This window comes from Simochromis diagramma, unplaced genomic scaffold (genome assembly GCF_900408965.1).
Source record: "Simochromis diagramma unplaced genomic scaffold, fSimDia1.1 OVJJ01000617.1, whole genome shotgun sequence".
Lineage (NCBI taxonomy): Eukaryota > Metazoa > Chordata > Actinopteri > Cichliformes > Cichlidae > Simochromis > Simochromis diagramma.
The window spans coordinates 1,250,994-1,323,082 of NW_024386953.1; the positions used below are offsets into that span (position 1 = coordinate 1,250,994).

A 72,089-nucleotide genomic window follows, 5' to 3' on the forward strand; every position below is an offset into this window, starting at 1 on the left:
TGTTACAGCGCCCAGCACCACAGGAGTACAGTTCATACATTTATGTATAATTTTGTAATAAAAGGAATTTTGTCTGTTTCACCTGCGGTTCTTCTGTAATATTAACACTGTACAGTATTGTTTCATAGTCTCACACAAACATTTTAACAGGAAATATGGGCGCTACATTAGATCCACTGCCAATTTCAGTGCACAGACTAAAGTACTGCAAACTCTCAGAACTGAATAATAATGGACAGACCACAGGATCTGTTGGCCTGACTGCAGTCAGACAAACTTTCTTTTATTACACCTCCACACACCAGGTATCTTCCCCACAAATGTCACACAGCCACAGTGCTTTGTGTGGATACATAAAGCTTTGGTATCATTAGTCAGTTACAATCGTTACATGGACCCGCTGATGTGAATACGTTTGGCTTGTTGTTGCATCAAAGCAAATAAAAAAAGGCTGAAAATTCCTCTGCTTTAGGACGACCTGCTGAACCAGGAGCACGATGACACATCGACATCGTTTCTGCCAGAGAAACGCAGAAATCACAACGTCGCTCAACCAGCAGTGTGCGAGGAAACGAATGCTACGAGCAGCTGTTGATATCAGCATCCATCAGCCACCTCGTGCTCTGCATCCTCTCACAGCTAGTTACATTAAAATTGAGATGACAAGCAAGGACAGCATAAAGATAAAAGTATAAGAGGAGGTATATGTGCAAAACATGTGGTTGCATACAAAACACCTTTTGATCACCTCACAAAAAAAAAAAAAAAACACCATTCAGAAAGCAAAACTTGAGTAATAGCACAAAACACGACTTGAAATTTACAACCAGGGAGTGATCGGGACACAGTACAAAGTACACCAATAAAAAACAGAAAATAATCATCAAGAGTGGGAGCTGCAGGCCTGCACAAGTGCTGACACTCTCTCTTATTCACGTTGTTTCCCCCGACAGAAGAGTCTGAATATCAGCTCTGTCAGGCCTGCTCTCCTCAAATGTTCATGCTTTCACATTGGTCTCCACTGGTACTGTAAGTGGGTACCAATTAGGCCACAAGTCCAGACTCCAACAATAGTGGTACGAGCAGGTAAAACAGCTAAAAGGCAGCAAAAGCAGAACTAATGCCAAACTTTTCGAATAGAGTTTGAAGCTGAACTGCTAAATAAATCATAAAAACATATTTATATATAATAAAAACAACTTTGGTTATTCTAAATGCAAGTTCAACATTTTATATTCCACTACGAGAACAGTGATTTTTCACTCTGAGCTGAAAGTTGGAATGAAGTTCAATCCAAATCAGGATGATTTACTCCTGAATGCACTTAGTAACACAACTGTGTTGTTGTTGTGTAGCTGAATGTGCAGCTCGCTCATGTTTGCTAATAAGACAGACGTGTTATTAGACATTCGCCCTTCTTCTGCTGCTCTTACAACAACTGCCTGGATAAAGCTTTAATTAAGATTTTTAACAAGCTATTTTAAAAGCAATGTAAATGTCTATGTAGAGTATGAGTGTTAGCCATTAGTGTCACGTGACTCCAGCCAAGCACACAATAGTTGAAGGTTCACTCAAACTTTGAGATTTTGGTCTTTTGCACAAGAAAAATCATTGATGCAAAAAGTTGACAATAGTGGAGAACCAAAGATGAATCTAAGAAACCAAAGCTTGTGCCTATTGAGGGGTTACTGTTATGCTGTGATGCAACAGCATGAAAACTAGTGAAGCATGACTTTATGAACTCCTCACAGAGGACGCCTTAGGTGGCATGTGTTCTGTAAAATTACAAACAAATCAACAGCTCATCTAAAATCTAGACACACATAGAAACACGTCTACAATGCTAACGAAGAAAGAAACAAATCACACGTCCCACAACAAAGTCAGCCCGTGTTCGCTGAGAGTGAGCGCTCTTTGAGCCACTGCGTGTAATAAATATGTCAGCAGAAAGGTGATCGTCAAAGAGCTCAGCAGAGTGAAAAGTCAGAGCTAAAAACAAGCTGACAGTACCATCCACCAACCAGCAGCCTGCTCAGCTGTGTGTATGTATGTGACAGCAGTAATGTCTTCAGACTCCGTAGTTAACAGAGCTCAGCGCTGGTCTCTTCTTGCCTTTAATCTTCAGTGATCCGTAACGAGCCTGGTGACAACGTTTAAGAAAAACACTCATCAGTGTTCATGCAGTCCAGAGATTCAGCACTACTGACTGTGGCAGAAGGATGTATCGACACACTAATGTGCGTACTCAGTGGAACAGAACACTCACGTCTTTGCGAACTCTGGATCGAGACAGTTTGACACTCTGCGATCGCCTCAGTCCTTTCTGACTCACAGCCTCGTCTTCAGAGAAGGTTGGCTCGGCCTCTTCGTCCGTCCTTTCCTCCTGATCATAATAGTACTCTGGAGAATAGAAACACATACAGACGCGTCAGGAATCACCAAAACACACAATGTTTGCATCCATCTGTTCTCCTCCACTTAAGAGGTTCACCCTGCACAGACGCCCAGGGCTAACACACAGAGATTAAGACGCTCACATTCACAGCTATGACAGACTCAGAGGTACCAACCTCACTGCATGTTTGGGACTCTGGGCGGAGCTGGAGTGCCCGGATTTGAACCCAGGACCTTCCTGCTGTGAGGCGTCCGTGCTGACCAACACGTCTGAGTTTCAACAATGATCACCAAATTCAACGTAAGACTTTTTATACTGTTCTTAGTATTAAAAGGGCCCACAGTCAATAAGCACACTCAAACTGAAATATTCAGTACAGTAATATAAATAAACAGGAAACAGAAGCACAAATCAAATACACAACGATACTAAAACAACAACGAGGCACAAAACCATCACAAACTGGTGAGCTCCTGTGAGGACCAACAACAGGAAAACTGTTTGTAATACTGAAGAGTGTGAGCGATGACTGTGAGGCGCATGTGTCCCAGCAGAGGGCAGCACACACCAGAAGTGCCGCCTCTCTCTGGCTCCACTGTCATAAACATACAACAGCACAACCTCATTATTAATAACATCTGCAGCTCTTCACTGCACCGAGCTTATCATTACGAGCTCGTGGACATCATATCATGGACAGGACTGCCTCACACTATCGCACTCTTGTATCCAGGGATAAATATCGATACATTGGAATATTGCGATGTTTCGTGTTACGATACTGAATCGATATTCAAAAGCAGTGTTATCGATTTTTTTATTGAGAATTTACTTGCATTTACTGTGTATTTCTTTTATGTGTAGCAATTCAAACTCCGGCCGCTAGTTTTTACCGCTTTCACTATGATGGAAAAACAAGGTCTCGCAATAACACTGGACGTGCCGTAGAAGCGTCTATTTTACCAAACCTAAGAAGTGGACCAGCGGACGTGTGGCAAACTGTGCTAGCTCACTGATGACAGAAGAGGAGAGGACACAGCTGGCCTCAGCAGCTTTCAAAGCAGATGTGTGGACTTCTTTTGGATTTAGGACAAAACAAGGCAGTAAAGACTTTGACGAGAGCTACGAAGTCCGTAAAATCTGCACCGCCACAGTCAAATACTCAGGTAACACAAATTTACGAGTACCATAGCAACGTAGCATCAAATACTAACCTTAAAACTACCAGCAACTTTGACTCGTGCAACAAAACCAGCGCAGTCAGTACTTGTTTCTATTTGCGCTGTCTGAGTGCAGTAGAGAATAAAGGATTTGGTGATATGATTACAACGCTGGAGCCCCGTTACACCGTCTCTCCGGACAACATATCGCAGACATCGCTCTCCAAAGTTGTACCAAGAAGTCACAGCGACAGTCCTGGACTCTCAGCTCAGCAGAGACAGCTGCTTGGACTTCGAGATCACAGCTCATCACATACTGATCCGTGGAACCTTCAGTCACAGACGAACAAACTCCTTTTCAGGTTGCACAAAAAGTGTTCCACTGGTGGACATTGCAGGGCTTCTTTTATTAGCACTTTATATTGTTTACTTGGATGAATTCTTCAAGCAATTTCATTTTTCATGTATATTTGTTTATGTTAAGGTCACATAAAAGTGCTTCTTTTTGATGCTGCAGAGAGCAGTTTTTGGATTAGTATTTTAAAATCATAGTACTCACTAAGTAAGACCTCAGTGTTACATTGTTTACTTCTATCAGTAAAGTGGTTTTTGTTTGTTTATCTTCTGATAAGACATTTCTCCATTCATTTTGAACTTAGAGAGAGTGAAACGTATCCCTCTGTTTTAGTTAACATAGCTCATTTAACACTTTGGACTGTTTACTGTGAGTTTTCATACAATCAACACAAACACAAATATCGTCTGGCTTTTAGTATCGCAATATATTGTATCGTGACACATATTGTATCGCCAGATTCTCGCCAATACACACTCCTACTTGTATCAACTGTATGCACTATACTTGAATATTAGTATGACGACAAAGTTGATTTGGACTTGATGAATGAATCGTTACCAAACACACTCACAATCAGTAACTAGCAGAAAGAAGAAACCACATCATGTGTTGTGACAGAGAACGACACTCACGACTGTACAGCACGGCTCCGGCGCTCGCACAGAAACATCCTGCAGAGCCTTCAGTTTTCAGGAACCAGCTTCCAGTTTGGATTCAGGAGACAGACACCATCTCTACTTTTAAAGCTTCAAACTTCCCTTTTTGCTAAAGCATATAGTTAGGGCTGGACCAGGTGACCCTGAATCCTCCCTTAGTTATGCTGCAATAGACGTAGGCTGCTGGGGATTCCCATGATGCACTGGGTGTTTCTTCTTCTTTGGTCAGTGAACCGACCAAAGAAGAAGAAACACCCTAACCCTGTGGTCAGTACAGATCCAGAACAGTGCACCATGCCTCAGCAGTGCTCTGATCTGTAGACTGTCCAGTGGAATATGTTTCCTGCTCTTCAATTAACTGACAGCAATTTTCATAGCAATGATGTCATTCTCAATTCTTCTTGTCGACCTTGTTGTTATTTCTATATGTGTTTTTGTGGCAAAGAACCACAGACAGTATAAACCAAGGCTGTAACTTCTGGCTTGAAAAAACCTGCATTCTTCCATAAAGACGATGGTTACACAAAGACTTCCAGTCATGAAGATGTCAGTGAGAAAAACCTGGCTTCTTATGGTCTCAGTCACTATTTTAGGTCATACACAGTTATCTGTGAAAAAAAACCATGTACTGCTTAGCTGGTTGTCAGCCAGTGTACAGTTTCACAGTCACAAACCATCCTTCCCCATCCATATCTTTGCATCCTTCCAACAGTGGAAACCAGTGGGTGATGCCACAGAAGCTCCACCCATCTTTTATACTGTGTAGGCTCTTAACGCAGGACTGAAAGCTTTCAAAGTATGGACAGCTACATGTATTTTCCATCTGGATGGGTCAATGTGAAGAAGGTAAAAACAGGTTATTATTCATTGTTAAAGCAAAATTAAGTGTTACATAGCTGGTTTAAACAAACTACCACAAATCTTATGTTTTGTTGACTTGGACAGTGCAGGACCAGCTCTGGTAGTGTTCTCGTTTGTCACCCGATGTCGGGTAAACTGTTCCTATAGTTTACATGAGCCGCCACTGACAGCCGGGTCGCTGTGGAGAAGCAGGGATTGGTGCGAGCCTATAGTCCAGGGTTAGGGGAGGTGTGTTCACGTGCTGGTACCGTACTCGACGCTCTCGTGGCAGCTTTAAGTAAAGGCTGATTAGTACATCTCACACAGCAACTGTCTGGTATTTTGCTTAAGATAAACTCAAAGATATTCAAAGGATGGCTGGAAGGCAAAGGGCCGCAGTACCGCAGCTCTCGAATCACGTGAAAACTATGGCTCAAGGTATTCAAGCTCATTCACCTCTACATCCCCGACTCCGTGCGTCTCATCCACACGTGGTCGTAACAATACAAAGGTTCTATGCAGGATTTATTAAGCATCAGATCTGTTAATAGTAAAATGAATGTGCAGCTGCGCCCTTTGACCACAATCTCATATCCTGATATTAGACATTTATCGTCCCGACAACGATAGAAATCACAAAAACATTTTCAATTCTGTGAATCTCGGGCAGCTGAAGTATTTCCAGCTGGGCGTCGTGTACCTGGAGCTGAATGTTTTGACTGATGCATGAAACTATATATTTTTACACATAACTTATAACGGCCGTCATTTTCTTTGTGAGTATTTATTACACGGCGTGCTGCGGGGAAAGGCCTGCTCTAATGTTTAGTCTAAGGTTTATTTTGAGCACCTGACGGCTCTTTGTTGCTTCTCATCCGTAAACTCTCTCCACACTCTTTCACGTGATTCTTGCGTGGGTGGTTAAAGAGGTTTGTCGTGTTTGAGTCTGAGGTGGGGACCTCAGTACGCTTTTCTGGTCCGTGTCAGACTTTTCATAACCAAACCATGTCCATGCTACAGAGGTGGCCCCTCGTTTTGACTGGTCCTTCTGTTTGTCATCACTTCAGTTTATTTTGAAAAATCTCAACAGGATCTTCAGCTTTATTGTGAAAGGTTTATGTGGAAAATAAACAAGCGGAGCCAAATGCAGGGTTTACCATCGCTGTGGCTAACGACAACGCGTAAAAACAGTCGCTTATCTGTCCGTAGTGTGGTTATTTTAAATATAAGCGAAAGAGAGAACCTTAAGAAATTAATACAGTCACTATAGCGACCATCAAAACCATGAGTAAATAAACCATAAACAATTTATTTTGCGACACCACAAAACAAACGATAGCGTAATATTAAACGATAGACGTTTTCATATCGTCATCAGATATATACCGTTATATCGAACAGCCCTAATGTGCATCATCATCAGTCATTTGTAAGTCTGTTAAAAGGATGACAGACATAACATGAAGCCTCAGAGGCAGCGAGGAGCACACAAAAGAGAAGTTGTCAGGCATAAACGTCTCCGTCTTCATCTCTCTGTAGCTCCTCCTCTTCGTCTGAGCTGAATACATAATACAGTCTCTCTCTCAGTATCCTGATGCTGTGTAGCAGCCTTTCTCCCTTACATCCACCCATCCATCTCTACATCTCCATTCATCTTTGTCCTCTCCTCCTTCATCTCACCCCCGTTCTGTCTCTTTCCACACCTCACCTACTTGCTGTGTGTGTGTGTGTGTGTGTGTGTGTGTGTGTGTGTGTGTGTGTGTGTGAGAGAGAGCGAGCAGGAGAGAGTGTGTTTGACATTCCACTGGCATCCCACACAGCCTTATCTCATCCCCTGTGTCTGCTGGGAAGTCATCTCACACACTCAGTGTTTTCATTGAAATGCCAACCAGCCTACAGTTCTCATCACGCTGAGGACAAACACACACAGAGAAGTGCAAAGGTAACAATGTAGCTGTACAACAAAGTCCTGCTCATCTGTGCCTTATTGTTCTCTTCTGACCATCATCATCATTATTATTTATGATGTTTGTCATTATTCTTAATTATTATTAGTCAACATTGTAATAAAATAATGTTCTCTCATTCATCACCAGCGTCAGTCTTCATGAATTACTGCTTTGACGTTTTTTGCCAAACTCATAATAAAATAAAGACGTAATATCACTGGAAAGAGTTTCACTGATATCTGTACAGGAGTCATGTTTGGGATTCATCCCTTCATGGCATGTGTGAGGTTTGCATGTGCTTACATGACTGAGTGTTGAGCACATGTGCTCACTGCGCACATCGTTGCTCATACAACAGTCTAAACGCTGAGCTCAGGCTCTTCAGGGCTCTGGTTTGTTTTGAACTGTGTACAGCAGGGAGACACTTTTCAGGGGGAACATAACTAAAGGTCCAGTCACCGGCTCACTGCAAAGCTCCAAACCCCAGCAGGCTTCCTCAGATACGAGACGTTTTGTAGTTGTCATGGAGACGGTGGCGAGAACCAGTGACAAACAGAACGACGCCACCTTCATCCACCACGAAGGACTGACCTTTGACTGGAAATCTCATCTTAGCATTGTTTAGAAAAAGCTACCATATCAAACATGTTATCAATCAGCTGTCAGGGTTCTAGTCAAACCTCTAATCACAGATTTTATTCTTTTAGCTTTCTGTTTACGAACTGTTTTCTCTTTTTGTTTCCTTTTCCATGAATTGTTGTGATTGAAAAGTTGTGTTACGTTTATGAGAGAAGTGCACGAGTGTGTGTGTGTGTGTGTGCGTACCATCTCCATCCGGAGCGTCACTGCTGCGAGACCTCCTGACAGCAGGGTTGGAAGAATGGGAGCTGTACTGGTACAGCTGGTTTCCTCTGTCGTCCTGCTGGTCTATCTGTGTGAGGTCATGCATACTCAGGCTGCGCAGCTTCTCAGTAATGGCCCCTTGACCCTGCAGCACACACAACACTCAGCATTACACCACAAAAACATCTCAGAGATCAGCAGTGCTGATGTGTGTTACAATCACAGAAAGAGTCTGTAGTTTATCAATAATCTGAATCATGTGGTGATGCTTTTGTTTCCAGGTGTGGCTGTCATCTTTCACGTGAATGGCTACAGTCATACCGGTGTCCTGTTCCTGATCCCATCAGTTGTTATAACAGACACTGTAGACTTTAATTTGTTCAAATTAAAAGCAGACGTATTTGTGTGCTTGCAACTAGTGTCAGATATCTAAAGTTCATTACTCACCAGTCAAAATCCTCATAATAACTCTATTTTGTATAATTGGAAATATTTCTTTGCTTATCTGTACCTTAGACACACATCACATCTAAACAGCTACAATTCAAATTTGATGCATTATAATTCCACATATTTATGCATCATTGTATCCAGAATGTCATTGTGTAGCTGTGACTCTGATTAATATCAACACTGAGCTGTTCAGCTTTTACTAGTTCACTGGGAACACTATGATATATTAATACAGGACATATTATTGGAACGGCAGAAATCTGACAGTAAAAACAGACACCGTAAACTACAGCACTGTGAGCTGCTGTTGAGCAACCCTTCACTTCTGGAAATAGATCCAACAATTTACTGAAGTATGGACGTGGAGGAGATCGTTCATATGTTGGACTATCAGTATCTTACATGAAGAATAGAATATTTACATTAGAGAAAACTAAACTTCAGTCCGCGCTGCTGCGCTGTTACACAACTGTACAGGGCTTTATGCAGGTTTAAAGACCTGTGAGACAAACCGACGGTGGAGCATAGAAATACATACGTGTCGTTTAAATGACTTTGCTGTGACAACATTTTTACATTAAAAAGTTTAAGAAGCATTACATGTTTTTCCACAACAGTCATTTCTTGTTGTGCTGCTGATCTGTGTTTTTCCTTCATCATTGCTGTATTTTTAGAAACATGAAATACTGGGAGACATCATGAAAGGAACCTTCTGCATTAAAGGATTAGCTCACTTGTTTTTCAAGCCTCTGAGACAATCAGGAACAAATAAAGACTGAAACAGGCTTCGTTTGCCTTCGTGATGCCTCTCATCCACACTGGACTCTCAGAGAGGGTGCAGTGTCATTAACAAGGCCCAAAGCCACAGTCACAGCACCACAGCTTCAACAGCAACAGGCTTCAGCACTCTGAAGCTGCATTTCCACTGTAACTAGACCCACTAGTGTAAATGATACCTAATGGAATTGATTAAATGATACCGTCTGCTTCAGATCTGGGAATTAAAGCTTAAATCAATTAAACATATAACGACGAATAATTGATGATGACAAGAATACGCTAACTGTGAATAACGAGGTACAGAATACATTCAGATCAGGGATGTTACTGAATGATGATGAAGATGTTACCACGGAAACACTTCACAAAGAACATGAACAGCAGGGTGGGGGGTATTGTTGTAATGTACAGCAGTATATTTGGGCTATTACAGGTAAACGTTAATGCGAACAAAACCTGAAGATTCTCAAAATGATGAAGTCAGACATTCACAGGGACATTTTCACCCTGTAGCACCAATGTAAGCTCATTTATTATTATTCTTAGAGCTTTGTGATTTAGAAGGTTTTGATATATAATTCTTAATTTCTTTTTGTTTGTTGTTTGTAAACATAAAGCCCCGGTATGCTGCTGTAACAATGAAATTAATGTCAAACACATTAAGGGACATACAATGAAAAACAAACAGTGTCGTAAATAATGAGTGACATGTATTTGCAACACCACCAAGTCCATGTCAAAACCAAAACCAAAAAGAAGAATCAAATTAAAACTGATGTTCTCAAGCAGCAGGTCTGGACACAGACGATAATCAAAGGGTGGATGCTGAGCTGTACGAAACAGAACATTCTGTCCATGCTGCTTACACTGACTGGTTTTTACCTCCCAGAGCAGCCTGCTGAACCACCGAAACCCTGAAGACACAAGGATGTTAGTGCAGACAGAAAAGAAACAAACGTCAGAGGGAAGACAGGAGGCAAGTTGGTGCAGATGCAGAAAATATCATCTCAAAAGCAAACGTCCAGCTGAGATCTGCAGTGTTCCCCCAGGATCCAAAACATTCACAACCCTGCATGCTGATGGCCAACAAACACACAATACAGAACAATATCAACTCATATTTAGTCGAGTTTGTTACACTTGCAATCAGCAAATTCTTAAAAACACAACCACTGAGGAGGACCCTTTAATCTGGACAGTGGTTGGGTTTCTCTGGGGCACTCCGAGTTAACAATAATACAGTGAAGCAATTATTCTGCTTTCATTTCGGGTCAATGATGCTACATTTTCATACGACAGTGTTTTCAACTTAAATGCATGTTTACTGCGTGTCTGCACCATCCTGATAGCAGTGACAGGAACATCAAAATAGTCCCTGTTTATATTGTTTGCATCTGCTTAAAACTAGCAAATTGTTAACCAAGAGTTGCCTAGATGATGGTTAGAAAGTACTCGGATCTAATCTGCTGTGATGTGACCTTCATTACCTGTTCAAAGCTAAACTATGTTTATGTGATCTTATTAGCAATAAGTTCTTCAGTCCCGTAGTTACCAAGAGCAATGCAAATGTTTTATCAATTATCAGTGTGGATACAGACATATCTCACAAAAGGAGCACTGCGAGCTGTAATACTCATTTGGTAAACTGGTTGGTTACCAAACCAGCCAGGACTGCAAGCTTCCACATTACAACACATTTTAGATTTTACTTTGTTTGCTATGACTTCATTTATTGAATCTTAGTCCCATGCTGGGAGATGGACAAAAAAAGCAGCTTTGAACTGTAAACTGGACGGAGGAAAAGCTCTGAAATGTCTTTTCTTCTCAGTCTGTGACAGCAGGTACATGCAGGTACATGTGGTGTAGATGCCAGGTTTGCATGTCTAACCACAGCTCTAGGCTCAGCTAAAATATTTCAAACAGACTGATTTTATGTGCATTTCAGATGGTTTTACTGTAAAAGCCAAGGTCAATCAAATTCCTAGTAAGACGCAAGCCTATTTTAAAGAAATGAAAAACTGTTACTAACCCTGTGATGACAAAACATGCATGCGGAGAAAAGAAGAGAGACTGTAAAGACAAACGCGGGACACAAAGATGAAATATGTAAGGAAAGAAGATCTTCATGTCAAGGAAGAAACCATAAGAGACTCAAAGTGAGGCAGCGAGAGAGAAGTGAGATGCAGGGCAGTGACAGAGGCATCGCTTTGATTAACAGGATGTTTCAAGTAAGTGAGACAGGAGGCTGCACTGACACAGCAAGGACACAAAAACAACCAGACCTGTCGTTGATCCTGCTGAGTGCTGCTTCTTTGTGTTAGAATATGCACACCTGACCTCGTTCATTATGTGAAAAAGCAGGTGCTCTTTTTCTAAAACAGAACATAACACTGTTACTCAGCTGAAGTCAGCCACAAACTAATCCCACTGAAGAACTTCAGTTACGCTTAAATGAAGTATGGCCTGTTAAAAACTCCATTCAGAGTCGATGGATAGCACGGTCAGCAGAACCTTGTTCAATGCAGTCGTGGAAATACCACTCAAGAACTTAACTTCCTTCAGTTTGAACTCATTAACAACATTCAAGTAGTTTAGTTTGACACAGCCGATGGTGTCGTTGTGAAACCAACCGCTCCACAGGCTAAAGTGTTAGCAAGCACTGGATAAATGCTTAGGCTAAGGTAACATAGCTAATGTCATCTTATAGTAACACTAACAGAGACCATCCTAACATAATGTTAACATTTTCTGATACTTGAACATTGCACCTGCTAAATCCTGGCTGAGCGGTCCAATCAATTCAGATTAATTCTGCGTCTTTATTTATTTACACACACAAACACACAATAGAATTGTATTATAGTTCTATATTATAATAACTACATACTATTAATCATTAATAATGTACTAGTTTGGCATCATTTATAAATCATTATTCCTCCATTTCTAAACATGGGCTTAAATTGTTCAGTCTTGCTTAATAAAGCTGCTTTCAGCTGCTCCCATAAACAAATAAAATTACTTAATACCAGACTAATCCTTGATCATCATCATCATCATAATAATAATAATGTGAGCAGTTATTAATTTGTTACAGGGGTTCACTGTTTTGTAGTGTCTCACAGTTAAATACTGCTGTACTACTGTGGATCTAACCTGACACCATTCGCTTTTCCTTTGTAGTGCATCCCCACTGCTCAGGTGCTGTGAAGCGTGAGATCAACTGGGCGTATCTGAATCACTCAGGTATTCAAGAAATGCTGAAGAAACCAGTTCAAATGTAATTTATTTATACTGGCTCTGCAGGAAGACCATCTGAGGCACAGACATGCACAGAGGATGTGTGAGCATGTGCAAAGGCTATCAGACACATCGTCAAGTGAAGATCTCGTACAGGCTATCGATTCATCTCCTATGCACTCAGTCATGCACCAATACCACAGTGACTGTCTATATCGGGGTCAGCAACCTCAACACCCAAAGAGCCATTTGGAGCCGGTTTCCACGCAAAAGAAAACACCGAGCCGCAAATACTTGTTGACATCTAAAATGAAGATAACACTGTTATTGTTTTTTACCTTTATGCTTTGTGTGAACAACTAAGGTGTGTTGCTTCTGAAATCCATGAAGTGCTACAGAGAAAATTACATTTTATTCATGTAATTAACACATTTTGAACTCTTAAAGAAATATAAAAGGAAAGCTGAACTAAAATGATCCATGTAGCAAACACAAACTGTTGTGAGCCGCCCCCCTTATATCGCCTTTGGGCTTTTGGAGCCTTGACCTGACTTTTAAAAAATAACTGGGAAAAAAAGCACTATGCTGCTGAAAAATGAAAAATATATATTTGCAAAATTCAGCTTAAATATGTATTTTACCTGGTTAATGTGTGTGGCGGGGCGTGGTCTGCAGCGCCGCTGCAGGGGAGGCGGAAGCACCTGAGCAGCACCCACAATCACGCCTCGCCGCCTTAAAGTCTGTGCTTTCTGTGTTGTTGTGTTGGTGTGTGTCGGGCTGTGAGCTGCAAAGCTACAGCCGGCTGTGTGCGTACAGCAACCGTGTGTGAAAAGCGGTCAATAAAGACATGCTGAAAAGCGTGTTCATGCAAACATCGTCAGGTCTGCTGTGATATGTTTACAACGGGACTTCTGCTCCTGAACCTCTGCGCACAGCGTCTGCAACTCGGGGCTGTACGAAGTGACTTTCATCTTTACAGGACTGTAAGCTGTCCTCTGTGAGGCATGAGCGGTGTTTGTTTTAACATAGTTCATGGTGGAGCTGCTGACATAATGTGGACCCGAAGATCCATAATTGGCCTACCTGAGGTTGAAAGTCTCGATAAATGCACGCCGTTTCAGCTTCCACGAGTGTGACGCTTATTTTGAGCGATGAAAAAAATAATAAGATATAATTTTATTTTTATATTTCAATATCACAATAATCTTCCAATTTAGAACTACAAGTTTAAAAAAAAACTAATATAAATAAAATACACTTCAGCTAAACACTTCTAATTTATTTTCCCAAACCACGCGGAGCCGCAAAATAAAGACTAAAGAGCCGCAGGTTGCCGACCCCTGGTCTGTATGCTCTTACGTCTGATTTAGCAAGCTAAATAAGGACATTCAGTGCCCACAGGCGTTACTGTAGAACACAGACAAAGGAAGCTGTTGCAAGCAAAGAGAGCTGAAGCTGACAGACTGGTATTTTATTACTCTGTAGTAGGGCTGTTCGATATAACCATATATATCGGATGACGATATAAAAACGTCCATCGTTTCATTTTACGCTATCGTTTGTTTGGTGGTGTCGCAAAATAAAAGGTTTACGGCAATATTTGTTCATGGTTCTGATGGTCGCTGCAGTGGCTATATTCATTTCTTAAAGTTCTCTCTTTCTCTTATATTTAATAAAACCACACTACGGACGGACAAGCACCTGTTTTTATGCGTTGTCGTTAGCAACAACGACGGTAACAGCATCGCGTGTCCGCTTGTTTATGTTCCACATAAACCTTTCACAATAAAGCTCAAGATCCTGTTGAGTCCTTTCAAAATAAACTGAATCACGTGAAAGATTCAGATTATTTACGGATGAGAATTAAAAAAGAGAAGCCAGGTGCTAAAAAATAACCCTTAGACTCAAACGTTAGAACAGGCTTTTCCCCGCAGCACGCCGTGTAATAAATACTCACAAAGAAAACGGCGGCCGTTACAACTTATGTCTAAAGATGTATCGTTTCATGCATTGGTTAAAACACTCGACTCCAGCTACACGACGCCCAGCTGGAAACACTTCACGCAAGTCGAGCTGCCCGAGATTCACAGACTTTACAGAAAATGTTACATTTTTGTGATTTATATCGTTATCAGGACGATAGATGTCTTATATCAGGATATGAGATTCTGGTCATATCGCACAGCCCTACTCTGTAGCAAAGTAGTGAGAAAGAAGATGAAAACTGACTTAGCCGTGCTATCTAACATAAAACTGTAGTGCACTCACGTGAAAAATAAAAAAAAGAATAACTTGCCTTGACGGCTGCAGTGACCGCAGCGGTGGCTGCAATGCTCAGGCCCTGCTTGCCAAAGTTCACCATGGTCTCATAGCTTCTCTCTTTGGCCTGCACAATGTACTCATCTATTTCCTAAAGGAAGACAACAATTACATTTTAGAACACAGTTGAACTGGGCACAAAGCAGTGTGACCTGCATTACACGTGGATGTACGGATGAATGTACCCTTTCTCTGGAGGACAGCAAAGGATGCAGACACTTCCTGTAAATAAGACTTGCTCCTCTGGTGTAAGGGGACAGCAGCCAGACCACAAAAGCTATCTTTAGCTCGTAGTAGAGAGGAAACCTGGATATGGAGACACACACACGGTAAGTTTAACCCATGGTACATAATGATGCTTTCCACTGCAGACAAACAGGTTAAGAGATATGCACCCACTCCCACTCCTGTTGTCAAGTTTTTGTTGCACACAGCTCTGAAGGTTTATTATCGTTTTTTTGGACTGCACCGACATGTTCCAGCACTTTCTGTGACTGTCTGATAAAACATCAGCTGTAGGGCTGCAGGTATCGATTATTTTATTAATGGACTAATCCTCCTTGAATCGCTACCTTATCGTGGTGGAGGGGTTTGTGTGTCCCAGGGATCCCAGGGGCTATGTTGCCTGGGGGCTTTTGCCCCCTGGTAGGGTCTCCCATGGCAAACTGGCCCTGGGTGAGGGACCAGACAAAGAGCGATTCATAAGGACACCGAGGGAACAGTTTACCCTGCCCGGGATAGGGTTACCGGGGCCCCGCCCTGGAGCCAGGCCAGGGGAGGGTGCCCGAGGGCGAGCGTCTGGTGGCCGGGCCTTAGTCCATGGGGCCCGGCCGGGCACAGCCCGAAGAGGAGACATGGGCCCATCCTCCCGCAGGCCCACCACCCGCAGGAGGCGCCATAGGGGTCGGGTGCATTGTGTGCCGGCCGGCGGCCAGGAGCGGAGGCCCTGGCGGACTGACCCCCGGCTGCCAAGACTGGCAATAGGGACATGGAATGTCACCTCTCTGGTGGGGAAGGAGCCTGAGTTAGTGCGTGAGGTTGAGAGGTACCGGCTAGATATAGTCGGGCTCACCTCTACGCATGGCTTGGGCTCTGGAACCAGTCTCCTGGAGAGGGGCTGGACTCTGTCTCAGTCTGGAGTTGCCCCTGGTGAGAGGCGGCGGGCTGGGGTGGGTATTCTAATATCCCCTCGGCTTGCTGCCGGTACGTTGGGGTTTTTCCCGGTGGACGAGAGGGTTTGTTCCCTGCGCCTTAGGGTCGGGGAACAGGTCCTGACTGTCATCTGCGCTTATGCGCCGAGTGGCAGTTCAGAGTACCCAGCCTTCTTAGAGTCCCTGGGGGGGGGTGCTGGAGGGTGCTCCACCTGGAGACTCTGTTGTCCTGCTGGGAGACTTCAATGCTCACGTGGGTAACGACAGCGAGACCTGGAGGGGCGTGATTGGGAGGAACGGCCTCCCTGATCTGAACCCGAGCGGTGCTTTGTTATTGGACTTCTGTGCTAATCACAGTTTGGCCATAACAAACACCCTGTTCGAACATAAGAGTGTCCATAAGTGCACGTGGCACCAGGACGCTCTAGGCCGTAGGTCGATGATCGATTTTGTAATCGTATCAGCAGACCTGCGACCATATGTTCTGGACACTCGGGTAAAGAGAGGGGCTGAGCTGTCAACTGATCACCACCTGGTGGTGAGTTGGATCAGGTGGCGGGGGAGGACGCTGGACAGACCTGGTGCATCTAAACGCGTAGTGAGGGTGTGCTGGGAACGTCTAGCAGAGGCCCCAGTCTGCGAGATCTTCAACGCACACCTCCGGCAGAGCTTCAACAGCATTCCGAGGGAGACTGGGGACATTGAGTCCGAATGGACCATGTTCAGCGCCTCCATTGCCGAAGCTGCTGCATTGAGCTGCGGCCGCAAGGTGGTTGGTGCCTGCCGTGGTGGTAATCCCCGAACCAAATGGTGGACACCAGAGGTGAAGGGAGCCATCAGGCTGAAGAAGGAGTCCTATCGGGCTTGGTTAGCCTGTGGGACTCCGGAGGCAGCCGACAGGTATCGACAGGCCAAGCGGAATGCGGCTCGGGCAGTGGCTGAAGCAAAAACTCGGGTGTGGGAGGAGTTCGGAGAGGCCATGGAAAAAGACTTTCGGACTGCCTCGAAGAGATTCTGGCAAACCGTCAGACGTCTCAGGAGGGGAAAGCGGTGCTCTACCTGCACTGTGTATAGTGCTGGCGGAGTGCTGCTGACGTCGACTGAGAAAATTGTCAGGCGGTGGAAGGAATACTTCGAGGACCTCCTTAATCCCACTGACACGTCTTCCGAGGAGGAAGCAGAGTCTGGGGATGAGGGGAATGACCCGCCAATTTCCGGGGGCGAGGTCACTGAGGCAGTTAAACAACTCCTTGGTGGCAGAGCCCCTGGTGTTGATGAGGTCCGCCCCGAGTTCCTGAAGGCTCTGGACGTTGTAGGGCTGTCCTGGTTGACACGCCTCTGCAATGTTGCGTGGAGATCAGGGGCAGTACCTGTGGACTGGCAGACCGGGGTGGTGGTCCCCATCTTTGAGAAGGGGGACCGGAGGGTGTGTTCCAACTACAGGGGGATCACACTCCTCAGCCTCCCTGGGAAAGTCTATGCCAGGGTGCTGGAAAGGAGAGTTCGTCCGTTAGTCGAACCTCGGATACAGGAGGAACAATGCGGTTTTCGTCCTGGTCGCAGAACACTGGACCAGCTCTTTATCCTCTCCAGGATACTTGAGGGTGCATGGGAGTTTGCCCAACCAGTCTACATGTGTTTTGTGGACTTGGAGAAGGCATTCGACCGTGTCCCTCGGGGTGTCCTGTGGGAGGTGTTGCGGGAATATGGGGTGTCTGGCCCATTGCTACGGGCCATTCGATCCCTATACAACCGTTGCAAGAGCTTGGTTCGCATTGCCGGCAATAAGTCGGACTCGTTCCCGGTGGGTGATGGGCTCCGCCAGGGCTGCCCTTTGTCTCCGGTTCTGTTCATAATTTTTATGGACAGAATTTCTAGGCGCAGCCAAGAGGCGGAGGGCTTTCGCTTTGGTGGCCTCAGAATCTCATCTCTGATTTTTGCAGATGATGTGGTTCTGTTGGCTTCATCGGGTGAGGGCCTCCAGCTCGCACTGGAACGGTTCGCAGCCGAGTGTGAAGCAGCGGGAATGAGGATCAGCACCTCCAAATCTGAGGCCATGGTTCTCAGCCGGAAAAGGGTGGAGTGCCCACTCCGGGTCGGGGATGAGTTCCTGCCCCAAGTGGAGGAGTTCAAGTATCTCGGGGTCTTGTTCGCGAGTGATGGGAGAAGGGAGCCGGAGATCGACAGACGGATTGGGGCTGCAGCTGCAGTAATGCGGACGCTGCACCGGTCCGTCGTGGTGAAGAGGGAGCTGAGTGTAAAAGCGAAGCTCTCAATTTACCGGTCGATCTACGTCCCTACCCTCACCTATGGCCACGAGCTGTGGGTAGTGACCGAAAGAACGAGATCGCGGATACAAGCGGCAGAAATGAGCTTCCTCCGAAGGGTGGCTGGCCTCTCCCTTAGAGATAGGGTGAGAAGTTCGGCCATCCGGGAGGGGCTCAGAGTAGAGCAGCTGCTGCTCCACATCGAAAGGAGCCAGCTGAGGTGGTTCGGGCATCTGACAAGGATGCCCCCTGGGCGCCTCCTGGGTGAGGTGTTCCAGGCATGTCCCACCGGGAGGAGGCCCCGGGGCAGACCCAGGACACGCTGGAGAGATTATATCTCTCGGCTGGCCTGGGAACGCCTTGGTATTCCCCCGGATAAGCTGGAGGAGGTGGCTGGGGAGAGGGAGGTCTGGGCCTCTTTGCTTAGGCTGCTGCCCCCGCGACCCGGTCCCGGATAAAGCGGATGAAGATGGATGGATGGATGGAATGGACTAATCTATCGAATATTCTATCGATTAATCGAGTAGCCGGGTAAGAAATTATTTTCTCTTATTAATGAGTAATAATAAATATTCAAAAACTTCTCATTGGTTTTAGAAATGTCAGCGTTTTAAAGTTTAACTGCATATAACATCTGTCAAAAAAAAAAAACCCATCAAACTCCATCAATTCCTCAAAATCGTTACATTGTTCCTTCTAGCTAAATGTTGTCACATGAGAGATTCATAAAATCACTGAAACTTGACCTGAAGTTCCTGCAAATGTGACTCTGTTCCTACACAGTGCACATCCACATTACCACAAGTTTATTCTAATTACACTAGGAAAGAGTACATTTCTATCATTATTATTCAGGGTAGCGAGGAAAACTTCTTCTTCCACTCACACAGTCAGTGTAGATGTATCTGTACGACATGTGAGTTCACGAGGTTTACATAATGTTTGATTAACTGCGTTTGTGTTTAACATTCATGGCAAACTCACCATGCCAGTGTTAGGTCAGTGATCGTCTCCACGACAGTGTAGAGGGCAAATACAATCCAGTACATCATCCATCGCACCTACAGGCAGAGAGACATGAATCATCGTTTAAAAGGAAGGCTGAGCATTAAACCATGCATCACCTCTTAACATTACTAATATTAACACTAACATTAAAAATCTTTGTTATACAAGGAGGACCGAGAGGGAGCATGTCCACCGAGAGCAGCAGCGTCTGATCCAGCATGCTGATCATGAAGAAATGATGACATCATCCGTTTGTTTTAATTCAACTGTAATCTAAGCACCTCTGTCTGTTAGGATTCTTTAGATTTACTAAAATAAAAATAAAATCTGATTAACATCTGATTGTGTGGGGCGTGCTTTTTTATGTCACGTTACGTTTCACTGTTAGAAACTATGAAACACATCACACACTTCCAGAAGGAAACTAATACGACTGAAGGCAAGAAGGATAAGAGCACCTACAGACTCATATCACAGTTTATAATACAGCCTCGCAGCAGCCCAAAGCAATGGGTGTGACTTCAGCACTAACCCCGCCCCCTGACTTTGATGGGCTGAAATTCATTCATGAACAGCCACAAGGCCAGGACTGCCAAAATGAATGACATAAATACATCATTAAAAACCGGAATAAATAATTAAATGTGTAAATAATTAAGCAATTATATAATTAATTAAACGTGTCATTAATAAAATAGGAAATAAATAATTAAATGTTTTAAATGGAATGATCGTGCCTTTAATTAATTATTGATAGATCTATTTATTCAATCAATTCCAATTTTAATTAATTAATGACACATTTAATTAATTACTTAATTTGTGTATTTAATTAATTCATTTTGTCACTCCTGGCCCTCCATAGCCGTGAGGATTCATACTGCATCCCTCGTTTCCTGCGCACAGGAAGTTAAAACCAAAAGCAGCTCATATTTTGTATATTCTGGTCTGTCGGGATTAGGATTCCACTTTATTGTCATTGCACATGAATAAATACAGAGTAACAAAACACACTTCTGATTAGATGCAGACTGCAAGAGCAGCAAGTGCAATAAGAGCAGAGCATATAAAGATGAGTCGAGTGGAGATGAATATATACAGATGATCTGTACAGCACACAGATGTTCTATCTGTGCAGACGGGCAGATATACAGGTGTACTATGAACAAATATAAAGATATGCTACATATATACAGATGTACCGGTGTGTGGTAAACAGATGTCCTATGAATATATCTACAGTAGTGGAAGCGTAGCTCTGAACAGTTAGTTAGTTATAATAAGCGGCTCTGGAGTGCCACCATTTTGCATCATCGACCCAGAGTGCATTGCTTTGTGTAATAAACACAGGAACATTTTCTGTATTTGTGACAGCGTCCTTCAGTAAAAGACGTTTATAGCATAGTGATGCCCACAACTTGACATACTTGGGGTTTCTTTTGAATTACATTACATGCCCTGAGGCATAATGGGTGCTTCTAAAAAGCTGCATTTTGAAAATGGGTAGAATTGATCATTTTTGATGATCAACAACCTCAGCTTTGACTGAGCAGAGCATTCAAAAGTTATTCTGCTAAGAACCCTGCTCCACACTGGTGTAACAAGTGAACATGGTCACGAACCCCAGCGGACAGCTTTGAGCTAATAAACTCGTTTTTAAATGATGTTGTTCTTTCTCTAAGCCTCTGCCTCCTTCGCAGGCTGGCAGCAGTGAAACAAAGGTTGAGGACGTCTGTGAAGGTTCTCAGTCATCCAGGTCATCGTAGCCAAAGAAGCTTCTTCTAAGTTCTAAGTTCTAAGGTCATTTGCCCTTAGAACTGAAGAAGCTTCTCGGATGAGAGGTGAAACGTCTTCAAGCAACTTAAAGAAGTCCAGACGCTTTTCTTTGCAAGCTCCTTAGACAAAGGTTCCCCCCCCGGCGGTCTGGCTTCCTTCGTCCCTCTTTGACGGCTTTCCAGTCCCGTCTGACTCGATTTCCATGTTAAACCAAGCAGTAGGTGTGTGTGAGTAAATAAGTGATGCTTAATTGTGTCCCATTTGCCCACAGAGGGGGGTTTTCAGCTACCACTCCGTCATGCTGAACAGCTGTTCACCATGAAAAACATCCAAGATTAAAAAATGCAGATTATGGAAAGTCAGCCAAGACTTCTCATCGTTTTTAATGACATTACTTCACTCATCTCTGTGAGAGTGTGTTTGAAAGAGAAACAACAGGGAAACACATTCACCCATCTCTCACACACTCACACTAAATGTAAAGAGTGAGCTGACACTGAGAGGTTTAATTTATACGTTCAGTCTCCCTCTGCTTCAGACATTTCAGCTCCCAGCTTCCTTCTGCTTTCCATTTCTGATAGAATATTTGCTCCTTTCCTCCTTCATTCATTTTATCAGTACAAAGGGCATTAAGATGTAACCTATACACCAGCCTTTTAGCTTCCTGGGGCTACAGTAGACATTTACTGACCCTGTCTTTGAATAACTGCCTTCCAGGGGGGGAAGAAGAAACATTACATTAGACTTGCACAGCCACTACTGCTAAGGTTAAACTTGGATCAAAATTCTGGTGGCCCGACACCTCAGCCTCCTAGTAGATGCTCCACACTGCCAGCCCCACTGTGTGATAACACCCACACTTACAGCTAAGAGGTAAAATGCTAAAAGGTGGGCAACAGTTACGACCACCCGAGCTTCAGTTGTGCCTCTGAAACAAACTCAAAGAATTTTGAGCAAACTTGCATCCAAGCAGCTGATTAACCATCCATCAATTCATCCTGACTAAATGAAAGAAACACTAAAGTTTTATCGATTAGTCATCAAATTGTCATCTATTATACCAAACTTCTAAGGTGCACACAGAGCATCACAACACTTTTCTCAAGCACTGACCCACATCTTATGTTCCTCAGCTGCAGAGACTAACAAGCTTTTATTTAAAGTGTGTTTGCATCGCTCATAATGTTTGGTCTTAATTTATATAGTTCTTGGGCTTTGCAGACAAACAATGATTCCTTATACGGAGGCTTTATGGCGGTTTTGAGTTCAATCCTCCGAAAAGGCTCCAGCATGTTGGCAATGACATTCAGTCCAAAGAATGCTGACTGGTTGAAAAGCCTGTAAGTGAAGCACAGACAGCGACTGCAGCTTTTGTTTTTACATCGGTGCTAAAAAGTTCTTTATCTCTCATGACCTGTGCTGGAGCTTCTCCCAGAGGTTTTTCTCCCCACCTCACCAAGCAGTGCTGACAGGGCACCACTCAATCAATATGCTGATATCTAGGGATTAAAAAAAATCTGATGTATGTAGTTAGTTATGAGATTTGTGGATTACTTGTTTACACTCGGTCGGTGTATCTGGGTCTGCCTTAGAGTGGTTCTCCTCGTATCTCTGTGAACGATACTCTTCTGTGGCAGTTTCTAAGTACAGGTCATCTTCTACGTCCCTGTCCTTTGGTGTGCCACAAGGCTCTGTGCTGGGGCCATTATTGTTTTTAATTTATTTACTTCCTCTCCAGCATATTTTGAGCCCTTTTGAGGATATTTGTTACCACTGCTACGCAGACGACATCCAACTATATATATCTTTTAAACCTGAAGATGCTTCTAAACTGCGGATTTTAAATGTGTGTTTGGAAACCATCAAAGGTTGGATGGCTGACAATTTCCTCCAACTAAATGAAAATAAAACTGAAGTCCTGTTATGTGCTCCAGACAGATATGTACCCAGCATAATGAATGCTCTTGGTCCCCTTTCAACGTTTGTGAAACCATCTATCAGGAACCTAGGGATAACCTTCGATCCTGCTCTTACATTGGATACTCACGTCAAATCTCTGGTTCGGTCTTGCTTTTATCATTTAAGAAATATTTCTAAATTGAGCCCCATAATAGCTCATACTGAACTGGAGATTGTTATTCATGCTTTTATTTCATCACGACTGGACTATTGCAATTCACTGTTTACATGTCTAAACAAGAGTTCCCTGGAGCGTCTGCAGACTGTCCAAAATGCTGCAGCAAGGCTTCTGACGAAAACATCGAAATACTCACATATAACACCGCTGCTTATACAGTTACACTGGCTCCCTGTCGAATTCAGAGTCCACTTTAAGATTCTGGTTCTCACATTTAAGGCTCTTCAAGAACAAGCACCATCATACATCATTGAACTCTTACAGCCTTATGCCCCTAGTAGGTCTCTGAGGTCTTGTGGTCAGGGCCTACTTGTTATTAAGTATACGAGACTGAAAACTAGGGGTGATCGAGCTTTTGCTACTGTGGCCGCCAGACTGTGGAATTCTCTTCCTCAGAACTTAAGATCTGCTGATTCACTGATTACTTTTAAAAAACAGCTAAAAACACATCTTTTTAAAATTGCATTTTGTTAACTTTTGACTGTACTTCGTCTTTTTAATCTGTGTCTATACCTTGTAAAGCACTTTGTGATCTCTTATCTAGAAATGTGCTATATAAATAAAATTTTACTTACTTTTACTTTACACTCTGCCAGACTATACTTGGATCAGCTGATTTCTTTTGGTGGTATTCCAAACACATGCTGCCAATGAGTAAGTTGCTTAAAACCATGCAACATGATTTAAGGCCATCTGTCACATCTCTGCTTTACTATGTTCATTGATCAGCCATCAAAAGTGCAGATACGCAGAACTGGCAAATAGCTGATACTGGCCGATATACTGGCCCCACTGAAGCACCATAAAGCAACATCTCATGTGCTCAGGTCTGTAGTCATCCTTCATTTCATCCCAGACCTTCTTAAAATGATTTAAGTGGTCTTGAGCAACAGCTCTCCAAGCTTTCTGGAGGTCTTTGAAAGCTGTTATTTGGTTATTGGCTGTTTTTCATACTCATTTACAGTTCAGTCCTTGTACCGGAGGACTGTTTGGGTTTTTGTAGCCACTTAACACCAACCTTTCTGAAAGTACAGCGTCTACAGCCATCTGTAAACCAGAGTCCAATCCACCGTGTTAGAGATTTTGTCAAAATTAATGGAAATTTAAATCAGGAAACACCATCTGGAAAGCATTTGATGCACAACAGCTTAAGTTTTCCAAAACACACTGCAAAAGATATGTTGTATGTACTCACATGGTGGAGCAGACAGGCCTGCTCAATCATGGCAGGGATACACACGGCTGGTCTCAGACACCTGTTTATCTACAACTGAGTGTGGTCGACTGTACATGGATGGACAACCCCGACTACAACGTTGCTGGAATCTGAGTGACATCACTATCGTCAGTCAGTGAGCGCAATGGTACGTGCACGTTTTCATAAGCAGTGAACAAAGAAGAAGGCTGGGACTTGAATCTGTTTCAAGTTTGTCATGAACTGGAGTAACCTCTGCAGGGTGAGCTGCAGCTACAAACAAGCAGCAGCGAGACGCAGAATAGCTGCTGCGCTGCACACAAAGTATTTCTCCTGGTCAGCTTAAGTACATCTTGCTTCATGAAACAAGGTGTACCATAACAGTACTGATCTTCATTTCCAACCATTCCTTTATGAACCTCTGCAAAAGCAAAGTAAAAGCAGAGGTCTAACAAGAAGAGCAGATAAGGATAAAGTAAGTGGGTGAAAGACGCAGCAGTCTGAGACAGGGTGTGTTAAAGCTGTATGTGGATGTGTTACTAACTCAGCAGACTGGAATGTCACTCTCACTGGTATTAGTTACATCACCCGACTCCTTAGCCAAAACACCTCTAGGGCATATCGTCTATATGCATCCAGCCGTGCTTCAAATGTGTAATCAGTCCCAAGACCTGTTTAACATTCTGCAAAAGACTTAAAGAAAGCAAGTTGGTATCTACCAGAGGGGCTAGTCCCTAAGACAAGGACAAGAATGTCTGAATCGAGATGAAAGATCAAATCATTCGAATCATCAAACGCATTTTTAAAACTGACAGAGAAGAAAATATTTCAAAGGATGGAGGACTGTAATCACAGATGAAAGTGAGCTTTGGTAGGCCTGACTCTAAAGTCCTCTAATGGCACAGGGGAGAAATAACTCACTTCAAAAGAACTATTAATCTACCAATAGATTTAATAGTTAAGCAAGTCGGCTTGCTTAAGTTCAAACTGAGGTTCAGGCTACGTCCACACGTACACGGGTACTTTTGAAAACTGAGATTTACCGCTTTCTTTTCTTTTTTTTAAATCCCGTCCACACGTCAATGCAAAAACGAAGGAAAACGCTGCTAGGAACATGCCAAAGCAACAGGTGGCGATATATTCCTAACCGTGTAGAAATGTTGGCCAATCAGAAGTCTAGAAGCCTGGGTGGGAAAGAGTAAACAAAGATGGCGCAGAGAAGCAGAACTGAGCCCTTTGTGTGGAGGGACTGAAACTGTGTTGTATATGTAAGCATGTAAACACTGCAGAGAGTCAAGTTAAAGGTCCACCATTGTAGAAATCCATTTCTACATTCCTGAGGACTGCTTCCATCACCTCGCTGAATCTGCGTCGATGCAGTCATGAAGCAGTTCTGAAGTCAGACAGAGGCACACTGAATGATCGATTCATACCTAATAAAGTGGTCAGTAAATAGGAGAATGTATACGGGAGAACATCATGAGCGCTGGCTGCTTTCACACCGCTAACCAGCACAAAGATGCTGTTGTATAACGAGTGGAAGTTGTCAAGTCAAAATAAACAGCATCAGCAGCCTGAATGTAGAAAAATGTGACACAAGCTCCTTTTTCCATCAGTACCTCCTCAGATCAACTCCCCACGGATTGACTGGTCGCCCAATCCAGTACTACCTAACGAGGTTGTTGTCATAGCAACACGTCCAAGCATCCTGCAATGTAATTAATATGCGACACGAACACTACAACAAAGTTGGACGTTGACACAATACCTGGTGTTTGGTCCGTGGCGTTTCGTCACACTCAAAGATCATGGCGTTGTTTTTGTTGGGGGTTTTTGCCATTTCATTCAATGCCATCCATCCATCCATCCATTCGCGTCCGCTTATCCTGTTCAGGGTCGCGGGGGGCGCTGGAGCCTATCCCAGCTGTCATAGGGCGAGAGGCGGGGTACACCCTGGACAGGTCGCCAGTCTGTCGCAGGGCCAACACACAGAGACAGACAACCATTCACACTCACATTCACTCGCACATTCACACCTATGGGCAATTTGGATTATCCAATTAACCTATCCCCACTAAGTGCATGTCTTTGGACAGTGGGAGGAAGCCTAGCTATGACCTAATGGAAAACTGTGGCACACCATACCGAGTCGATTCCAGTAGGTACTGATGGAAAAGGGGCTGTGCAGTCAATGTCACTAACAGTGGATACACAGCCTGCTCTGCATTAGTCCAACATAGTCTATTACTGTACTGCACTTAGTGTCCAGTAGCATCTCTGAGTTAATATCACCATTCAGGTTATTTTGAAAAAGGTACATAATGATGAAAATAAGATATATATTTTAAACTTACAACATCATATGTTCAGTTTCACTGACATATGCAGACAGCACATGAAGCACATGAAGAACGACGGCTGTGTCAGCAGGACCATGCTGGATGCATTCACATACAAAATGACGTCACTTGATGATATTATTAATTTGCATGCCTGCTGGTATAATTACTCATTAAGTGAAAAAGCTATAATCATGCTCCAGATCATTTTGGCCCACATTACCTCCTAATTTGTCGAAGTTGTTGAAATGAAATGTTTTCTAATGTTTAAAAACAACATTAACAAATGTTAATAACTTAGACCCCCCCCCACAGTGTGTCTGTGTGTGAGATGAAGTCATGCAGGAGAAGAGAAGTAAATAAAAAGTAATATTTCTGAACTTACATATTCCTTAACATTTTTGGTCTTGACAGCTTTGTAAGAGTAGTACGCAGGATACAGAGTCCCAAACAGCAGCCTGCATGGAGACAGAACACATGACTCATCATTTTAATCTCAAATTTAATCAACACAAATACAGTTTCTCTAGTAAAGTTTAACTAACAGGAAAGTTCTCTGCACTGTAACATCGCTGGTATGTGGAAACACAGCTTTGCCTTTAAACCCACACCCTATTTCAACACGCTGATCAGCAGGCATACATAGTGAAGACGGGCCCATACATGGTGTATATGATACAGTAGATACTGAGTGGTGAACCAGTGCTGCAGGTTTATACATTCAGTTTCACATGTATACAAGAAATTATTTTTATGTTGGTTTGTTTGTACCAATGCATACACTGCTGAAAGCCTGCAGTGCCACCATGCAAGCTAAGGCAAACGTCCAAAACTGCATTTTTATTGTTAAAAACCACCCACTTTCCTCTGTAATATAATGCAACAGTAGTTGAGGGTAATGTGGACTTTGGTTTCTATGCAGTTTTCAACACTACCCCAAAATACTGCACTGTTCACTCAGGACTGTGTGCTAAGATTCAAGCAGAGAACATCATATGAAGAATGTGAAGCTGGGTTTCTGAACCTGGGGTGCTTTTGACTGTACAGGCCTCGTTTTTTTTAATTATATACTGATTTTCACCTGAACGAAAGAGAAACTGCACAATGAGCAATAAAGGATCAAGCGTTTCAGATGACGTTAGGAGAGCTCTCGTTACACACAGCAAAACAATGAACATCTACACACCCACACTAGGTAAACACCATATACTGTTCATGGTAGAAGCCTGTGAAGGAGTGACTCACAATGCAAGATAAGCGACTCGATAAATTTAAAGTGGGACACTCCTTTCCTCCAATCCCTCTTTCTTAAGCTCCTCCTCTTGCACTGAGGTTACTCTGTCTACAGCACAGTGTGCAGATCTCTCCAGTATGCACAAGCTAGATATACCCTGACTGTGCACCACATAAGAACACACAGCTTCTTGGGTGGCATTCAGTTTGTCAGCTGCCATCAACATTACTCAGCTGCACAGATTACAGGAAACACTGACAGACAGGAGAAGCACAGCATGGCTACAGCACAAAATAAGTGCTTTAGTATCATCGCAGTTTTTGTACGTCACATTTAATGTAAAAAGTGTGGAAATTGTCACCAGTCTTTTCTTAAAGCTGTCTGACTCGTCGATAGAACAGAACAAAACCAGTAAAGAACTTTTACTCTTTTAGCTAGTTAGCTAGTAGCCATCAGCAATGTTGTGGGTTACCTTGTTTTACCCTGCTTACCTTGTCTAGTTTTACTGGACTGTTTGGTTGTTCTTGGGGGGTTTTCACAAAAATGAATAAATAACTAACTTATGTAGTGGCTGAGAGGTCGAGCATGGACCAGGATGCAACAGCCTCAGTCTCACCACTTTTGATCACAAAGCAAGGTTTAGGTACATAGCTGGAACATAGCTGTCTGATTGCAATCACTCTCACACAGATTGGCAAAGGTTTGCAAATAATTTCTGTCTAATTGCAATCAGAAAACTACTGCAATCTGGCTGGGTCCCTGTACCTGCGAGCGCCTCTCTGGAAGAGGAGACTAAACTAGTCGCGCTCTTTTTATTCTTTTATAAAAGTGAATTTGCTGACATTATGTTGACATTTTGTAGCAACTGCATGGCTCTTTGTGGGGGCATTTCTGTTGTAAGTCTGAAGGTTCTGGCTAGACTCTGAATGGAAGCAACTACATTTGTGTAGTTGTATTTTCTATACATGTAGATGGAAACAGAATTGTGATTTTGTTCATTTTAATGGTTAATCGCTGTATTATAACAAACAGAATCGATGTAATTGCCAAACTAGCCCCATATCCCATATCAAACAAAAACCAGACGAATGATAGACTCGCCGTGTCTTACTGCTGTCGTCTGAACGCATTAAAGTTGCTTTGAAGACTGCAGCTGACCGGGAGTGGTCCTGGACCTGCTCCCTGTCTTGCAGAAAGTCCCAACCTTTTTGTGGTCTTCAATTTGTGCTAACTGTGAGAATGATTCATGTTAACATCATAAAGATTTCAGTGCTTTAATTCTGCGGATGTTCACTGGAAACGATTAAAACACACACGTTAGAAAGACGGGCTTCATGAGTTTTACCTGACTGCTGCTAGCTACCATGACAACAGCAGCGGCTACAGCGAGTCTAGACATGCTCGCATAAGCGTGGGACGATCCTCTCCATCCAAATCAAACAATCCTGATCTTAATGCTGTAGTCTGTTTGTGCCTCCACTCAAATACACCTGACCAGTCTCACAACAGCACTGCAAACACCAGAGAAAACCAAATGATAAGAAGCCTGTGAGAAACTCTGTACAGAGGAAACAGCCAAAGCAGATTAAATGGTATCTGCTAAACACAGATTTGGACTAAACAGAATCTCTCGTACCCAAGTGTAGCCTGGATCCAGAGAAATACCATCATCCATATCAGTGCCATCTTCAACTTCTCCAGTTAGCACCCAACACGATACAGCGCTGCAGCCACAGACAGGCACACAGCCTCCTCTCACGAGCAGCTGGACACATGAACAGGAGCTGATGTTCATAATACTGAACACGCCTCACAAGGAAGCGAGAACAGGCCGGAGACATCGATCATTCTAATCATCCAGTATTGGATCAGATTAAAAGAAAAACAAGACTCTGCCTTCCAGTGCCCGATCACTCTGATCACTTACATCAACAGCAGTGATGGGATACAACATAAATACTTTCATGTTTGCAAAATGTTTCGACATTTATAAAGACAAAAATATCAGATAATCTCATGACGGTGTAAGAATAAAGGAGCCGATTTATATGGGCAGAAATCTGTGCCATCAGAAAGTGAATTTGAATAAGTTCAATTTGAATTTGAATGGCTCAGATTGAATCTGAATTGTAACTTGAATAAATGCTTTTGAAAACTGAATTTGAATTAGTCTAATTTGAAATTGAATTTATGGTTTGAAAATGATCATCACTAAATTGAAATTGAATTTATATTTTGAAAATGAATTGATTTGCTTTGAAACTGCATTTTATCCTTTAAAAATTCAGCTCTCGAATAATTTCAGTTTCACTTCTCACCATTCAGTTTCAGTTCTACAATTCAATTTCAGTTCCAAAATTCAGTTTTTTGGAACTTACATCCGGTTCCGGTTCAAGCGCAGATTAATAGAACTACGTTTTACTAGCGGACCGAAAGTGTTGCTGACGGGAATCTACAGCATCTTGAGCTGAATTAAGACTTCAGAAGTCATTCGTCATGTCGAATGACCAGCGGATAAACTCTCAGGTTGGTAATAAATGTATTACATGTATAAGAACAAGCGTCATGTTAACAAATGATAGCCGTAAGGTAACTTTTATGCTTATTGTAGCTGTTAGCTCAAAACGCTAATTAGCGTAGTGTGCCCAGAATTCAGCTTTGACAAACAAATATGATCGACTGTTTCAAGTGAATTCCAAAGTTGTCATCTTTGTACCCTCTCAAGTACCCCCTTGTACTGCTTGCAGATGACCCCTACGTAGGGAAAACATGCAAAGACGGATTCGCGCAACACTTTCGTATTTATTAGCCTTAACCGGACCGTATGTAGTTCCAACAACATTTTGGAACTGAAAGAGTTTAGCTGAACTGAATGTAAGTGAACTAAATTATTCGAGAGCTAATTTTTAAAGGATAAATGCTAGTTCAAAGCAAATCAATTCATTTTCAAAATATAATTCAATTTCATTGAGTGAATGATCATTTTCAAACCATAATTTCAATTCAAATAGGACTAATCAAATTCAGTTTTCAAAAGCATTTATTCAAGTTACAATTTAGATTCAATCTGAGCCATTCAAATTCAAATTGAACTTATTCAAATTCACTTTCTGATGGCACAGATTTCTGCCCATAGATTTAACCCTTCTGCTACATGTTGAGGATTTTACCAAGAGCTCAGCAACCAAGAACGGTTCCTTTGAGTATTTACTGCCCCGTGGCTGTAAATAATCGGCTTATTTACTGATTAGTTATGAACAACTTTCAGACTTTTAGGAAACATGGAAGCCTTTAAATCATTTTTGCACTATAAAAATTCCATAAAAATCTCTAACCACAGACTTTATGGATACAGTATCATACACAGACACACCGCCTCGGACCACAGTCCCCTCAGTAACCAGCGAGCTGCCAACAAACAGAGCTGTTTATATTCCAGCTGTCGCTATAGAAACATCAAGGTAACCAAGACCTCACACGCTCGTCACGTCTCTGCGTCATGTCAGTGCAGGTTCAAAAATGTGCTTTTTGTTCGATAAAGGGTAGAGAAGCACACAGCCGAGCCACCGACGGAAAACAAAACTCTGTACCTGAATCCTGTTTCTCTGTTCTGGTGCTGAATGGGTTTTGTGTGAGCGTTTAAAGCAGACAGGAAAGCTGCCAAGATCAGACCCTGGACTACCCAGACACACAGGGACAAGAGCCTGCAAGGACGTCCTGGTCTCGCCATACCAAGGGTGTCAAACATAAGGTCCAAGATTCAGAATCAGCCCAGAAAACACTGCAATCAGGCCCACTGATTTCTTCTTCTTTTAACTGGGGGGCGATCGTGGCTCAAGAGTTGGGAGTTCACCTTGTAATCAGAAGGTTGCCGGTTCGAGCTACGGCTTGGACAGTCTCGGTCGTTGTGTCCTTGGGCAAGACACTTCACCTACTGCCTACTGGTGGTGGTCAGAGGGCCCGGTGGCGCCAGTGTCCGGCAGCCTCGCCTCTGTCAGTGCGCCCCAGGGTGGCTGTGGCTACAATATAGCTGCCATCACCAGTGTGTGAATGGGTGGATGACAGGTTGTGTAAAGTCCTTTGGGGTCCACTAGAAAAGCGCTATACAAATACAGGCCATTTACCATTTTACCATAACTGTATTTTCACACATTTTACAGCCTGTCCCACTGATAAAAAATCTCCACTACAGCTATTGATGCTATATGAAAATAATTCAATTAAATGACTAGTGAATGGACTGGTTCTTATATAGCGCTTTTCTACTCTGAGCACATGCTTTACACAACCTGCCTCATTCACCCAGTCACACAAGCACTCTTCCTGTATGTAAGATATGTTCTATAATCTGATGGTGGAGCAGAGACACCTTGGGGTTAGTATCTTAGCCAAGGATACTTGCCATGCACTGGAGCAGACGGGGACCAAACACCAACCTTCTGATTAGTAGGTGACCTGCTCTACCGCCGCAGCTACAGCCACGCCTTGTACCGACTCCTGACAGCAGCAACGATTAGACGACTCGTCACACACACTCTTACTCAGAGATTAAATGTGCAGTTAAATGTTTTTAGTTCATTGGGAATTTACTTTCCCAATGAAAGTCCAGCCCACTTAAAATCAAAGAGAGCTGTATGTGGCCGAAGATGTAAAGTGAGTCTTCCACATGTGCTGTCACGTAGGATTCGGCTTTTCAGTTTCATATGATGGCAAAGATATTACTTTGTAACAAATCCATGAGTACCCATATTGGTGGTGAACGCTGTTAAACTTAAAGGACGGTATGTTATGCAGGAAAGTGAAGGTGGGTGTGGAAGGTTCCTCCAGGAAAGTAGGACAATCACAGGCAGGAAAATCAAACCTCAAGAGTGGATTTGTCTCAGCAGGAGTCACCTGAGCTATTTCATACATTTTATTATAAAAATATTTAAGCCACACAAAATCAAAACATCAGCAGCCAATCAATGCCCATTCCAAGATCAAGAGCAATAAATAGAATAGAATAGAATAGAATTCAACTTTATTGCCATTGCACATGCACAGGTACAGGGCAACGAAATGCAGTTTGCATCCATCCAGAAGTGCTTTAGTGATATAGATATATTACAATATATATTAGCAATAATATAGATATGTGAGTATATTACAGAAATGGGTCTATTATGGTATGTTATAATGTACACGGTATGAAGTATGTTGTGAATATTCTATAACTATAAGTATGTACAGGCTGTAGTGAGTACAAGCTATGTACAGGCTATGAACAGGATATAAATATGAAAAACTATACAGAATATGAAATAAATAACTTTACAGAATCTGAGATATACAGCTATACAGAAATGGGAACTATGCAAGTTGTAAACAGTTGTAGGATTAAAGATTATTGAATGTACAGAATGATTATTTACACAGAGCTATACAGTAGTGCAGTTAAGTTAAGTGAGGGTGTAGATAGTTTCTACAGAGGCTATATAAAGTGCTAGTGGTTGTGAGTGGTGGTTCAGTCCATGTTATTATTGTGTGTTTGAGGGTACAGTTGTCCATTGTGGGTGTGTGTATGTTCAGTCCATGAGTTTAACGTGGGTCAGATGTCAGGAGGCAGAGTTCAGGAGTCTGACAGCTGTGGGGAAGAAGCTGTTCCGGTACCTGGTGGTCTTAGTCCGGAGGCTCCTGTAGCGCCTCCCAGAGGGCAGGAGGGTGAAGAGTCCATGCGATGGGTGACTGGGGTCTTTGATGATTTTCCCAGCCCTTTTCAGACACCGCTTCCTGTAGATGTCTTTTATGGCAGGAAGTGGTGCTCCGGCGATGCGCTGGGCAGTTTTCACGACCCTCTGCAACGCCTTCCGGTCCGAGGCAGAGCAGTTCCCGTACCAGACTGTTATACAGTTGGTCAGGATGCTCTCGATGGTGCAGCGATAGAAGTTCACCAGGATGTCTGAGGACAGGTGGTTCTTCCTCAGAGTCCTCAAGAAGAAGAGGCGCTGGTGAGCCTTCTTGACCAGCTTGGAGCAGTTGGTCGTCCAGGTGAGATCCTCGGAGATGTGGACTCCCAGGAACTTGAAGCTGCTCACACGCTCCACAGCCGTCCCCTTAATGTGGATGGGTGGATGTGGGTCAGCATTCCTCCTGTAGTCCACGATGAGCTCCTTGGTCTTCTCTGTGTTATGCAGCAGGTTGTTTCTGTCGCACCACTCAGCCAGACGATCCACCTCCTCCCTGTAGGCGGCCTCATCGTTGTCACTGATGAGGCCAATCACCGTGGTGTCATCTGCAAACTTAATGATGGTGTTGGAACCATCAGCAGGTCTGCAGTCGTGGGTGAAGAGGGAGTAGAGGAAAGGGCTCATCACACAGCCTTTAAAGCTTTATTTCAAACTTTTTTTAAGAACTGGAGGGAAAATAGTTCCCAGAGATTTTCTGGACAGGTCATGCACATACACTGTACTGCATGTCTGTCTATAAATACATGCTGGCCCACCCCTTTGCAGCTATATCAACTTCAAACTCTTCTGGGAAGGCTTTCCACGAGGTTTAGGAGTGTTATTGGACATTTCTGACCATTCTTCAAGAAGCACATTTGTGTGTTCAGGCACTGATCCCGAGAATTCCTGGCTCATCTCAGAGATGTTATATTGAATTGCGCCACAACTTCTGATAAACAACGCCACACCATAATCCACCCTCCAACAAACTTCACATTTGGCACAGTGCAGTCAGACCGCTAACCTTCTTTTGGCAACTGTCAAACCCAGACTCATCTGTTGGCCTGACAGAAGACGTGTGATTGTCACTGCAGAGAACATCTCTACTGCTCTCGAGTCCAGTCACGACACGTAACACTGTGGATGCAGCTGTTGAGCTATGGAAAGCCACTCCATGAAGCACTGTTCTGAGTGACTGATGCTTGGCAACTCTGCACACGCTGTGTCTCCACATCAGCTGACCCCACTTTGTGACTGAGTTGCTGTCATTCCCCAGTTGCTTCCACTTACAATACCACCAACTGTGGAATATTTAGCAGTAAGGCAACTTCACAGCTGTACTTGTTGCACAGGTGGCATCCATCATGTTTGTAGAAGCAGTCTGCATGGTTAGGTGCTTGATTTATACACCTGTCACAATAAGGGCGATGAAACAGCTGAATTTGATGATTTGGAAGGGTGAGTGAATCCTTCTTAATGTACTTGCAGCTTGTTTCTCAGCACACTGTCTTACATTCTTAAATGAATGCATTTTAATCTGTCTTTTCTGTAATTCTCTGCAAACTATTTATAAAAAATAACTGAGTAATATACTCAGCCAATTCTTCGGACAGTTTCTCAGAGTCACTGCTACTTCACCCTTTCAGACTGCAGCAGCCACAGTAGTCTTTGTTCTGCTCTACAGCTACACTGAGCTCAGCGCAGTCGCACCAGTCGTTTCTTCACCTGGTGCAGGTTCTGGTTGGTGACGCGCAAAACAAGAAACTCTGTGAAGAAGCAGCTACCGTACGTGCTGCAACAGCAAACCGGCCAGTGAATCTGGCCTCCATCCCCATAGCTATCAACTTTGATACGTTACCTAGTAAAAGTAATGTTCTGTTCCTCTATCGACAGTTACTGTAAAGTGGGTGAATTTACTTATGACGCTGGAGTGCAGCCACTTTGATCTGACACGGCTCCTGACTTGGGAACTTTAGCCAATCGTCCTGTTTGAGGCTTGAACTGGACCTCTCCACTGTGTTTGCACCTTCTTCAGTACTTTTAATGGCATTTTAAAATAGCTTCTGTATGAAACAGAGCCTTAGTCTTCGTGAATGAAAGTCTAGTGTTAGCACTAATTAGCATATGTGTTTGTGTTTCACAGCTTGCTAACAACTTAATACTGTACCACATCATCCAAATATGGTCCCTTCTGGTTTTAGAAAACTAACATGCTAACCAAGACATTCTTATTTACACTTAAACTACAGTTACTGTGCAGTCCTTTACTCTGTTTAGCCAAAGACCTGTGCAAACTAACACCAGAGCAGAACCTGGCATAAAACTAATTGAGGACAAATCTGAAGTTTGAAAAAAGTATCAAATGTCCTCCTGTCATCGAGCTTCACATGGCCTAATTAGATTACTATGGGTCATGTGACTGTGCTGATTTATGTACTAATATTTATTCTAAACTGAATCATTTAGGATCAAAGAGATTCCTTTAGACTTTCAGCTGTGTCCCATCTACACGGAGGTCTATCGTTCCCAGGCTGGACTCCTTGTTTTGTATGTCACACCCTTGGCATGCTTCTGGTACAGACTTTACATAGAGGTTTCATCTTTACTGATGCCACGGTGTCTGACCTCTACAACGACAGGAATGTCGTATATTTTTATATTTAGATAGGAAACATTTAGATAGTTACTATGGTAGCAAGACCACGTTTACATTTTTCGTGATCTTAAACGTATCCTGTGCACGAGGATAAGAAAGAAAAAAAACTACAAATACTCACAGAAAACATGTTGAATGTCATCATGCCAAAACTAGCATCTGTCCATTTCTTTATATTCCCTCTGATTTCCTCTTAGCTTCATTTCAGCACACCCCCACCCCCTTCCTCTCTCTGTATGCAGCTGTGAAAATAATGCTTTCAGATGGGTTTTGACTCTGGGCGACAGGTCAGTTTTCCTGGCTTCCTGACATCGTACACCACCAAAAACCAGATGGATGGAGGTGGAAGGAAAGAACAGAGAAACACAGAGCAGTGTTTAAAAAAAAAAAAACAGAAGAAAAACACACAGGAGACACACACACACAATGAAGAGAGGAGGAGTGGGAGACCCAGAGATATCCAAGATTTTAGCTCCCACCATCTGGTTTGAGCCTTAGGAATAAGAACTTGATTACATGACTTTTCCACTAAAAACACAGTCAATGGCTGTTTCTGGGTCCAAACTCCTCTTAAGTTCCCAAACTCAAACACTGCTGAGTCAAAAACCGTCCAAATGATCAGTGTGGCTGCTCTAAAAGGTGTGACAATCCAGCTGAACACACAAGCATCCATGAAAAACAGGATTTAAGAAGTTTAACAGCGTTACAAGTTAGAAACTAGCGATCTAACTCTGTGCTATCTAAAGATGATGGACGTTTTCTGACTGAGGGAGTTCTGAAAAACTAAAACATACAGCTCTGCTATCACTGGATATAAATAAAGACACAACCACACAGCGGCCTGATTTGTAGGGTTACTGAAGTTGGCTAGCTGGCATATAATGGTGCGCCACATGGTGGTTAGCTAGAGAGCTATGGTTAGGATAATACACACACATTAGCACAGTGAAGCTGGTGCAGGAATATTGACTTTGTTCCCCTCAATACAAGTGAACGTGAGGGTCTCAGACGGGCAGAGACAGGCGAGCTTATACAACAAAAACTTTCTTTTGAAGGAAAACTTTCTGCTGGACCTGTACAGCTGAGCATGCTGAAATCCCACTGTGTCTTTTAATCACTGCTTCCTTTGTTATATTATCGTTATCTTGGCTGTCCAGCTCTGAAGCAGGTTACTCAAACATCTTTGTCGCTAAACTTAAAAGGACACGGCAACTATGAAACAAGCTGAATACACAGACTTGAAGAAAGGCACACAAATATTTGGCACATTAACTTGCAGACTTGCGAGGGTGCTGCCTAAAATTAGAAACGGGTTGAAAATCAGCCTTTGATTTATTTTTCTACTGCGGCACAATCAGACGAGGGAAATGGCTGCTGAAAGGGAGATACACTGAAGTGAAAAGGAAACGCGTAAGAATGAGGTGCTGCTGCTCTTTTCCTCATGCTGAGTTCATCACCTTAAAATAGAACAATGTCAACTCTTGGATTTTATCCCTATGTTACGGTGACACTTCCAGGGTTTCCCTGTGCACTACAGAAACCGTTAGTTATACCTACATGTTCTCTTTGCAGAGCGACAGAAGTCCTTGATCTCAAATTCAAGACTTGCTTTCCTTTTTTGGTGGTGACCATGAGGACACTGCTTACAGAGGGGATGTTTTCCTGCATTAGCCTAAACACATATAGGTCACTTGCACAGCCTAATGGGTTAAACCAACCAAAGCTCTAGCCTGGGGTTTGCCTTAATCAAACTGGGCCTGTTGCAGTGACTTTGACTGATTGCTGTTACTGCATGCTTGCAACGTCATCTGTGCTGTTGCCTTATTTCACAGTATTATATCCTCGTGTGCTGTTCTTTATGGCTTTAGCATATAGATAAGATTAACTCTATATGAAAATGAGTTAGAGCCAAATAAAAGCATAAGGAAAAAAACAGATAGGAAAATAGATGTGAAAAGTAAGCAATGTCCATAAAAATGGATATTCAGCAGAAATATCAAATGGCCTGTATTTATATAGCGCTTTTCTAGTCCCTATGGACCCCAAAGCGCTTTACACAACCTGTCATCCACCCATTCACACACTGGTGATGGCAGCTACATTGTAGCCACAGCCACCCTGGGGCACACTGACAGAGGCGAGGCTGCCGGACACTGGCGCCACTGGGCCCTCTGACCACCACCAGTTATGGTTATACAACACTGTGCTGCAGTCTGTGTAGGGACATCACAATAGCAAACATGTAATAGTCAGTACCAGTACCATACTGTTTAAGCTCTTTTACTAAAAAGTCGTTGTGAATCAGTCACATGCTGGTGCTGACTGTGGAGGAGGCAGTAGTGTTAAACGCTATTAGATACATTATGTTACCTTTAGCATTTCTACAACATTAGCAACTGCAAACATTTTAAGCTGTGGCACAAAGCTGATTCCAAAATGGTAACATGCATCTGAGGATACCAACACAAAGTCCTTCTATACACATTTCTGACTACCTGTTATCAGTGAGTCGAGGCAGAGCTGCTGTGGCAGCTGATTGACACAACGTGCAAAGGAGAGTCTGAAACTTCTGTCCTCTTTCTTCTCATTTAATGACTTTCAGATATTGTTCATCTGAGATGTTGTCCTCCACTTTAGATATGCTGAATGTTCCACCAACAGCTTTTTTGGAATCATCTTGTGGGAGCAGAAATACAATTTTATGCCTGTTAAACTGTTACTGCTGGCGTTTCTTTAGCAAGTTAAAGTAAAAATGGGGTCTAAGTACAGAACTTTTTTAACAACAAGTTGTCTGTTATGTGTAGACACAACCTTATTTATTTCAGCTATAATAAAATACACCGGCTATGAGATCGTGGAGAGATGCAAAACGATGGTAACACTCGCCACATTATCTGTGTAGGAGATAACAATCTCTTTGTGGTGATGCATAAGCATATAGCAGACTGTAATAAATGTGTGACTAAACAAAATTACACTGAATTTCAAACCAGCAACTGGAAAAGAGCATGTGTAATGGACCGCATGCTGATTTAAAGGCTTTTTCTCAGCAGGATTGGGATAAGTTATTGTCCAAGTACAATGCAAATTATCACTCTAGCTACAATTTGGACAGGCGAATGTGGTTTGTACACTTGGCTATACAATTTTCCTTTTGTTCAAATGAATCTAAAATTAGAAGGAATGTGTGTGCACGTAATTATTGGTCTAAGACAATAACACACCTTCTTTCTGTACTTTCAGCACCGTCAGCCCATGACTGTGTTCATTATACAGTAACAGGCTGTACTAGTTAATAATGAGGAGCATTTATTCTCTCCCCAGAGGGCTTTTGGTGTTCCTATCCGCCATTACCCTGTGGACGTATGCAGACACAGGGAGGAGCAGACGGGAAGAAAGGAATTATGTCGACTCCCAAGTTACTGTTTTCCTTACCAGATCAACATGTCTCTCATGCTCCCAACACATTAAACACCTGCTTTAATCATACGTAATTTCAACGTAATATCCAGTGATATGTCATTGGATATTTAATAACTATCCAGTAACCAAATCCGTCCCCCCACTTATAGCAGCGCACTTCTTCATGCGTCTTGACAACATTGTGGATAACAGGTTGAACCGGGCATTGCTGGTGAGTTATATCTCCAGGCTGACAGCTGTACCTGACACTCCTTCACAGTGGAACATGTAAAGGCTTGTAAAGTTCCACTTCACAATAGTCACAGTTCCTTAGGACTGACTCACCAGCACCACGGATGGCTATGACTCTCAAACCTGTTAGCATTAGCTTCAGACAAGATTACATACCTTGCGTCCCCACAACACTAGATTTCATAAACAGAACAACTTTGTAGCTCTGTATGGACGTAAGCGATGTTGTTTTAGAGCGAATGTACAAGTTTAAATGACTCGAGCCTTCACTTAGCTTAAGCACGACAACGGGTTAGCCAAGCAGGCCAGGCAAACAGCGGCTGCTCATAAAACGAGGAAAGAGTTCTCCTTGAGCGGTCTCTGTACTTACACAACGCATCTCGAAATCATCCAGGACACCATGTCTTCTGTATCTGTAGGTCTGTTTCAGCAGTAGAACAGAGCCAATAATAATGTTAAACGCCGATCCCGCACCGCCGTGAACTTTTCAGCCCAAACTTCGGTAAACGAATCCAGAAACAGCTAGCTAATCTCGTCGTACATCAGCTAGCCAACACACCAGGAACACCTCACTGCAGTGTCCTTGGAGTCATAGCTACACGACGAAGCGCGTATCCTAAATATTCCTGCTGTAGTCGCTCCCTCCCATCAGATTTCCTCCTTCCTTCTCTGCTTCGCTGCTCAGTTCCTGGCACAAGAAAGGTGCTGTCGTCATTAGGAAAATAAACACCCTCCCTCCGCATATGCTATTGGCCAGTGCAGTCTGTTTACGACGAACCTGAAATTGTAATTGGCTGGCCACGTTTGGCTAGCCAATCACATCCATTTGGTTAAGCAAATGGAATTTTAAACTCAGTTACTGTGCTCCGATTGGTCTGCTGTCGATTCGTGGCGAGCTCTAGCCAACCACGAGGGAAATATTTTTCAGAGCATGAAAACGGCAGGTGCGCGCCCTTTGACCTCCACCTTACGTTCACTCTTCATGTCTATAGCTTTTATTATACAAAATACATTTTGAATAACCTAAAAGTGAAAGCACGATTTTTTAAAATAAACAATGCCTTTAATTGCATAAACGTTGGAAAGCAAAGGGTTAGGTGGTTACTGTACATCAGGGTAAGTAATATTGAAGCATTTCATAAAGTCCAATGGGCCAAATAAAAAGTGTCTGTTTCTTGTTGTTATGCAAAAAAGTGTTTTGTCGTGTAATGGTCAATAAGCACTAGTGACCTGACTCCATAGGCACTCGTGCATGCCATGCCATAACAGATCATCAGCTGTTTCTTTCTTTCTTCAGTCTTTTTGGTTCACCTGGTACCAAATTCATCTTGGTCTCATCTGTCCAAAAATATTTTACAGAACTGTGCAAGCTCTGTTTTCTGGCAAAGCCTAATCTGCCCTTCCCATTCTTGAGTTTAACCAGCAGTTTGCACTTTGTTGTGAAACCCTCTGTGTTTACATTCATGACGGCTTCTGAAGTCATTTTCTTAACCACAGACAGAATTCCACACGTTAGCTGTGTTTCATCATCTTTGTGGTTACATTCATTGTTGATTTGGCCTTTTTTTTAGTGATGGCCTTCTTCACTTGCACTGACATCTATGTGGACCTCATATTGAGAGTTCCAGTAAACAGCCTCCAAATACAAGTTCAACATTTGAATCAACCCCAGATTTTTTTAAATCTGCTTAATTGGTCGTGGAATAACAAAGAACAGCCACCCTCAACCATGAAACTGCTTTTCGGTCAAATGTCCAATTACTTTTGATCACCTGAAAATGGGGACTATGTACAAAAACACTTTTGCCATCCCTTTGAATTAAAGGTAAGAATCTGCAATTCTTGATTGTTTGATTTAAACTCTACTGTGGTAGTGTACGGAGGCAATATAACACAAACTGTGTCATCGTGTAAATACTCACGGACCTAACTGTAATCAGTAGACACAAACCCCATCTGTCAGCTTTCAGAATGGCGCTTCTGTGTGTGTGTCTGCTTTAGGTAATAATAATAATTTAGGTAATAATAATCTAAGTAATAACAGTATCTGAGCTTGTACAATTGCAGCTATGAGCTTGTGCCTTTCTGTATCAGGATATTTGTAAACCCATGCAGACATGTTAGTGTATTGTGCAGGTATGTGCAGGCATGTGGGTAAGACTGGGAGGGGGGGTCTGGTTTTATAGCTACTTGTTATTCATGAAGGCGGCTGCTACAGCGTGTAGCTCAGCGAGGAGATTCCCAGAGGAGCACGTCTGGTCACACAATCCGTCTGGGAAAGCATCAGAGGCTCAGGGCTGAGCAGAAAACACCTCCTTACCCTTCAGCTGCTCACTGGTCTAATGTCATAGAGAGCAACAACATTAATTAGAAACATACACATTTGCAGACTAACCAAACAGAACAAATATACTGTATTCTGAAGATCAGCCTCTGGTAAAAGGCAATTCCCATTACGCAAGGTGTTTGGGTCTTTCTTTGTGAGTACACTGCAGTGGTGGCGGTTGAATTTTTACTTCTGCATCCCAGTAATTACACCAGGCAACTTTAAAATGAAATTAAAGCAACAATCTCTCTTTGTCCCAATCATTCAACTGAAAGAAGTCAAAATAGAATCATAGACATACATAATACATATTGTTTAGTGTGTGTGTTTTTATTCAGAGTGTGAAGCCTGTAAAAATGAGTCAGGAAATATTAGCAGAGCTTTGCTGCTCAGATCAAAGTGTAAATTTCACTTTATCATTACAATAGTGACTGCCAGCTGTAAGTGTTTATTCATCACATTTTCTCGGTCTTAGTACTAATCTGGCCTGAACACACCCTCAACCAGCCATCGTGGCCCCCAATATACAGGAGATTGCATCAATCTCATTGATAATAATTAGAAATTATACTTTAATTGCGTTTAACCTTTTAATGGCTGTGGGGTAGAAACTCTTTTTTTAGCCTATTTGCCCTTGATTTTATTGTCCTGTATTGTCTGCCTGATGGCAGCAATTTAAAAGATCTTGATATGTGTGGGTCACACAAAATTTGGGGCCTTTCCTGAAACAGTGGGTATTGTGAAGTTTCTCCAGAGAGGGCAAACTGACTTTTCTCTGGGCAACTCTGATAACCTGCTGAAGTGCTTTGTGCCGCTGTGCAGCTGGAAAACCACACACAGAGACGATGCGTCAGTAATCTTTCTATTGAGCAGCGATATCAGGATACAGTTTGAGGTGGATGTTGTTGGGGTTTTTGTTTTTGTTATCACACTCAGGAAATGAAGTCTTTGCTGGGCCTTATTCACCACCTCAGCTGTGTTAACACCACCGGTCAAGTCCGCCGTGATGTGGACTCCCAAAAACCAGGAAACTGAAACCTTCTCCATACACTTCCTGTTAACGAGTAATGGCTGAGTAACCTTTCCTTCTTCCTGAAGTCCACGATGAGCTCCAATGTCTTTGGTGAATTAAGAAGGAAGTTGTTGTCTCTGCATGACACCATCACTGATTCCAAGTCAATCCTGTAGGTGCACTGATCTTCCCCAAAGATGAGCCGCATCATCGTGGACATTTTTTATTAATATGTTTAATACAATCTTCAAGAAGTAAGAGGATATCTGAGGAGTGGAGAAAAAAATGTGCTGGTATTTTCAGGAACAAGAGTAATCTATGGAACAGTAGTAACTACAGAGAGATTAATGAGCCATGCAGCTATGGGAAAAAGCTAAAGCTAGGATAAAAAGAGTGGTAATGATTAGTGAGCATGAAGCTGTACTTGCCCAGAAAGAGCACCACCAATGCAATCTAGAGAAGGTCAGATGGAGCTGATCTGTGTCTTTGTGGATCTAGAGAAGCCGTATCATAGGGTGCCAAGAGAAGAAGTGTGGTACTGGATGGAGAAGTCAAAAGTGTCAGAGAAGTATGCGAGCGTGGTGGAGGGCATCGATAAGGACAGCGAGACAGTGGTGAGCTGTAGGGTGGAAGTAACAGATGGGTTCAAGATGCAGCTGGGATTATATCACAGATGTTCTGAGAGCCCCTCATTACTTGTGATAGTGTTGGACAAGTTGGCAGATGAGGTCAGGCATGGACTACAGTGATCTGTAAGGAGAGTATGGAACAGATGGAACAGAGCCTAGAGAGGTGAAGGTATGCACTGAAGAGAAGAGGAATGAGTCAAGTGTTTGAAAGTAGATAAATTTAAATACCTGGAGATTATTATCCAAAACAACAGACAGTGCACAAAATCTGTGAAGAAGAGAGCAGGCAGTGCGGACTGAGTGTCAGGAGGACAGCAGAAAGAGTGAAAGGAAAAGTTTATAAGATGGTATGGAGAATTGCTATGATGTATGGTTTGGAGATGGTAGTGCTGACGAAAAACCAGAAGCAGAGCAGGACCAGGCTGGTCAGGATTGGAAATGAGTATATCAGAGGGACAGCTAGGTTTTAGCAGTTTTGTAGACAAGTCAGAGAGGCAGGGTTGAAATGATTTGGATGTGTGCAGAGGAGGGATAGTGAGAGGCTTGGTGTGACGGAGGATGGTAGGGATAGGGTTAGATGGAGGCAGAGGGCGATCCCTAAAGAGAGCCGCTGAAAGACGAAGAAGACCAAACACATCCCTACTCAGCTGTACACTGACTGTGATTGGTCACATCTGACCAACTCATCTAGGGCTAGAAATCTAGAAAGCCGTTGAAGTATTTCTTTAAACAGCATGAATATGCAGTGAGTTCTTCTGCTAATTTAAGGAACTGGGATGTCTTTAGCAGAGCTCCCCAGCAGGTCTTGTATTATGTGAAAGCACAATATAAATGTGTACAATATAAGTGCAATGCAGTACAGTATAGAATCCAATAATGTTCATCCCACAGTGTCATTTCTTCATAGTTATCACAATACTCTTGCTTTCAAATTGGTCTTACTCGTCTGCTGATACCTACCGCTGCTCTGTGCCTTCTTCGTACTCTTTTGTTTTCTCTTTCTTGCATTTCCTTGTCCGTCCGTTCTATGACTGCATTTCCTCAGGATCTTTTCCCTTTTTTTTCTCTTTTTTTGCTCTTCTCCCATCGCTCGTCAAGCTCTCGTTCTCTCCTTATCTTGCATCCCACAAGCCTGGAGATCACTTCAGGCTGATTGCTACATGCTTCACGCATATAAACCTTGACGCTGTCCTTAAGATGCCTCCACTCCACTCCATTGAGATGTAAGCACATGAACGCAAAAGCACACAAATACGCAATCCTGGACAGGGCTACACATGAGTAGGAGACTCACACAGACCTTCCCTCTCTCATTCTGCTTTGCTCTGCCCTATTCTCCTCCTCTTGCCTTCACTGCTCCGTTTTTAGTCTTGCTTGTTTATAGTAAGTCAATGGAAGACGTGGAGTAAACCACACAGGAGAGAGATCAAACATGCCAGCTGCATTTTAAATTCTGATTGAGATAGATAGATAGATAGATAGATAGATAGATATTTTAACCATTAGAGAAAAATAACTCACAATCATCTCACAGATGTAACATTATCTACAGCTACTTTCATTACCATTGATATTCATTTAGTCTTTTTCTCCCATTGATCTTTCTGAGTTAACTTCTATCATTTTAATGCTTCAATCTTAAATCTGATCAACTATCTCTAATAATCGGCTATGTGCCACAGGCCTTCAAGCTGGCTGTAGTTAAACCTTTACTCAAAAAGCATCTCTAGACCCAGCAGTCTTAGCTAATTATAGGCCAATCTCCAACCTTCCTTTCATATCAAACATCCTTGCCTGCACATGCCTGCAGCACAGAAACAGCTTTAGTGAAGGTTACAAATGATCTTCTTATGGCCTCTGACAGTGGACTCATCTCTGTGCTTGTCCTGCTAGACCTCAGTGCAGCGTTCGATACTGTTGACCATAATATCCTATTAGAGCGATTAGAGCAGCTGTAGGTATTACAGGTACTGCTATTAGGAGTTGGTGGGGTCTCTCTGGTGTGGTTTCATGGGTTTTGCTTCCTTTTTCAGCACAGGTAGGTGGGGCGGTGTGTCACAGGATGCTGGCACATCAGCGGTACATCAGACATCATTTGATAGCGCGTTCTTAAGGAGCAGTGGGACAGACGCCTGGTGTCGGAATGTTGTCGCCTCCCTGAGTTTTAATGTGTTGATTGAACTCTGCGGCGTGCACTACGGCTAACCCATGTTTTGGATTTGGTCTGCTTATCCGCTTTCCTGTATCCTTAGCTGGACCCATCACCCACCTGCCTGCCAGCTGCTGGTGAAGCCGCATTTCCTGGATTTCTACGGAGATCAACCTTGTCTCTACCTCCGCATCCCGGAGATTTTCGCACGAGCTTGTACTGCCAGTGTGACAAGTGAGCTCCCCAACTCTCCCCATGCCTGTTGCCGTTTGCTATCGATTGTTTGGTGTCTTCCCCTAAAACTTCGTTTCCCTTTTTCCCGTAGATCCACCCTGTGTGCGCTGATTTCCCCGTTCACTCCGAATGCGTGTCAGCTTCCTTCCCTGGTTTCCCCTCGTTTATTTTACAACCTCCCAGCCTATGTAAATACTCCGGGCACTGTAAATAAAAAGCACCTTTTGCACTTCTTACATCTCTGTGTGTTCTGCCATAGAGTCCGCTCCTTCATCTTAACAACTGCGCTGCAGTGGTTTGTATCATATCTATCTAATAGACTCCAGTTTGTGCATGTAAATGGAGAGTCCTCTTCACACACTGAGGTTAATTATGGAGTTCCACAGGGTTCAGTGCTAGGACCAATTCTGTTTACATTATACATGCTTCCCTTAGGCAGCATCATTAGAAGACATAGCATACATTTACACTGCTATGCAGATGACACCCAGCTCTATCTGTCCATGAAGCCAGATAACACACACCAATGAGTTAAACTGCAGGAATGTCTTAAAGACATAAAGACCTGGATGGCCGCTAACTTTCTGCTTCTTAATTCAGATAAAACTGAGGTTATTGTACTCGGCCCTGAAAAGCTTAGAAATATGGTATCTAACCAGATTCTTACTCTGGATGGCATTACCTTGGCCTCCAGTAACGCTGTGAGGAACCTTGGAGTCATTTTTGACCAGGACATGTCCTTCAACGCACATATTAAACAAATATGTAAGACTGCGTTCTTCCATTTGTGCAACATCTCTAAAGTTAGAAATATCCTGTCTCAGAGTGACGCTGAAAAACTAGTTCATGCATTTATTACTTCCAGGCTGGACGACTGTAATTCATTATTATCAGGAAGTCCTAAAAACTCCCTGAAAAGCCTTCAGCTAATCCAAAATGCTGCAGCAAGAGTCCTGACAGGGACTAGAAAGAGAGCAGATTTCTCCTGTTTTTGCTTCCTGTTAAATCCAGAATTCAAAATCCTGCTCCTCACATACAAGGTCTTAAATAATCAGGCCCCATCTTATCTTAATGACCTTGTAGTACCATATCACCCTATTAGAGCACTTCGCTCTCGCTCTGCAGGCCTACTTGTTGTTCCTGGAGTATTTAAAAGTAGAATGGGAGGCTGAGCCTTCAGTTTTCAGGCCCCTCTTCTGTGGAACCAGCTTCCAGTTTGGATTCAGGAGACAGACACTATCTCTACTTTCAAGATTAGGCTTAAAACTTTCCTTTTTGCTAAAGCATATAGTTAGGGCTGGACCAGGTGACCCTGAATCCTCCCTTAGTTATGCTGCAATAGGTGTAGACTGCGTGTTTCTTCTTCAGTCACCTTTCTCACTCACTATGTGTTAACAGACCTCTCTGCATTGAATCATATCTGTTATTAACCTCTGTCTCTCTTCCACATCATGTCTTTATCCTGTCTTCCTTCTCTCACCCCAAATGGTCGCAGCAGATGGCCCCGCCCCTCCCTGAGCCTGGTTCTGCTGGAGGTTTCTTCCTGTTAAAAGGGAGTTTTTCCTTCCCACTGTCGCCAAAGTGCTTGCTCATAGGAGGTCATATGATTGTTGGGTTTTTCTCTGTATGTATTATTGTAGGGTCTGTGACAAAGTGGAGAAGCAGTTGCAATTCTCTCCATTTGTCCCATATGTGTTTACCTTTTTTTTGCACATTGTACACATTATTCTGTTTCTAGGTATTTGCTATGATTTGCTATTTGTCAAGTAACATTGCTTCACTCACTATCCCGGGTTTGTTTGTGTAAGCGTTTTGTTGCCGGCAAATCAAACACTCTGCAAATTAAGACAAATACTAAGTTATGTTTCTTTATACTTTATTATGTTACAGATTAAGTCATTTGTTCATACTTACTCTGTTTGTCTTTTCAGTCATCATGAGTGTCAGGTGTGGGGAAACGCCCGCTTGGCATTTCCTCATTTTAAAGTCCTGATCATGTCACACATGACATCATCAGGTCAAACCAAGTGGAGGGGTTTCTTTTTCCAGAGAGATGCTTCATTTTGTTTGTGTTCATGTTTAAAGGGATTTGTTGAATGTTTTTCCTTTTGTTAATGACTGCCATTTAGTTGTGTAAATGTGCATATTAGAAGTGAGTAGAGGTTTTGTGTTTTTAGATAATCCGTGTAGAGTTTTAGATCCCTCAGTTGAGTGAGTGGTACTGGCTGGGCAATTGGAGGGAAATTGATGGCCCTATTTAAAGCCAGTCTCTACCAGATGCACGAGAGAGGAGAGGTGAGCTGTGTCACCAGAGCCATGTTATGTTGAGTTTTGGTAAATGAATTGATTTGGGGGAAGTTTTGTTAAGTTACATTAAAATTAAGTTCACTGCAAATAAATTGCTCACCTTGGAAACCTAAAATGTCTGCATAGTCTGCTTCCCTACCACCTTCCTTGACGTTCGAGTCTGACTACTTCACAGGGTCTACCTTACAATATAAAGCGCCTTGAGGCGACTGTTGTTATGTCACGGTTCTGGGTCAGTTTGACCCAGTATTTTGAGTTATGCTTTTGGTGTGTTTTGCATTTTGGATTCTTTTCTTATTATGATAATGATGATTATGACTCTATGTTTCGGTTATTCTTGTTTAGGGATTAGTTCGTAGGTTTTTGTGTTCTCATGTTTATTGCAGGTTTAGTTCAGTGTCTAGTCTATCTCTCTGTGTCGTGTCTGCGTGTTTGTTTAGTGGTGTCTTGTTTCCTGTTTTACTCTGAAGGCTCATGTTCCCGTCTTATGTCAGTGTTTCTAGCTTTGTTCCTTCTGTCTAATCAGGTCTTATTCCTCCCAGCTGTGTTCCCCTTCTGTCTCTAATTTCTTGATGACTGCCTCAGTGTATTTAAGCCCAGTGTGTCTTTGTGTCAGTGTCAGATCGTCTGTTATCCTCACCTCGTATTTTCCCTTATTGTGACACTGTGTTCATAGCCTGCTTAGTTACTCTGTGTTTATAGTTTTTTCCATAGTTCCTTCACAGAGTGCCTTAGCCTTCTTAGTTTACACAGTGTTCTCTGTCTTCTTAGTTTTCCCAGTTTCAGTGTCCCCTAGTGTTTTTGTTATGCCTGCAGCCACAATAAAGGCTTGCCTTATTTTGGAAACCTAGTTCTGTCTCCACCGTGTCTGCTCTTGGGTCTACCTCATTCCTCACGCCGGCGCGCCCCGCCGTGACATGTTATGATTTGGTGCCACTGACTCTGATATCCTAGGTGCTTACAATAATACTACAGCAGTCATTTGGCATCTGCTGGTGCATGCCACATTTGACTGATGTGGATAGGGCCCATGCCACTGGGCAACTTCAAGCTGGTGTTCTGCAAATCCAAGCTGCAGTATTCTCTGCATTAGTTGTCGGTGCTTGTCTCATCTCCCAAGTTTAGCTCATTAGTCCAAGTTTGAATTTTTATTTATCTTTTATTGTTCATGTATTTTGTTTCTAGGTTCATTTTTGCCAGCAAATAAAAGCTGCTGCTTTAAGTTAAGTTCTCCGTCTCAGAGTCCTGCGTTTGGGTCCAACCCCTGCCTGCCAAACAGCTTACCATAACAGCAATGCCATATCTCCACAGTCTGAGCCTGGACTCTATCCTTTAAAATGACAATGTTAATTCCCCAGAGAATGGGGTTTATTAGAGACTACATCCAGAATTTGGGAGTGGAGAGAATGGAATGGCCTGCCTGCAGTCCTGACCTCAATCCCACCAAACACCTGTGGGATCAACTTGGCCGTGCTGTTCATGCCAGAGTGACCAATATATTCACATTGGCTGACTTGTGACATTGAAGAATGGAATGCCACCCCACAGCAGTGTGTGACCAAGTGGTGACTAGCATGAGAAGGAAGTGCCAGCCTGCTGTGGCGTGTATCGTCCTTCCACATGGTTCTATGGCCTGTGTTTGTTAAATGAATAAATTGTTAAATTGCCAAAATGTCATGTTTCTTAGGACTTCAATCATCCAACCCAATAAACAACACCAAACAAACTCTGGCTATTGCCGATTCTAATTTTGGACATGAAGCTGACACCAACAACCATAGTGAAGTATCTTCCAGTGGCCAGAGCAGGTGACATCGCAGGAGCTCTGAAACTGTTGGCTAAGGATAAACATAAATTCTGTAAAACTATAACTCCTGTTGGCAGTAATACCAGTCAGCTACATCAATAACAGGTCACTAAAATTTGAATTGAATCAGTATGTAACAGTCAAAACAATGTTGAACTAGGTAGTTTTCTCTGGTTCCCACAAATTGGACCAGGAGTGATGTGTTTAGCCACATGTCCTTCTTAAATTGCTGGTTGTCTGAATGGTTCCAAAAAATAATGTGGGCTTTATAGATAATTGGAAAACTTTCTGGGGAATACCTGGTCTTGTTAGGAGCTACAACATCCAATCCTTGGATGGAGCTAATCTCTTTTCTAGGAATCTGGTCAAACCCCTCAAACTATCCAGAGTTGAGACCAGGAAGCAGAGTTTCAGTCTGGTAAATGGATTGGTTCTTATATAGTGCTTTTCTACTCTGAGAACTCAGTGTTCATACAGTGCACAGTCTGGAGCAGACAGGGATCAAACCACCAACCTTCCGATTATTAGGTGACCTGACTGCGTCAGCTCCAGACCACCAAAAGACAACAAAAAGTCCCAAAGAAAGAACAATGTGGTATCTACAACTATTGCGGGGTCTACCGTGTTATTGTATGGCCTACCTTACAGTATAAAGCGCCTTGACGCAACTGTTGTTGTGATTTGGCGCTATATAAATGAATTAAATTGAACTGAATTACAACTGCACCAAAGAGTAAAACAGTGAAATGCAGATTATTAAGTTTCTCTCTTAAGTTCCTATTGGTACATGAATTAATAATTCATCAACGTATTGATGTACTCTGCCTTACGGACACCTGGTTACAGCAGGTGGATTATCTTAGTTTAAATGAATCAACACCCGAGTCATACTAACTGTTAGAATCCTTGAAGCTCAAGTTGAGGCGGGTGAGTGGCAACAATCTTCCACTCGAGGTTATCAATCAACCAAAGACCCAGAAAGTGTTTTAATTGTATTTGTTGATATTTGTCGTCCTCCTGGACCTTAATCAGAGTTTCTATCTGATGTCTCCAGGTATACCCTGGGCCTACTCCTGGAAAGACATGCCCAGCCAAAACACCTAGCCCAGGAGGTGACAGCTTAGCTGTCTCCTTTCGATGTGGAGTAGCAGCACTGCTCTGAACACCTCCTGACTGACTGAAGTCCTCACCCTATCGCTAAGGCAGAGCCCATCCACCTTTCTGAGAAAATTTCCACTGCTTGTATCTCAGTCTAATTGTGTTAACAAGAAGATCGGACTGAGATACAAGACTCCCCCAAACAACAACGCACCACCTGGTGGCGGATGGATGCATAACATTCAGGACACAATAATTTACTGACATTGGGCATCACATAAAAACGTAACAATTAGATTAAACAAGTAAATCCGACCAGTGACAACAACAACAATTACTCGGCTAGTCATACATTGTGAAGTATTACATCTCCACAGCGCAATACCATTGATATTTATTTAGACTTTTGTTGTCCAGTTGATCTTTGTGAGTTCACCTTCAGTAATTACTTCCTCCAAACAATCAATGTGTGTTTTAGACCCCATTGCAACAAGACTGTTCAGAGAAGCCCTATCATTTATTAATGCTTCAACATTAAAAACTGTAAACCTATGAATAGGCTAACTGCCTGAAAATGCTTCAACAAGAGTACTGACAGGGACTAAAAAGAGAGAGTATATTTCACTGGTGTCCCTTCATTGGCTCTCTGTTAAATCCAAAATTGAATTAAAAACCCTTATTATTACATAAAAGGTCTTTAATAATCAGGCCCCATCTTATCTTAATGACCTTATAGTACCATATCACCCTATTAGAGCACTTCGCTCTTGCTCTGCAGGCCTACTTGTTGTTCCTAGAGTATTTAAAAGTAGAATGGGAGGCAGAGCCTTCAGTTTTCAGGCCCCTCTTCTGTGGAACCAGCTTCCAGTTTGGATTCAGGAGACAGACACTATCTCTACTTTCAAGATTAGGCTTCAAACTTTCCTTTTTGACAAAGAATATTATAAGGATGACCCTTAATCCTTCCTTAAGTGTTTCTTCTTGACACACCTTTTTGTGTGTTTGTACACCATTCTGCATGTAATTATTAGTTATTAATAATCTCTAGTTGTGTGTCTTTATCCCGTCAGTCCCTGAGCCTGGTTCTGCTGGAGGTTTCTTCCTGTTACAAGGAAGTTTGTCCTTCCCGCTGTCACCAAAGTGCTTGCTCATAAGGAGTCAACTAAATGTTGGGGTATTCTCTGTATTATTGTAGGATCTTTACCTTACAACATAAAGCAGCTTGAGGCAGACTGTTGTTGTTGAGACCACCCAAGCACACTGGGTATGTTCTTTGTAGCCATTAAAGAGTAGAGATTAATAGTAATTTTGCAAGAAAAACAAACAAACAAAAAAAAAAAAACTCTCTCACACACACACACACGCACCAAAAAAACCCAACTTTCATACTGGGATAGTGATGAAAAACGTATACCTTTAGTAGAATGGATAAATGATTACATTATTTATAATATATATTAATATAAACAACATATTAAACAAAATATAGATGATATAAACATAATTTCCTCCAGAATTGTTACCTTCCTATATTAAAGCTGCTTGTGATGGCAGAAATAGAAGTGCAGTCCCGCTAACAGAACGGGAGTATAACAAGGAATTTGAACATTAGCCGTTCATTATATTAGCCTCGACTCGTGGCGGTAGTAGTCGGTGTAGTATTAGCAAAAATAGTACCAATTATTCGACGGAGCGGAGGGACACCAGCGTGCTGCGGTTTGTGAATGTCTAGGGATCAGCGGAGAAACACCAATGGATGGCGGCTGTGCTGCGGTTCAATGTTCCACCGTTTTTTCAAGTGGAGAGAAAAGGCGACTGACGCTTGAACGGGTGGAGACTGCTACACGTTTAAATCCCCCGGGTCGGTTTTTCATCTTTCAGCAAGGCCAACTTTTCTTTTTTTCCTTTTCCTCCCATCCGTTGGATTATTTAGAGCTGTTTTAATGTCGTAAGTTACAGGTCTGCAAGGGCGTCGTTGTTGGGAAGTTTATTCCGGGGGGGGTGGGGGGGTTTGACCAGCAAAGGGCCATGGCAGTCGAGGCTCGGCCGGAGCTGGTCGGGAAGCGGTTCCTCTGTGTCAGTGGTGACGAGCCGCCTGAAATCGGCGACATTGGTCGGTGGCCGTGGAGGTCCGGGGTTATACGGGCCGTCAACCATCGTGACAGCGACAATGCCGAGCTGACGGTAAGGAAAATGCTGACTTTGTCCTCGTAGTTGTCTGTTACATGCAAAGCAAACGGGAAAATCTCTGTGGTTGGTGGCTAGCCAGCGAGGCACTGTTGTAGGCTTGCCAGGCGGAAATTATTTTGCGGCTTTCTTTTCGGTCGCTGCGACTCTTCGGACGCAGGAGTCTGTGGTGTGTATGCACACCTGATTAGTAGAATGTGTTGCATTGTTTACGTGTGAGTTTGGCTAGTTTTCGGACCGCTTAAGCCTGCGAGTCAATGCGTGGTAGCTTGGAAAGCAAACGGTTAGTTCAGGTCTAAGTTCTGCGCTTATTTACATGAAATCCTCCAACTTGTGTCTTCCATTAGGCACGCGCTGTGGCTAAGACTGATTTAAGTGGGCTGGTTGTTCAGTTAGTGCCCAGATCATTTGAAGCGCGGTTACGTGTGCCTCTGCCAGCCAGAGGGATATTGTAAGGGTCGATTGACACATAATCAATGCGAAGCACCGAGTGACACGTGAATGGCTCATGTTGTCATTCGAGAAAAGCATGTGTAGGAATTTGAGTCCCGAGCGGCTTTAATCTGCTTTACACTGCAGATCAGCTGACGCGTGTCAAATTGGCTTTCTACAGACGTTAAATAGTCGTTATTACTTCGTGGTTACTAGTCTCCGTCCGTGTTATTAGGGCATTTCTTGTGGCCACTCGGACTTGCGCACGGGTGCGGGAATGCTAGGATTTCCAAACACACAACAGAAGAGGCTCGCTGCAGGCTGAACAAAGGCCATTTTGTCTTCAAGTAAAATATATGGTTTGCATTTTCAAAAAGGACCTTCTGTCACGCTCCTGTCACGCAGGTGCCCATACGTTTCCCGCTTCACGTGTAATAATTGCATTCGTAATAGTAGCCGGGCAGTAAATACACGACCCCTCCTTCCTATAAAGAGAGGCATTTTTTATAACGGGCTAACCTGCCAAAGCCAGCAAACAATGAAATATTTGCCCTGACAAGCCCTTGGCTGGCGAACGCAGTGTATAGTGCATTTTCCCCTTTTCTTTTGTTCAGTCTTTTTTGACTGCCTATGCAGATAACTGGCAGAAGCCCCAGCCCAGCTCTGATTTGATGCTTTAGCCTGTTGTCTTTGTCTATATGTTCCCTTTTTTGAGAGCAGTAAAGCGTCTGGCTTTAAAGCTTATGGCGAATTTAATCATGTGATTGTCACAGAGCTCTGTGGCGGATTTATTCTTTGTGTATGATTTTATTTGTCAAGTTAATTTCTTGCATATTTTCCAACGATTTTGAAGCTTAAACTGTTTTTTCTCAGTGTTCTTAGTCCTTGGCAGACCATAGATGCAACTGATTAATACTGATGTCTTTTTGATTAGAGAGTGGACGAATTTGTGTTGTCACACCTCCCTTGCTTTCTGTTATTCATATAATCAAAGTATCAGGCTGGCATGGGTGGTTACCTGTCTTTCATGAATTAATTACAGTTTCATAACAAAACATTGTTGGTGCCTTCACTAGATCAGGCATGTGCTTCTTTGTACTGGACAACAGCCGTGTCCCCAGATTACTAATGCCCATGTAGAGCTGGTCCTTGTCTGTGATGTAACTTAGGCATGGAGTAGTGTTCTACTTTAATTCCATACAGTGTGGCACAGTCTCATTAGCAAGGGGCTTAACTATCAGAGTGAATACAGTGGAGAAGGATTTGAGAGTAGATTAGAGGAAGTGTGTCAAGCCAGGTTGCCAGGCCTTTGTCAAGTGTCTCTGATCAGATAGGCCAAAAGTTCATATTTACTATTAATGCTCACTGAGATTTATTACTCAGCAGATACAAATGTAGAAAAAAGAGAACGCCCCTTAATGTTTTTCACGTTTGTGGCTGAAGTAGAAATCAATGAGCGTGTATCAAAAATCCGTTGGACAGAACAGCACTTAACAATTCCTGTAAAGACGATCCTCTTGGTTTCACTGTCTTAAAATTACATTTAATTCTAGGGCTGCTCGATATAACGATATATATCGGATGACGATATAAAAATGTCCATCGTTTCATTTTACGCTATCGTTTATTTGGTGGTGTGGCAAAATAAACTGTTTACAGCAATATTTTTTTATGGTTCTGATGGTTGCTGTAGTGGCTTCTTCTTCAATTTCTTAAAGTTCTCTCTTTCTCTTATATTTAATATAACCACACTACAGACGGAAGCGCCTGTTTTTATGTGTTGTCGTTAGCAACAACGACGGTAACACCATCGCGTGTCCGCTTGTTTATGTTCCACATAAACCTTTCACAATAAAGCTCAAGATCCTGTTGAGACGTTTCAAAATAAACTGAATCACGTGAAAGATGCAGAGTGTTTACAGATGAGAATTAAAAAAGAGAAGCCAGGTGCTAAAAAATAAAGCTCAGACTCAAACGTTAGAAAGTTACAACTTATGTCTAAAAATGTATCGTTTCATGCGTCTGTTAAAACACTTGACTCCAGGTACATGACGCACAGCTAAAAACACTTCACGCAAGTCGAGCTGCCCGAGATTCACAGACTTTACAGAAAATGTTACATTTTTGTGATTTATATCGTTATCGGACGATAGATGTCTTATATCAGGATATGAGATTCTGGTCATATCGCACAGCCCTATTTAATTCTTATATGGAGTGGAAGAGCTTATTACTTGATTTGGAAAAAGAAAGAAAATATGTTGTTTCTCTGATTGTTGCAGTGCGGTCCGTACCTGCTGTTACGATGCAGTCCGTGTGACCTGATCACAGACAGCGTTGATGCACTGAGATGTGATCGGTCAGACGTATTCATATCGTATTCATTTGGTTGCATGGTTAGCCAACCATGTTGGCTACTCACAGTTTCTATAGTTCATTTTGCATAAGACAGTTTAACAATTGTGTGTAAATATGAAGAGCTCCGAATTAAGTGACCATATACCCTGTGTGTTTACTCAAGGGTTGGTACAGGGTGCTTTGGAGGTCATTGTTGGTAACTGGTTGTTTATAAAGGTCTTCTAAGCTATATTATCAGGGTTGATTGAGTTAATGTAGAGTTTTCCCAGGTATGACATGAGAAAATAAAAAAGTGAAACTCGTTGGTATTTTGACTTCTGCATTTCTCACTCTAACACTCGTGGATTGAGTCAGTGAGCATGGAAATAATCATAATTGTCTTTGTGTGATTTTACCAGGTTAATATTCAAAATTCAAAGAGCCATGAATTGCTGTGGACTGTGTCTGACAGAGAGTTTATTATGTCAAAATTATTTAAGATCTTAAATTTGACATCTGGCTAAGCTGTATATCAAGTAAAGTGGCAGAACCTGTTTTACCTTTAATATAAAACATCTTCAGTTAGGCGTGGGCGATATATCGAATATACTCGATGTATTGCTAGTTTTTGCATGTACGATGGTTAATGGTTATGATAAAGCCATGTTGAGTATAAATTGCCATAGAAATATTAAGCTGTCTGCATATGAGGTTTTCCTCTCCCACACGCTGCGAAGGCATTATTACTCCGTTATTACTCTGCTATTACTCTGCTATTACTCCTACTTTCAGTTTTTATTTTGTCTCATGAATTCATGATGATGTTGAAAAAAATGTTGAACGGTGTATGGTTCAAAATAACATTTGGCTTTGGAGGTTGTAAACATATCGTGATATCTGTCGTTTATTGTGATATAGCCCAAAAAATATCATGATATTAGATTTTCCTCATGTTAACCCAGTCCTACCTTGAGTGTAGTGATTTGGTCCTATATAAATAACACTGAATTAAACGCAGCACGGTGGCACGGTGGTTAGCACTGTTGCCGCACAGCAAGAAGGTCCTGAGTTCAATTCCACCATCAGGCCGGGGTCTTTCTGTGTGGAGTTTGCATGTTCTCTCCGTGTTTGCGTGGGTGCCCTCCGGGTACTCCGGCTTCCTCCCACCGTCCAAAGACATGCAGCTTGTGGGGATAGGTTAATTGATTAATCCAAATTGCCACTAGGTGCGAATGAATGTGAGTGCGAATGGTTGTCTGTCCCTGTGTGTTGGCCCTGTGACAGACTGGCGACCTGTCCAGGGTGTACCCCGCCTCTCGCCCTATGACAGCTGGGATAGGCTCCAGCGCCCCCCGCGACCCTGAAAAGGAGAAGCGGAAGCGAATGGATGGATGAATTAAACGCTGTTTTCTGTTTGTCTTCAAATCATTTCTTTTCAAAGTACTTTCTGACAAATAAACAAGTAACATTGATTGCTTCTCAGTGTCCTGCAGTTTAACTATGACTTCATTATGTTGGACTACAACCTGTAGGCCTCATTCATCTCAGTGAGCTTGACATAACGTGACATGAACCATTGTCCACTCCTCTCCTGGAGTGACCCTTGCCAGAGGTGTTTGTTTATCTCTTCACGAGCGTCTTTTTGCCCAGGAGCAGGCTTACAAATACATTGTAACTAAATCTTAATCCTGTTACACAGAATGTCATAACTGTTAGTTAATAAGATACAATGTATCTGTTTTGATGAAATAACAGGTTTAGTTTGATACAGTTGGTTCTGCTTATAATGATATTTAATGAGTAGCCGCAGGGTTAGATTCAGTCTACGTGTGTTTATTTTCCATCTCATGTCATATCATGTCAGGCTCTTGTTACTTCCTAATCTATTTGCAGTGTGACTAGGTGTTTGCCACCTGAGAAGCCTAAAGTCATTTTAATTAGCTCTGCTTCAGTTCTGGGAGGATTTTTAAAAAGAATAAAGTTCAGAAAATGAAAATAAATTACTCCATTGATGATTTTTTTGTGAGTTCCTCTGCATTTGAGCCAGTATCCGATTGTTCAGTCTGACGTCACTAGCCGTGTCTGGGTCTAAACTCCGCTGCAGGTCCATGTATCAAACGATCACTATGGCATTACTGAGAGTTGAAAAACTGTCTAAAGTCTTTCATCTTTAATAAAATGATCAGCGTTCTGCTCTACCAGGTGTAACAATTGAGTTTAACATCCAGGCATCCATGAAAACGGAATTTATGACATTTAACGGAGTTAGAAGTTAGCAGGGAGTTAGCTCGCTAGCTTCTATCTAAATACAATATAGCATGTCCTGACTGCAGGGTTTTGGAAACAAATGAAAACGTACAGCTTTGTTATCACTTCCAACATAAATGAAGACAGAAAACTAAACGGCAGTGACGTTTGTAGGGTTACTGAAGTTTGGCTAGCTGGTATATAATGATGTGCTACGTGACCGCTAGCGACACAGCTATGTTAGCATAATATAAACAAGCTAACTTTTTTTCCACTCGATAAAAGTTAACGTGAGTGTTCTCGGTGGTCAGGAACAAATGTAATCGCATGGCAGGATGCTGTAAAAGGACCAAACTTCAGCCAGGAGAACAACTGAGATAATCCATCCACAATACGAGGTTAGTCATTCATATACTGCTGCATGGGCTGGGCTGTAGTTACATCCTAAGGTTTTAAAAACTGAGCTTAAATAAATGATTAGCGGTAATAAAAGCCGAGGGAGGTCAACAGTGATCACTGACTGTTTTAGGAGCTTTTTGAGATTAAATAGAAGAAAATACAAAACATTAAACATGTTAACAACACAAAAGCCATATTAAACGCAGACTACTTTAGGCCCGGAAGTAGGATTCGTCACATCATCACTGAACAACCGGATTGGTTCTGCAAGCACTCTGAAACACAAACTGATAGTAGGTTTAAATGGAACTGATATGAGATGATAAATATTAAACCGAGAGCTGAACATCTGTGAAGCAGTCATATAAACAATGTCTAAACAGCATTATAGGCCCCCATAGTTTTCAGTTGCTTGAGAGACAGTGACACATGCTTAAAGAAAAGGCAAAGCTCAGCAGCAAAGCTCTACTCTGGCACATTAGACACAAAATTGACAAACTCATCTGGATTCACAGTGAATAGAAAGGGCAGGGCAGCCAGGTCATTGCCTATAGGAGCTTTTGTTTTTCATTACAGTCCACTGTGTGTGTGTGTGTGTGCAGAACCTTTGGTGCCAGTTTGTTTTTAAGGCTGTAACCTTCGGTTCATCACTGTGTGGCTAATCAGCAGAAAATAACAGGCTGTGAGTGGAAAAGAACCTTCCACATACAGAATCCATGCATGGGTGTTGCAGTGCTGCAGTGTGTGTGAGTGTGTGTGTTGGGTCGTGAATAACAACATTGTTTAGAAACAGAGGGAATAAATGTGGCAGAATAGATGCTGTCAGCTTCTTGTGTATATGTAGGCTTAGTCCACATGAAATAGATCCATATACTATATCATTCTGTACAAGACACAATGGATTTGAATTCTTTGCATTGTTGTTCAGTGCTTCGTCTGTTTTTCAGTTTTCACTTAAAATGTGTTCTTCAACAGGTCAGTCCAAATTATAGTCACATGACTGTACATATGAGTCACATGGCCTTCAGTTCATTTTGTTACATGGTTAAAAAAATATTGTAAAATATCTGTTAATATTGTGATGAAGCTTTGTATTATCTCAGGCCGAGCTTCTCACCACCGCGCACTCATTTCTTTTATGCTCTGTAAAAATCTCTCGTAGAGCTGTCGACAAATACTCTAAATTTCATTATATAATTGAATAGTTAAAAAAAGCCATATATTTGGGAGAAAAGAAGCACTTGTGTCTGTTTCGTGAGCCACACAGGATGTAAAGCTGAAAAACGATGCAGTGTTGTTGGGAGGTTAGCTGAGCACAGTTAAGACTTTAAATGTACTGCAAATTCTTCAGGATATTCTTGTAGTACTACGTTTCTCACATTAGTTATAGCATTCGTTTCAGTTCAATCAGGTAAATAAATGAAATGTGTAGAATGGTTATATTCATTTATTTATTAGGTTGGCATCAGTGCATTGAGCTACATTTTGCAATATGACATCCAAGCTGTGAGGTGTCTGGGCAGCGCGGTAACGAGATCCACCAAATGTTAGTGGTTTGTTTTCTGGTGCCTAAGGAAACAAAATGTAATCTGAAGCCAAGTTGGGATGGCTGGATGCACCCTTCCCCCATTGCTGTCAGACGGACGGGGACACACACACACACACACACACACACACACACACACACACACACACACACACACACACACACACACACACACACACTGAACCTCATTGCTTCATACAGCAGCCACAAAGTCTTCTACAGGCTCTCGGGCTTCCTAGATAACCCTGGGAATATATTAGGCTCCTCTAGTCAGCAGCTGCTCTAGCTTCCTGCAGGACCTTGTCAGACCTCAGTGGGCTGTTCTTCTGTTCTTAGTGTGGCATGGTGTAACTGTATAATGCTAAAACGTATTATAACCTTGTGTATTGTTCCTAGCTGCAGCAATACATTTAATGTTAAAACCAAAGGAAGGCTGTCCATTTTCACTTTGTCTATTAAGCAGTAAGTGATTCTTCATTGATGGCTAGCTGCACTGAAATGAGAGAATGCATCAGGTAGCAGTAATGCTAACTGATGCTAAGGTTTGTAGAGCACTTTTTAAATGATGACTTGTTGGAGAGTGTGTTTGAGTCAGGTGCACTGGTGCTCTGCTGGACTAAGCTTCAGTCTGATACTCTGTGGTTGACTTTTCCCTGTAATAGGTTGGGTGTACGATATTCCACCCATCTTATTTGCAAAGAAATGACTCTGCACCATAACGAGAGGGCCAGGTGGCACAATCAGTGGGCAGAGCAGAGGTCCACAACGTCCGATCAGGAGCATTTCATGTAATATTAAGGTGTAATTTAACCCCTATATATCCTGGGGTTAAGTTGTTCTTTTCCCAGGCACACTGCAACCATAACAGAGTTTTTTTTTATCATTGCATGATTCGGAATCCTAATATCATCAACATCTGTGGAAGGAACAAAAATCGCCACCGTACCATCTCCTTCGCTTTGTTTTTTCTCACTTGTAGTGGTAAGAAGTAATCTAGTTACTGAGATAATGTGGTCAAACTAGAAAAAAGCACAAGTTTCCAAAACAGTTTTTAAACAAATTGAACTGGAGCACTTTCAAGGACTTTCTTGACAGACCAGAAGTTAAAACTAATTTCTTTTCCCTGTGTAAGTAATGGTCAGGAGGTAAGGCAAAGCAACAGTAAAACTGTGTATCATGAAAATACTCAAAAGTTCATTCTAACGGCAACATTTTAAAATAGAAATACAACAAAGTGCAGCAGGAAAGCACTAATGAAGCTAAACAGAATGAAATAACTAACCTCTCATGCCTTACTGGAGAATTCCCAAGCTCTCTGAATCACCGTCCAGTTGAACGATGTACTCTACACAGTGTGCGAGGGCAGACACACCAAACAGCTCCCATATCAGGATTTTGACTGTGTAATATTTCACGCAGCCAGAGCAGTGAAACTTCCAGTACACCACTCTCACAGCAGAGCATGTATAACTGAGTTATAGAAGGAAGATCCCAAAGCATCGTCCTGCAGATTGACTCACTTGCTATCATCAGTGTCTACGCCTTCATCAGGTGGTGTCATCCGCCCGCTCCAAACCTTGCAGTTGTTCGTCTGAGCTGCTTTCTTCCATTAAAGCTTCTCTTCCTCACTGACTGTTTGCTCTATAAGGTAAATGCCTCATCTTTTGGTTTTCTGTGCTAAAAAACCCAACACAGGGAATAATGAGTGATGCAGCGACGTTACAGTGGTGAGCTGGAAAATGATTATACATCTAAAGAAAAAGGACATTAGTCATTTTAATTTTTCATAAAATAAATGAGCATCACACAAACCACTCACATGATTTAATTTCTGTGTGTAGACAGACTGTGTAGTTTTTATTATATTTTGGCCTCATGTTGAATTTCACATCATCATCCCCCAAATAATTCAACTCAATTAAATCAAAACACAATGCAAAGTAGTATTAAACTGTCATCATATCAGCTAACCTCATGACCTGTTTTCACTCTGTGGGAAGGCTTCAGTAATGGATCACAGCTCAGTGAGTGGGTTACCTTTGGAGGATAACAGTGCGTGGCCGAGCTCTTTGGAAAACCTTATAAGCTCTCAGTGTAGGCATGAATCAACAGCTACGTGAACAGCTTTGTTTAGTCAGGATCTTTTTCTGTAGATGGCTTTGAGTAAACTACATAATGCACTGTGTAGGCCAATGCTATGACAGTCAAAGATAAATCAAAACATGTGAGCTGACCTGTGGGGTTTCCACAGCAAAGTCAGTGTCTCAGTAAAGCATGTAGGGAGGAAGCATAAGGAGCGAGTAAACCTGAGCTTGTCTGACTGCTTCAGCACCTCTGTCCTCACGCTTGGCTGATTTGACATAAAAGAGGTAATGCAATACTACACACTGAGATGGTTTGACTGGACTTAATGTCTAAAATGTTTCTTCAATTTGTATATAGCTGGGATCCAAATAAGTAGTATAGATCAACGCCACCATGGGATGTCTCTCATAAAAGCAGCTCGACTCAATAAATGACTTGTGTTGCACTTCAGACTCATTTCAGTCCAGCCCAGAGCTGTTCTGTGTGTTTTTGAACGCTGCTGTCAGTCAACCAGGAGACTGGCTGGGCCCTCTAACGAGACTGTTACCAAAGAATGTGAGCGAAGCTATTTTTGTGTAGCCAGTAATGAGGAGGTTGTACTCATTCAGTTTGGAACATCTCCCACATGGATTGATGGAGACACTGTGGCTCGCATGCGTTCATCTTTTCTTTTGTGTAGAAAATGAAAAGTCTTCTGCTGCCGTCTTCAGTTTTGGAGCACAGGGTGAGTGTTGTTTGTCTGCTACCTGCGAGCAGTGAGCTTCAACTTACCCGGCTACATAATGTGGACTTCTGTCCTAGCTGAAACCAGTCGACCCTGAAACATAATTCACTTAATCTTGTCATCTACTGATTCATTATATTAAACGTGGTTGCTCTGTGCCAGTGGGACACTACAAAGCATAGAGTGACAGCTGGCGTGCCGGCAGTCTCAGTAGATGAATTTTAAACAGGATCAGAACACTTTGTTCTCTGTGAGCAAAGACACCAACCATTCCTACCTGATAAGACTGTGATGAACAATATAAATCTCCTATTATGGTTTTGTCACTACCACCACCATAGATGCTGGCTGTCATGGTTACTGAAGCACACCACCTCGTTGATTTCTCTAAATCTTACCATGTGTTTTTATAAACAACAATAAGGTAACACCTTAATCGCCTGCCTAATCCTGGTAGGGCTCACCGTGCTCCCAGTATGGCTTAGACCCACTGGGGCACCGTGCCAGGCTGATGCTGGTCAGGTCTGTTCTGGTGATTGTTTTTGTCATGCAGGGGGATCCACTGTACTGAGTGGGGTGTGGTTTATATTAACATTAATATTACTGATTAATGTTCACCTGATAGTCCTTTAATAATATGGTGAGCATCTAGTCTGATGGAGTCTGCTTTTGGCTTCACCTGTCCTGTCTGTGCCCTTATTGGACTTAAAGAAGCATTGCAATAATAATCACATCTCTAAAAAGCTGCTGTTATATTTTATGTGTTGGATGCTCTCTTTACTTACGTGGAATTAGTTGTTTTTCATGTATCTACCACATGATGTGTTTGTTGCAGTGCAGGGTTGTGTCCAAGGATGATGACGTCAGCAGTGTTGATTTTTAAATGAAAGCTTAATCTGACGGTGCAAACTCCACTGTGTGCTGGGAGGCCACCATTAAGGAATAATAATTATATCTCAGCTGTTTAACTGATGAAGTCCACTTATGTTAATTCTGGTGTTCTAAATTGTTCATTGTTGTATATGAACGTCCACGTGTGTCTTTACCTGAGTTCTTTCTGTTTGGGTAGCACAGAGTGTGGAGAATAAATGGTGCACGTTAACCTCCTCCTGCCTCGACCCGGCTGTGATACGAGTATACTGAATACTTCTTTGTTTAACTGCTGGGTATACCCAGATGGAAGTTATTGTATGTGCTGTACTCCAGTTTACCTCCGAGCTGTATGTGTAGATCCAGTTTCCAGGCGATAAACGTATACTCCAGCAGACGAGGTGTAATCTAAGTTGATCGCTTGACCATTAAATGAGTTTGAATGCTAACCACTGAATGACGTTATAGCAGGAAATGCAAAACCCACTGTCGGTTCTTTGTCTCTTACCTCTGTCTGTCTGTTTGATCAAATAGCTCAAAAAGATTTCTGCACACATAGGGCTGTGCGATATGACCAGAATCTCATATCCCGATATAAGACATCTATCGTCCGATAACGATATAAATCACAAAAATGTAACATTTTCTGTAAAGTCTGTGAATCTCGGGCAGCCCGACTTGCGTGAAGTGTTTCCAGCTGCGCGTCATGTAGCTGGAGTCGAGTGTTTTAACCGATGCATGAAACGATACATTTTTAATCTTGATGCTTGCTCAATCATCCAGGTATATAAATCAAATGCTGTGATTGCAGCCATTCCCCCACTCTCTGTCAGTGGTACTCATGGCCATTGATCGGTGGGCTTTGGTCAGTGGTTGTTGATCAATGGTCATGAGAATTTGCATAATTAAGATTAAGGAACTGACCTCCCAGCCCATTGTTCCTTCAGTGGGCTGGTTTCAGTCATTATGCACATGCACTGTTTATAAGATTGAAACCTGCAGTCAGCTGAGACTGAAGACGTCACTTCGTCCAGATGAACAGAATTAACTTTTGGAGATACATTTTTAGACATCTCGGGCAGCTCGATTTGCGTGAAGTGTTTCCAGCTGGGCGTCGTGTAGCTGGAGTCGAGTGTTTTAACCGATGCATGAAACGATACATTTTTAGACATAAGTTGTAACGGCCGCTGTTTTCTTTGTGAGTATTTATTACACGGCGTGCTGCGGGGAAAAGCCTGTTCTAACGTTTGAGTCTAAGGGTTATTTTTTTAGCACCTGACGGCTCTTTTTTACTTCTCATCTGTAAACTCTCTGCATACTCTTTCACATGATTCAGTTTATTTTGAAAAGTCTCAACAGCTTTATTGTGAAAGGTTTATGTAGACAATAAACAAGTGGACACGCGATGGTGTTACTGTCGTTGTTGCTAACGACAACGCATAAAAACAGGCGCTTGTCCGTCCGTAGTGTGGTTTTATTAAATATAAGAGAAAGAGAGAACTTTAAGAAATGAATATAGCCACTGAAAAAATATTGCCGTAAACAGTTTATTTTGCGACACCACGAAACAAACGATAGCGTAAAATGAAACGACAGACGTTTTTATATCGTCATCAGGTATATATGGTTATATCGAGCAGCCCTATGCACAGTTATGTGTAATATGTGCAGCACTGACTAAAGGGGCAGTGCAGGTCATTAGGAAGATCTCATTTATGGATGTTGCCCTATTTGCTGTTTTCATTTAGAGTCAAAGACAGTTGGCTGCATGTACAGGACATGCAGGAGAATCAAAATACTGTTTGTCTGTCTTCATAAAGAGCCTGTGTACGCAGACAGTATGGCACATGACCAACAGCAGCAGGTATGCTTGCAGTAAAGAGCCAATGACAGACGGTCAGTAGCATTAAAAGATATGAATGTATGTGTGTGTGTGAGTGTAGGGGAGAGGTGGTGAATAGAATGTAATTTCTTCTATTAGACGGTACAGCAGTGGATAAAACAGCTGTTTTCACGTACACCACAGTGTGATTCTTGAATCACAGGCTGATATCAGCTATTGGCTGAACCAGATTCTTAGTTCTTTATAAGCAGCGACACTTCATGTTTCTGTACTCATATTCTGCTTCATGTTCTTCAGCAATGAATCTCTTTGTATTTTTGAAAAATGTGAACATTTCAGCGGCTGTGGTAAGCCATGTCTGTGCTTTGTTTCTGATCACAAGCTCCTTGATTTGGACCTGAAAATAAGAGAAACTGATAGATGTACACACTGGTACGCTGAGCTTGGCCCTCTGCTGTTGGTGCATGACTCACTAGCTGGCATTCAGAGAGACAGAGTGAGGGACGGAGGAGAGAGAGATGATGTTTCAGAGAGCTGTAAGAAAGGAGCGAGCGGCTGTTATTTGAAAAATGAAGGGACAGAGTAGAGAGAGCTGTGTACTCTCATTAGCCGTTTGGTTCTGTAGCCAGCCAGGCTCTCTGGAAGAGAGGGAACGAGAGCAGAGGAGGAGGGAAAGGGAACGTGAGAGAGAAAATGGGAATGTGAGCGAGACTGAGAGAGAGGGGTTTCTTTCTCCTCTGTCTGGCCTCTCTCCCATAGCAACAGCGGCTTAGCCACGTGAACGGCAGTTCCTTTGAGTTCACCCGCTGCACAGAGCTTAACTCCTTCAGTGCCAGCTTACAGCAGCACTGAGCCACAGAGCACAAGACAACAAAGATCTACAAAGGATCTGAGCACACTGTATCCTTTCCAACTGTAGTGTCTTCAGTTGATTTCAGACAGAGATCGTTTCTTCCATGTTCATTGACCACACAGTACTAATCACTAATACTAATACTAGAATATGTGCAATATAATACAGTGGTGTCCATGACATTTGCACAATTAAAAGCTAACAGTCCTGTAATGCAATGCAGACATTTTACACATGCAACAATTATTTTTGTGCAGCTGAGCAGCTTCTAGTGAAGACACACTGAAATGCAGGGATACTGCTCCCTAATGAGTGATCTTTAACATAGTTCAGCAGAGTCGCGCCTGATGGTGTGCACTGAACATCATGCAGAGGAGATCAGAGTACGCTTGTGCACTTAAGGTTTACAGCACTGTGAGAGGGAAACGGTGGAACGACTGTTGACTGGAGAAAGCATGGCTCCCCTGTGGAGTCCAGCTTCACTCTGCCTGTGCAATGCAGACATAGAAACATATTTTTTTCTTCCAAGAAAAACCCCAAAACAAAGTGAAGGGCCGTGTATTTGAGTGTGTAGTGCTTTCAAAGCAGAGCTTCATCTCCGTTTCACTAAGAGTGCAGTCGAAACGTTAAAGAGCTTGTTTTTGCCTTTGCTGCCTTCTGTTCATTCTGTTCTCTTCGTTCAGCAGCTAGCTAACTCTTTCCAGATGGCATAGTGCTAATGCCACTTTCTTCTCTGCTGCTGTGTCCATAAGCACTAAACCAAATGACTCGGTGACCCAATATTGGCACTGATGTCCACATCAGTATTGAACTGCTTCTGTTTATTTGAAATGCATTCTTAAACTAAGACATAGCAATGCAAGGTTGTAAGACATCTAATGTTACTAGTCCTTATACTGGAACAGTGATGTGTTATTATGTTACAAAGATGTCAGAGAAACACAAAAAGAAACAAACAAAAGTCAACAACAGTAAAGCGCTCTCCCAGCTCTGTTTCGTGCCATAAAGCTGAGAGTAACTTCTGAGATACTTGAGTGTGTCTGATGGAGTCTTTGTGACTGTGATGTGTCTGCTCCTGTTGTGTTTGCCAGGTAGCAAAGCCAGTGGGTGAAGTGTAAGCCTCACAGTAATTCTCCCTGAAGCTTCAGAGCTTCAAGGGCTCTACCAGCATAGCTACCCAAGAATTAAACCGTTAGCTTGTGACCTGACAGGGAGCGTATCATGTGAACGTGAAGACTGACATGTGAGTTTAAACTGAGTTTAACAAAGTCTAATATACTGTCCTGTTTCATTTTGTCTTGATGGAATCAGAGCTGGGATCCAGCCTGATCCAGGTCAGACCTGACCCGGATCTTTGGCTGTGGGTCTCTGCTGATAATGCGTACTGATCCAGTACCAGTGTTAAATTATGAATCCATATCCCGCGCTATACTCGAGCGTAGTAAAAGCTTAACGTCCTTTCAGCTTCTCAGGCTCCTGCCTGAATAGCATGGCAGTGAAAGTAAATGAGTGAGTGAGCGAGAGAGGGAAGGCATGTCAGCTCACTGTGACCACAGTTTGCAGTCAAGTAAATAAACATAAGAAACGTTGCTGTTCCTCTGTATTTAATTCTGTACATGCTGCTGTTGCTTGGTTCAAGAGAACAGCAGAGATCTGGCTTTTGGGCTCAGCATCGGATGGACACTGTTTTTGTTTTGTCCTTGATCTCTCGTTGATCTTTGTTTTTCATCTTATCCCCCCGAAAACGGTCCTTTTCTATCGAGCCAAAACCACTGCTGTTTAATGATATGCTTTAACTTTATGATAAAATCAAGTTCAAACTAAGGGATGGCTTCCAATTTCGAAGAGATGAGTATGGAGCTCACAGAAATGCTGCTTATGTTTGAAGAAAGAAGGAGAGGCGTACAACCTGAAGAACATGATCCATGAACGTGGAGTATCTGCTGTGGGGATGCGTCAGTGCATCTGGATCTGGGAGTCTTGTCAGGGTGGAAAGAATCATGAAGAAAGAAGGACACGTGAAGCCAAAGTGACATTTTCATACAGGACTAATAATGCTTCGTCATCTAGAGCTGCCGTCATGCTGCATAAAAAACAGACTCACCCCCAAAAAGTTGATCCTGTTCATCTGGACGTGGAGTTTTCAGTGGGACAAACATACGTCACTCATCCAGGTGACTCCTTCAGTCTCAGCTGAATATGCATAACGACTGAGAATCAGCCGTGAGGTCAGCTTCACCATCATTCACATGTAGGGTTGATCATTAGAAGATACCAGGCTGGACCTCAGTACTCTATATCTCACTATTTTGGACATTTAGAGCTGAAATAAATTGGTCTTAGATTAAAAAACAGTAACATGCTGGAAATAATACAGGGAGTGCAGAATTATTAGGCAAGTTGTATTTTTGAGGAATAATTTTATTATTGAACAACAACCATGTTCTCAATGAACCCAAAAAACTCATTAATATCAAAGCTGAATGTTTTTGGAAGTAGTTTTTAGTTTGTTTTTAGTTTTAGCTATTTTCGAGGGATATCTGTGTGTGCAGGTGACTATTACTGTGCATAATTATTAGGCAACTTAACAAAAAACAAATATATACCCATTTCAATTATTTATTTTTACCAGTGACACCAATATAACATCTCCACATTCACAAATATACAATTCTGACATTCAAAAACAAAACAAAAACAAATCAGCGACCAATATAGCCACCTTTCTTTGCAAGGACACTCAAAAGCCTGCCATCCATGGATTCTGTCAGTGTTTTGATCTGTTCACCATCAACATTGCGTGCAGCAGCAACCACAGCCTCCCAGACACTGTTCAGAGAGGTGTACTGTTTTCCCTCCTTGTAAATCTCACATTTGATGATGGACCACAGGTTCTCAATGGGGTTCAGATCAGGTGAACAAGGAGGCCATGTCATTAGTTTTTCTTCTTTTATACCCTTTCTTGCCAGCCACGCTGTGGAAGTACTTGGACGCGTGTGATGGAGCATTGTCCTGCATGGAAATCATGTTTTTCTTGAAGGATGCAGACTTCTTCCTGTACCACTGCTTGAAGAAGGTGTCTTCCAGAAACTGGCAGTAGGACTGGGAGTTGAGCTTGACTCCATCCTCAACCCGAAAAGGCCCCACAAGCTCATCTTTGATGATACCAGCCCAAACCAGTACTCCACCTCCACCTTGCTGGCGTCTGAGTCGGACTGGAGCTCTCTGCCCTTTACCAATCCAGCCACGGGCCCATCCATCTGGCCCATCAAGACTCACTCTCATTTCATCAGTCCATAAAACCTTAGAAAAACCAGTCTTGAGATATTTCTTGGCCCAGTCTTGACGTTTCAGCTTGTGTGTCTTGTTCAGTGGTGGTCGTCTTTCAGCCTTTCTTACCTTGGCCATGTCTCTGAGTATTGCACACCTTGTGCTTTTGGGCACTCCAGTGATGTTGCAGCTCTGAAATATGGCCAAACTGGTGGCAAGTGGCATCTTGGCAGCTGCACGCTTGACTTTTCTCAGTTCATGGGCAGTTATTTTGTGCCTTGGTTTTTCCACACGCTTCTTGCGACCCTGTTGACTATTTTGAATGAAACGCTTGATTGTTCGATGATCACGCTTCAGAAGCTTTGCAATTTTGAGACTGCTGCATCCCTCTGCAAGATATCTCACTATTTTTGACTTTTCTGAGCCTGTCAAGTCCTTCTTCTTTTGTTTTGACCCATTTTGCCAAAGGAAAGGACGTTGCCTAATAATTATGCACACCTGATATAGGGTGTTGATGTCATTAGACCACACCCCTTCTCATTACAGAGATGCACATCACCTAATATGCTTAACTGGTAGTAGGCTTTCGAGCCTATACAGCTTGGAGTAAGACAACATGCAGGAAGAGGATGATGTGGACAAAATACTCACTTGCCTAATAATTCTGCACTCCCTGTATTTGGAGACCTGCCTGTGAAGAGTTCATTGTACAGTTCTTTGATTGTTATAAGCTGTTTCAGTACAAAGTGATTATTAAAACACTGAGTTTAATTTACGTTAAGCTTGCTTTGGGATGGTTTCAGTTTGTGAAACCTGAATGGTTGTGCTTCAGTTACACTTATGTAATGTCACCTTTATGAATGGAGAGCAGTATTTTTAATTAAGTAGGCCCCACCACCGCCACAGGGCGCGGACCCCTGAACACTGCTGTGTGATTAGCCTTGAAAACTGCTTCAGCCGGGTGTCAGTAGCTCCTGTATTTGACGTGTCTCAGCTGGAATGTGAATTGCAATTAAACAAGTTAACTCTTGTTTCCTGAGAGAGAAAATATTCCCTCCCAAAGAAGAGCTCATCATCATCACATCAGCAGGCTGAATGCTGGTCGGCTCTTTCTTTCTTCATCAAAGCAGCAAACAGTGCTATCCCCACATGCAGACCAGAATGTTGATTTATTTTGGATTTATGAAATTCAAGAAAACTGTGACTTTATAAATGCAGTAGCATCACCAGCAGCTCAGAGCTCTGCTGCCTGTTTTGTGAAATCAACAGTCAGAAGATACTTTTAATGATTAATCACTTACATGAGCTGTTACAATGAATCCTTTGCCTGATTATTGTCACATTTTCACAGATGTCTTCAGTGCTGCTCATGGGCTAAAATCCTGTGAGTTATGGTGGCATGTTTTAGTTGTGCAGTGAAATTTGAATTGGATAACAGTCTGCTGTAGAAATACCAGTCGGTTAAGAGTAATATCTTCATTTAATGCAGCAGCTGCAGCTCCGACAGACGTCTGTCTCTCTGAATAGAAAATGAGTGTAAGATATGTCAAAATAAACAGGAATATAATCCAGATGTGTACCCAAGTTCCCTATAGCCCCAGTAGCTATATACTCGATAG

At 42.5% G+C, this 72,089-nt stretch overlaps 2 protein-coding genes across 3 annotated transcripts in view; one reads left to right on the forward strand and one right to left on the reverse strand.

Annotated features, from left to right (window-relative positions):
* Positions 1–248: 248 nt before the first annotated feature.
* Positions 249–40,816, reverse strand: reep3b (receptor accessory protein 3b). Its single transcript, XM_040038575.1, has 8 exons — positions 40,486–40,816; positions 27,252–27,324; positions 19,396–19,472; positions 15,179–15,299; positions 14,971–15,084; positions 8,184–8,346; positions 2,267–2,400; positions 249–2,140 (listed from the first exon to the last, which is right to left on the reverse strand). Exons 1-8 carry the CDS (start codon positions 40,515–40,517, stop codon positions 2,069–2,071), a joined length of 786 nt encoding a protein of 261 aa, XP_039894509.1. The 5' UTR covers positions 40,518–40,816; the 3' UTR covers positions 249–2,068.
* Positions 40,817–53,404: 12,588 nt separating this feature from the next.
* Positions 53,405–72,089, forward strand: part of jmjd1cb (jumonji domain containing 1Cb) — a 97,161-nt gene continuing 78,476 nt past the window's right edge. The window contains exon 1 of one of the 2 annotated variants that reach the window (XM_040038570.1): positions 53,405–53,861. In XM_040038570.1, the coding sequence (XP_039894504.1) occupies positions 53,706–53,861 (156 nt within the window). In that variant the 5' untranslated portion in view covers positions 53,405–53,705. The remainder of the gene's footprint in view (positions 53,862–72,089) is intronic. The other variant, XM_040038571.1, reaches the window with a different exon arrangement.

Excerpts from the sequence above, each read along its gene's own strand:
- reep3b (XM_040038575.1), bottom strand. The coding sequence starts at position 40,517 with ATGGTGTCCTGGATGATTTCGAGATGCGTTGT. Across the intron at positions 19,473-27,251 it reads CCAAAAATGTTAAGGAATAT|GTGCGATGGATGATGTACTG; the intron begins GTAAGTTCAGAA and ends CTCTGCCTGTAG. Across the intron at positions 2,141-2,266 it reads GATCCAGAGTTCGCAAAGAC|GCTCGTTACGGATCACTGAA; the intron begins GTGAGTGTTCTG and ends CGTTGTCACCAG.